At 39.4% G+C, this 62907-nt stretch overlaps 2 protein-coding genes across 2 annotated transcripts; both read right to left on the reverse strand.

The window, feature by feature from the left end:
- Window positions 1-1915: 1915 nt before the first annotated feature.
- LOC108673375 lies at window positions 1916-29754 on the reverse strand. Its single transcript, XM_018161192.2, has 15 exons — window positions 29489-29754; window positions 27115-27258; window positions 26465-26595; window positions 25582-25780; window positions 24534-25020; window positions 24079-24129; window positions 23410-23498; window positions 14609-14802; window positions 9118-9164; window positions 7742-7824; window positions 6724-6850; window positions 5040-6179; window positions 4610-4792; window positions 3935-4075; window positions 1916-3746 (listed from the first exon to the last, which is right to left on the reverse strand). The coding sequence occupies exons 2-15, from the start codon at window positions 27231-27233 to the stop codon at window positions 3504-3506; spliced, it is 3234 nt and encodes a 1077-aa protein (XP_018016681.1). The 5' UTR covers window positions 27234-27258; window positions 29489-29754; the 3' UTR covers window positions 1916-3503.
- Window positions 29755-31309: 1555 nt separating this feature from the next.
- LOC108673372 lies at window positions 31310-58492 on the reverse strand. Its single transcript, XM_047879871.1, has 20 exons — window positions 58302-58492; window positions 53383-53515; window positions 51538-52934; window positions 51270-51419; window positions 50445-50609; window positions 46425-46725; window positions 46236-46343; window positions 44027-44130; window positions 43014-43238; window positions 42693-42854; window positions 42253-42314; window positions 41201-41272; window positions 40583-40692; window positions 39382-40048; window positions 38714-38965; window positions 37489-38368; window positions 37055-37222; window positions 36225-36332; window positions 33325-35830; window positions 31310-31350 (listed from the first exon to the last, which is right to left on the reverse strand). Exons 1-20 carry the CDS (start codon window positions 58431-58433, stop codon window positions 31310-31312), a joined length of 7743 nt encoding a protein of 2580 aa, XP_047735827.1. The 5' UTR covers window positions 58434-58492.
- Between the last annotated feature and the right edge of the window lie 4415 nt (window positions 58493-62907).

Below are 62907 nucleotides of genomic sequence, written 5' to 3' on the forward strand. Positions count from 1 at the left end.
GTGTTGCGAAAAACAGTAATTTTTGTACATGCTTGACTGCATGTTCAGGATAAATATACTGGAAAATACTATCATCTTATTCCTGCGAAGTTCGATTATGTTTAGTCCTCTAAACATGTAAACTGTAAAGCTAATGCACTCCAATCAGGCTATCCAAAAAATTGGATCGAGATTAAACGTGACTGCTATGGCGATGTTACCTTCCAAATCAGCCATTTCTAACTTTCCTCTAACAAATTGAACTAGTTGCATGAATGAGCGCCCTTTACTAATCATCGTTAAATACATGTAACGGCACTTCGGTTCGGTCTCGATAATTGATACTTGTCAGTTGTCCGGCATCATTGCCACTTATCTTTATTATTTTTATTGTTATTCTACGATGCAGTTATCGTGTCGTATGGTTCAAACAAACTTCGAGGGCACGTTACACATAAGTTTAATAGCAAACGAAAAATATATAGGTACGATACAGGGTGAAAACTGATGGATTCTTTTAATCCTACCTGTCTGTTTGCTAGAATCATTAGAGCTTCTGCCCTGAGGGTTGATCCTTAATTTTCGAATAAGCCACTGTGACTGGAAACTCTTCAATGTGCGGCGTCTATGAGTACTTACCTTAACTTGTACCCTGACTGATCATTTATTAAGTAACCTTCCGACCACTGAAAAGCGTTAAAGTCGCTTTTATTTCGTGCTAAAAACGGCAATATTCCACAAGGTTGGTAATCCTAATACTTTTAGTGTTCGTACAAACAATGCACGAACATTGCGACATACCCGCCATTAACACAGTCCTTCATCGATGAGCTCGCAAAAAGGGGTCCACCACTCAGATATACGACCGACAGGAGACAGCTTGTTCTTCAATCTTCTCAAATGGCCTACAGACGTCAACGAAGGCAGCACTAGGCCTCTCACCTCCGAAACTGTAAAGTGCATAGTTGTTCCGACGTTAAATGAGTTAAAGTGCAACTCATTGAGAGTGATTCATGGTAAAAAAAAAGAGTGAATCACGGCGAAGACCAGACTAATGGCCCAGCATCACACGATACGAGACTGATGGCCCAGCGTCACTCGAGAGGAGAATGATGGCTCTAGCGACTTCTATCACATTCAATTTCATCATTACCACCCCTCTCATTAGTCATTACATCAAATGCAGAGCCGCGTGTGCGGTAGAGAACTCAACTGAATCAATTAACCTTTGGTTAACTTGCAAGTTAAGAGATCTAAAGAAATATATCTTTTCTACAGGTCACTTTTTTCAATTTCATTTGTCAATAAGAAGCCCGAATAGCAGAACAATTCACGATTGAATTAAAATAGAAAAGTTTTAATTCATTACGGCCAGAAGGCTGCTATGATCTCAGGGGCAAAGAATTTATGGAATTCTGTCGTGTTGGGAGATATTGTTAGTTCCAAAGAAGCAGGAACTCTGGCCGGATGAATGTCCGAACCGAAACGTAGCCTTAAAGCTGTAATTTTACGTGCATCTTAAATGCGCTCAAACCAAATGTATTACTTACATGAAAATAACGATAAATAACGGAAGATTGTACAAGAAAAACAAAATTTACAAGTAACATCCACTGAAGAAATATTAAGGTAGTAAATTATTTTGATTGCCTTGACATACTGGAAAGCAGATACCATATTACGCGGGAAATCGAGCGCTTGTGATTGATCAAACAGGCTATTAAATTTTAAGATCAAACAAGCTATTAAATTTCCACCACTAATAAATAAAAGTTGAATTATCGTCATAAATTACACAAATGTAACTGTAGCTTATGATGACAGCTTCAAGCATGACCGAATGAATTATCTCGGAGAAAAAATACAAAGCGATGCTTCCTAGGGAATTCGGAAACCGAAGTGGAAACTCCTGATGGGCAAGTAAAACACGGCGTCAAGAGTTTACACTTTCATAATTTATAAATTAAAAATTTTTCAAAGTTTTGCGGGAGTTATGAATCGTACATAACGCAGCAAAAGCGGAGCATAGACAAAATTTCATTTGAATGTTTATATGTAATCGTTTTCATAGAGGAAGCACAGCCGAATCGCGTGCATCTTCGTGACCTTTCGTAATCGTCGTTTCAGTAACTATCCACGTTGATCTACACAATGGATTAGAACCGAAGTTGTAAAATTATGCGAGCTGAGATTATATTCCGAAGTAAAATAGTCTCAATATTTAGTCGGGATTGAAATATAATGTTTCTATGGAATGCCTGAAACTATGGAGGTCCTCCTACATAGCTTTAATAAATATTAATCGTAAACTAAATCTACTTCTGATTACTTAAGAAAAATAGTTTTTGGCTTATAACACGCTATTTACTCACAAATTATATACTATAAGTAATACTTTTCAGGAGTACACAACATATTTTCATGCGAAAGCTTCATCGATTTCAATTGTTATTTACTCCGGCATCCCACAAGGTTTTAAAAATCATACTGTTCGAATCCTACACAGCTCGAAAAGAAGGGAAAAGAGTAAATAACTGAAAACGAAATTTAATACCACATTTGTTCTTGTGCCACAAAACTGAGCGGCAGACGAGCTAAACACCAATTCATGAAACGGCGCTGCACAAAAAGGTGGTCCATCCGTAACCAGGATCGTGCCTACAATCGAACAGTGCGACAGCAACTAAAAATGCTTTCAGAATTCATAAGAATTTATTTAAAATGGCATAGCGACACAACCAAAAAACAACAGAAGCACTCGAGAGAGAAGCTTTTTCGCAGTGTCACCGGGTCTAAATGAACACCCAAAGAGGCTGAAACAATGTTTACTATCATAAATAGGATTAAAAATACGGGGTAACCGATAAAATGTTCTCACGGCCGTTTTCATGTAGCTTCAAGGGAGCCTGTCCCAAAAATTCCAGGATAGCTGCTTGCAAATTACTGTACAGAATTCACTACCAGCAACTGATATTTGGAAAGTAGCTTCAAGACATCCGAGTCAAGTACAATGAAACTGATAAGTCGAGTTTAGTGCAAGGGACTCTTCGAGATAGTTTTTATCTGACTTATTCCATAGTAATTGTGAGCTCACCTCTCAATACCCAATAGAAGCCATCAGTAGTGATTTCCTGCACGCAACATTCATCGGTGACAAACATGCATTTCAGCTGTTGGTATTGATATTTACACAAAGCAGTTTAATAAGATCGCACCTAATCTCGCTAGCTCAAGCCGTATTGCATTCAATTCAACGAGTCAAGAATGGAGTAGACCTAATGAGCAATTGAGAACCTGATAAATTATCACAGCATCAGCAGCACAACGCTGAGCAAAAATCACAACGGCACCAAGCGTGACGCTCAGCTGACGTGTTTCACGAATGAATTAAAAATCTTTGCTTCGTAACGTCATCACTAACCGCTTGCATTAGGCAACATCAACACAATGAATTAAAGACCATAATAATAATTAACAAGCAGAATGAAGAGTTTTCAACGGATTACAGCTTGGTTTGTTAAAGATTAATTTTCGGGGACGAAAATTTCAACATTATCTTCTGTGTTTTGGGCAGCAGCAAGTTTGGCCTTCATGGCTTCACGCATTGCCTTTCTTCGCTCCTCAGCAGCCTTCTTCCTAGCATCTTCTTTTGCTTTGGCGGCCTCAGACATTGCGGCTGGGGGCGCCGCCTTCATGCGACGAGCGGGACGACTTTTCCCTCCCAAAGCTGAAGGGCCACTACTGCTTTGATCCAACTCGGTTGTAACCTAGACAAAACAAATGTATTAAGTGATAACTTCTCTTAACTATTGAAGAATTTGTCAATCTCTGATTTAACACACCAAAGGCAACTTTACAACTTAGTTGAATATTAAAGAGGGTCATCAGCAAGTGTCAAAACTCCAACATTTACTCACAACTATGTGCACATATCAAATATATTACTCGATCTCACCTCCTTCCAGCCGTTTGTTCTGAGCTGAGCAAGGGCGCTATGCATGGCTCGTACGTCCTCCACCTGCAGGCTCACCATGTCCCAAAAGCCGGCCAGGTCTTCGCATGTCGTTGGGAATTGCTCGCCCTCTTGCTGGCCGGCCTAAAATTAGTTTAAAAGCCTCGATGAATTCAAAAATACATAAAGCGTTGCGTTAGAAAAATGCTTCGAAATACTAGGCAGCTAAAATTTATATTTATAAATTTGCAAGTGCAAGAAAAATTATAAATAGGAATTGCTTACATATTGATAAGAAATATGAAATCGTTAAACAAACGTAATATTGAAGAAATATGATGATACGGATAACAAATTTCAACACGATGAAAAAAAAATAAAAATAAAAAATCTCGCAATTTTTATGTGGATTCTTTTAATAACGAACCGAATAACTAAGCATTAATTTAATGTATACATTCATCAAAGCAACGATGCACAAGACAAACAGATTCCAAGCATTCATGATAGAAAAAAGTAATTCATAATTTGTACATGATTATCAATGACATAGAAATAACTAAGCACAGGCCATATGATTCCTGCCAAATTGCATGGAAACACAAAAACCTGAACGATAATCATAAACGAACTAAGACTCATCGAATAACAGTATGGTTACTTCAATTTGGAGCTTACAATATTCTTCTGGCAGAGTCCTTTGAACTGCTTGATCTTCTGTGAGATAAGGAGCTTGGTCTTGCCTGAGGCGGCCAGAAGCTTGCCCCGCACCTCCTCTGTCATGATGGATCCATGCGCCTCCAGGTCCTTATCCAGCTGTTCTACTCCAGCTTCCAGCTCTGACACTTCCTGTGCCACGATCTGTACACATGAAAAAAATAGGATTAATAACTATCGGTACTTTCTCGTAACGATTTGGGTATTAAAGGAGTAATAAAATCATGTTTGGTGCTCCTGAAACAATTTGCGAGAGATTCAAACAATTGATTAGCAAATACCTAACGATACTTGATCGTGATTCGTGATTTGAAGTTGATGGATCAGATCGAAAAAGTAATAAAAGATTGACTCGTCAACTTTTACAACTTTTATCGTGTCTACAACCAACCTTCAGGAAGTAATGTCCATCCTTGATTACTTTCTCGTCATTTGCAGCAGGAACGGTAGCTTCAGATTGAGAGGTCTCAACCACCATCGCACTGCGTAATGACGACGTACCACACCCGTTGTGAGGGACATTTGTGGAGCTGTCACTCCTTATTTCAGATGAATTGTTAGAGGAATGGTTACTATTATTCAGTATCACACTTGCTTCCACATCAGTCTTCTTAGTGACACCAACATCACAAGAATTTTCTTTCGCAGGTGAAAGGTTGGAATGAGTTCTAGAATCTTCTTGACAAGACAACATGGAATAAGGCTTTGCAGTACCATTAGAAGCTTTGCTGGTCTCAATTTCAACAGGTATTTCTCTAATATTTGGTGCATTGTTTGTGGAAAATTTATCAGAATTGTTGCCGGAAGATGAGTTGCTTGAGGCGACCGATGATTTGACAGGGAGCTGATACCTGAACTCGGGTCTAAGGTGTCGGAAAACGCTGGGCATTCCTCGACCAGGTTCCTTGGAGGACACACTATTGTCTACTTGGTCGTCATATTCAAGTTTTATTGGGATAATACGTCCTTGACAGCGCGTGTCAGGAGTTCGTTTAATGCTATTACCCATGGTTCGGTTAACTGCTTCACTTCGACGGGAGAAACCAACAGCTAAAGCTCCGGGACCATAGAGCCTTTCTATTCGTTCTTTGATGAATGACTTGGTACTTTCTATACGATTATCTAGATCACTTGGATGATGTACAGATAAAGGAGAGTTTATCAAATCATTAATACTGGAATGCGTATCGGTAAGTCTAACAGGCACTTCATTAGACGTCATACTTGCACAACTGAAGTAGTTACGCCGCTCATCAGCAGTAGACCTAGAAGAATTTTGACTGTACTCTGGACACAGAAGGGATTTTCTAGCAGGATTTTGCCTTTGACTAGCACCGGTGTTGATTTCGCTGGCTTTGGTGAGGTAGCCTCTGTCGACGCTCACACTGCGGCCGGTGGGAGGCTTCTTATCGCGCCTCCTGATGGAGTTCTGGCGACTGCGGTAGTCGAGGTCACCTCCTAGTTCCTGAGCACAGCGTGCAAGCTGAGCCTTCAGTTCACTGATACGCACTGCTGTCTCCTGGGGTGTGCACTGCAACACACAAAATGTTATGAGACTTTGGTTAAGTAAGAACCAAAAGTAAATGTCATTCAGGCAAATTAGAGAATATAACGTTACTGCTCTAAAATAAAAGAGTGAAATGCAAAGAAAAAAGTCTTGAAAGTTTGCTGACATAAATAACCAATTAATGAAAATTTATCAATAAACTAAACTCTCACTGAATGAGTCTATTGAAAATTCAAGAGAGAACTATTCACAAGTATTTACACGTCACGAGATCATAAGAAAGATCTCTTTTTACATGCAGGAAAACCCAGTTTATCAGTTAATGGTATTAAACAGATTAATATATTTTGCATACTTTTATCAACGAACATCTCAGCTAACAATTAAAATTGAACAAAAACTAAAAAAATCAGAAGCAATTTCCAACTCCGTACGCTATAAACTGTTAAAAATGTTCAAAAATAAAAAAAAATTGCCTTAACGTGCTAACAACACAGCACTGAATAAGAGTAGTTCACTGTATACAACACTCGCAGACGTCAACGACTAGGATCAAGCTGCAGCCTACCTTAAATTCAGGAGACTTGAGTCGCTCTCTGAGGGGGCTAGAGTCGCGACTCCTGGCAAAGGCGAGTCTGGGGGCAGCAGGACTAGCGTCCCGAGACCTGAAGCCTTCACGCACGGCGCTGTCGTATCTGTGGGCAAATCAGACGTAAGTATTTGCGAGTATTTGTAGGTAGAATAACCTTAAGTATTTGTGGTACAATAACCTCAAGTATTTGTGAGTACAGAAGCTCTAAGTATCGGTGGATGCATCACTCTATGAGTATCTCTAAGCATCTAAATGTCCAAATTAATGTTTTCAGTCGTAGAGATCTTGCAACATCATTGCAAGGAAATATTAATGTTGCTCTGGAATTTCCGAGCCGAAATTCCCTAATAGACGTCGCCTCTTTGCGCCTGTCAAACATGATTTACACAACAGTCCACATAGAGAGATCACTACATACAACACAAGGCTTGTTAATACATGGAGATGCATAAGTTAACGTTACCCCGAACACGATCATTGCGACACAGAAGCAAGCCAAGCTTGGGTAATGGAGCGACGCATCAAGTTGTCATGGCAACAATCAGTTGCGGTAGTCATGGCAACAGACCCTAACTGATCACAACACCGACCTCGGAGACAAGCGTCGGCACCAAAATTATGTTTACGTTTTATAATAATCCATGCTAATGTAGCCACAAGCACAATTGCTATTCTCAGAAAAGTTTCATCCTCTACTCTTTAAAAATAGAATAATTTTTTCACGTCATTACACTGCAATACAGACTTAATAATACCCCGACGACAAGCAACGTGTGACAAAAGGGGGCGAAAATTCCGGGAGTTGCAACTGTAGTAAAATCACGACTCAAACAACACGTTGTAACTTAGCCCACTTATCGCCTTCACTTCGGGGTAAGGATTAACATAGATAGTACCTACCAGCGATATCACCGATAGCGATAGATACCTTGTCAATATATACCAGCGATATCACCTCTACTGACAATTATGAACAAATCAATGCATAAATGACCTGTTGATGTTACTGTAGCCGCTGACAGCGCACGCTATGGCCAGGTACGATGGAGGCGCACGGCTCACGCACCAGAGGTTTTTCTGCAAGACGAGAGCATGCGTCGTGAAACATGATATTATTACTCATACATCAAGATCACATTGATGAAATTATTCATTACTGAGAATAAAGTAAACGAAAATTATTCATTACTGAGAATAAAGTAAACGACCTTATTGATATAAATTATTTATTTGAAGGCTTCAATGGAGCGAAACGTTGGAAAAAAACGAAGCATTTGATAAGAAAAAGGAAATTTATCTAAAAAATACAAAACGCGAACCAGGTATAACCATAATCCGATTCCAACATTAACGCTTGTGAACTAAACCTTTGTATTATCTGAATAATTGATATACCGCTACAATATTTAAGGGAATACGTAATCCTTGATGTTAAAATACATCATGCTTGATCGCAGGAGGCCTTGATAAGAACACGCAATCCTTCTTACGATAAGGCCAACGTAAACAGACACCACGCCGCGACACGCGAGCACCGACCGTCAGTTTGTTGTCAAGTTGCAGTTAGTTGTTTTCTATATCACGTACATCGGAAAGTGAGGATCTAAATTTTTTCATTGCATCCACGTCAAGGTACGAGCACTGTATAACAACATATGCGAATTCCATACAGAATAAAATCAGCTATACAACAAAGTTATTCAGTTTACGAAGAACGCAACGAATTTTCTATCAATATTCCTTACGAGTCTTCTTCGGGCGTAAGTTATAGACACTAAATATGACATTTAATTTCTGACAAGACTGACAGTTCTAAGTACACACTTGAATAAACACATCAACACTTGAATAAACTTGGGGATGAAAGACAACATTTCTTAAAGCAAGCTTCCCTTCCTGGAGAAATTTGCATTTGTATCGCTTCCGTGAAGCAATATAGTTTAAATAGTACCACTTGTTTCGCTTCTATGAAACAATATAAATTAAATTTAATTTCTTTAAACAAATTCCATGATTTGTTTAACGGCATCGTTACCTGACGTATTGCGTTAACGCTAAAGAACACGAACATCGACCTCTGGTACATCAGAAGGGTCGGGTGTTTGCACAAGTGCCTCACTATCCAGACAAACCTAGCATGTGCGCAGAAACTCTGCTCTCAAATTTAACAAATTCAACAAATCTAGTTTATCGCAAAACATCAATTTCATTAAATGCGTAGTCGAGCACCACATCGATGTGCGATACGTGTAATTTCATCCTTCATATAAGCATACACAAAGAAAAATACATCAAATTAATATCAATACCCGTATGCAATATAGGTACATCTCATAAAAAATATAAACCATAAACTTCCATCATTCTCACCTCACGCTTGCCGTGTTCGCCGCTGTCGACTGGACTATTCAATGAATCTGAAACATGTAAATTATAAGTACTATTGAACTACGAATGAAAACAAATAGACAATTTTGTGCCACAAAAAAAAAAAAGGATTCACATATTAGGGTTTTCATCCTGCGCAAAATGGCGAAGATTCATTTTGCGATCACTAAACCAATATAAACCGGGCAAGTACATTCACTACTTGTTGACATTTTCACCAGAAGTGACAACTTCTAATTCACCTTCGGGTCGACCATATTGTAGAAATAAGGAAATGCAATTGAATAATTTCGATGTCAGGTAGTAGCCGCAAGTGTCATAAATTGATACTGAAACAAAATATTGTGGAAAATAATTCAAGTCGCGAGTCACGACGAATAATTATGAGGGGGTTCAAGTGAACGTAAAACGAAACTTATGCCGTACGTCGTGATAGGCCTGATCAACAGAGTCATAGTCAGCCTGTACGTAGCGATGAACATGTACAATAACGACATAATTGACAGCCATCACGTAGTGTTAACATGTAGACCTACGACAGATTTCAATGACGTATTAAGTAGCCTGAACGTAGCGCTAGACATGTACCGGTACGTACAGCTAAGGCAGATTTGACAGCCATCCCGCAGCGTTAAACATGTAGATACACGACATATTAGGCAGCCTGCACGAAGCGTTAAATATGTAGAACTGCGACATATTAGACATCTTGCACGCCAAGTTAAACAGATAGACCAACGAAATATTGGGCAGCCTGCACGAAGCGCTAAATATGCAGACCAACAACATATTGAGCAGCCTGCACGCAGCGTTAAACATGTAGACCAACAACATATTGGACAGCCTGCACGAAGCGTTAAACATGTAGACCAACGACATATTGGACAGCCTGCACGAAGCGTTAAACATGTAGACCAACGACATATTGGGCATCCTGCACGTAGGAGTGCACATGTAGGTCAGCGCGGGCCACATCCTACATGTAGGGTATAGAAAGTGATCCAGGCGAGATAGCGCCCCGTGCTGGCACCCTGCCACAGCGACCACGCGTTAAGGGGGAAAGTCTTCTCTATTAGTTAAGCCTTAAATGTGCGTTATATTTTAGCCAGCTTAAGCATGGTAATAAACTTATTGCACTCATCCCTTCAGATATTATTGAGGAAATCTCGCAGCAGGTGAGATATAGAGTAAGTGCTGGCTTTTGAATGCTTTTCCATACATACAGGTATTTCTGAAAATAAGTTGAGAGGTAGCTAGTAGTATAAGTTAGAGACGCCGAGTTTGTGCTACTTCAGCCACTATATAATTGTAGACGAGATACATGCACATACCAACATTGAAATTTGTGCAGTGTTCACTCCGGTTCATTCCAGATAACGAACAAATCAGGCAAGAAGTAGTCAGTAACGCCGCGAATTTATTATCTAAATAATTTTAAAACTAGGAAATAAATACTTCAGTATTTATTCCAAGACATAGCATGAATGTAGGCTTAACCAATCAACCAGTGAATTCAATTTTGCTGTATGCTTACACTCACAGAAATAAGTGAGACTTCGTCCTAATAGTGATGTGCTTTTTGTTTTGCGAGGGTCAACCAGACCCAGTTTGGCCCGGCCAATTAGAGTATCAGTGCAGGTACCTGTCAACGATGGCCCACGTATGACGCAAATAGTATGAGGGATTAACTGAACGATTATGTCCATTGCAAAAGTACGAGCAAATTTCTAACAAATTACTATAATTTGAGCAAAAATGCCCATACGATCGGTGCTCAAGGCACAACAACTAATGAAAAAATGCAAATTGTCATGAATTTACCGTGGCCTACAAGCACAAGCTCCAATTCATTTTGCGTACTACTTAAACGTACAGTAATAATTTTACTTCTTTTCCCCCTTTACTTTACTCTTTTTCCCCTTTCATTCCCCTTTAGAACTTATCACAGTGATATCACCACAACAGTTGATGTAAAGGCTCAACATCATATGGTATATAAATATAACCATCACAATCCAGCATTACCTCCTTTTTACGTCACCATCATAATGAACAATACATCATCACAAAAACATCACGATCACAAACAGTTCGTCATCATATCATCTTTAAAACCAATATTAAATCACAGCATCACTACCGCAAACAATAACACATCAGTACGACATTACTACAAGAACGAATTATAAATCATTATATCACCCCAGTAACCGCTAATGGACGACTACCGGTGCGATTCACAATCTCAACGCATTATAAATCATCACAACATCACAAACGTAACCAAAAATACACAACTTTTATCTGCCACCTCAACGAATTATAAACGATCACATCACCACTGCAAGCAAAAATACATGACCACATTCCCACTTCAACAAATTATAAATCATTAAAATATCATGAAAATAGAGATTTAATAAGGCCCTTCGGAATAATACGCAATTACATCATCACCATCTCAACGCATTTTAAATCATTGCATCATCACCTCAACGTATTCTAAATCATCACATCACCACCATAACCAATAATACATAATTACGTCGTCACCCTCTCAACTCATTATAAATCATTGCCTCACAACCTCAACGTATTCTAAATCATCACAAGATCACCACAATAACCAATAATACATAATTAAGTCATCACCCTCTCAACTCATTATAAATCATTGCATCACAACCTCAACGTATTCTGAATCATCACAAGATCACCACATTATGCAGCGGTAGGCCGAAGAGAGGCGCTGCGTGGGAAGGGGAGCGTGTGTGGGAGGCGAGGGCGGGGGTCAGGGCTGGGGCGGTGAGGCCACCTAGCAAGCAATCGCTGCACCAGAAGCCACGTGCTCCATGATAATACAAGCACATTTCCAGTTACGGCAGTCAACAACCAGTTTGCCTCGAATAAAGCAAGTTAACCTGACAAGACCGCGGTACTTAATTAACACCGCCCAGGTAACATACGCAATTATTTTTTTAAATTCAATCTAAGATTCTATCAAGCAGAGACGCTATTAAGAGTGTCAAATGAGGCAGGCAATCACCGGTATTTACTATGGATTTGTGATCATCGTGCAAGTAGTGGAAGTAATAAACGGTTAGCTGACAACACGTCCCCAAGGTAGCATCGCCCACGCACGCACATTATATATTCAATTTGTACACGACGCCAACTCTAAGATCATGAAGCAGTGACAAACTGGAGTCTGTGTGTGTAGCTGACCTTCACAATTCTTGGCCAACCTGCGGATTATACTGTCCACACTAAACGCGTATCTTTGATACCATAACTAATTATTTCGATTGTGGAGATTAGGGACACGGAACAAACAAAGATAAATCAGATAAACGGAATACAAATGCTTTCTCATTCGTCACGCTGGCTCACGTGATAGAATGTTTTGAACGCATTAAATTCAAGTGATGCGAGCGAAAGCTTTAGAAACTATTGCTTTTACGCCGACACAGTTAAAAAACCGACGCTAATTAGATGCTTTAGGTCATTTAGTCCAAGTTCCAATTCGTCAAAGCTTAGCTTACGATGACAGCAGAAGAATTTTAAAAATTTTGGAGCTTAGTCTTTGTTCTTGAGGTTCCTATTGTTTTTAACGTCACGTTTCAGCGTTTTAAATGTCATTCAATACAAGTTTACATCGTGTACATTGATTTCAATCAGAAAAAAAACTAGGAATAGAGGGCAAATTTTGGTTACTTTCTCGATTCCATGATGTTAATAACAAGAAAAGTTTAGACATCATGTAGAAATTCAAGAATTTCGGTTGCACAATTGCAGAAAATAATGTTGTACTACTATACAGCAAACGCGAGACGCTTTCAGTCTTAGTCTCATTTTGCACCAACGTAGAACTAATTCAATAACACTGGTTGGCTGTGATGAACAACTCCAGCTGAGTTACCATTATAAAGAATTATGTAATACCCAGTACTTCTAAATCTGAAACCAAGAATTAAGTATGTTGCATGAAATTTGTTAACTTTCCGTTTTTTCGGTGAAAAAGTATATAATACTCATAATACACATATACAACTTACAAGCTTTGTGTACCAAAGGAGAGGTCACACGAAATGGCAATTTTTCCCATAATTAGAAAACCCTGCAATCGGAAACATAAAATTTGGTTACAAATATTATAGAGAAGAATGCTTGTCTGAATAACTACATAAATTTCTTAACCTGCTGCTACTGATTATAAGTTACAACCAAGTCTACTGAGCGAAGGAGAAATTAGTACGTATTAGTCGCCAAATGAACAATTTGTGTCCGTACTTGGAAAATCTTGTACAAGCTAAAAGAGAGGGAAAGCACAGATCGATTTAAGCGAAGAGAGCGGCACTTCCGGAGCACGCAAGAAGTCTACAAGCTTTAGCTATCACGAGAAATTCAAGGTCGTGCTTCCCGGCCACGGGCAAGCAAAGCTCAGCCACAACCTCCTCTCACCGCGACCACAACTCGACTGATCTCGCTTCCACTCGCGCAGCGCCACTGTTGGAGGTAAAACGAGCGCTTACTGAGCAGCAGCAGCACAAACATCAGCTGGAGCCGCAGCGGCCGCACTCAGAGCATCGATGGCAACAGAAATATTAGTTTCAGGAAGATAGCAGAGCAACAGCAACACAAATATAAGCTACAGCATAACTGTTACCATTCATAGCGTCGGTAACAATGGCAGCAGCCGCAACAGCTAGACCGCTAGATGCAGATAGACGAGCATCAGCATCACAACGTCGGCAGCAGCAGTCTTATCAGTTAGCGGCAGATTACAGAGCAACAACAAAAGCGTCGAAAAAGAAGCATCAACAACAGCATACTGAGCAATAGACACGTCGGGTAGAACCGTTGCATCATCAAAGGAAGCAGAGTTCAGAGAAAAAAAGAGCAGTGGCAACAAACAGAGCCGCAGCAGCAGCCGCAACGGACTGTGATGCACATCCTTGCGCAGGAGGCGTGCAGAGCTGAGCCATCAGCAAGCCATTGTAAGACAGCACTCATGCGTAAGCCCTAATGCACAACTCAACCAATAGGAAAATTGTGAACAGTTGTTAAAATGGTTTTCATCATCGACATTCAAGCACTTTAATAGGATATTTTTATGGGAATGAAAAGACACTTAAGATATTGACTATTCGGCAAAGTGCATTTGGTTATAGAAAACAACTTCTATAATCGAAGAACTAATAATCTAATCTATAATCTAAGAATCTAATCCTATCATTGTCAGTTTTGGAAAAATCTAACCTTTTTTAATAAAAATTGTGAGCAAATAAACCCATTTCTTTCATGACAACTCACATTCGGTCAAATACGAATTTGCTTTCAGACGAAAACATTTGGATGCTGATGAAAACAATATACCGTCAGAAACGGTTGGTCAAGTGCTAATCACAAATACTCAATACTCACAAGTAGCGAGTTCGAAATACTAAGTCCTCATAAGTCCACTATAACTAACCAGTACTGGTGGGGGACGTGACTGCACCACGACAGTCGGTTCTGTAGTTGCCTGTCCCAACAGGCATGCTGCTCCCTGCGTTGGAGTTGTGTGCAGCTAAGAAGATGCGTTGTGGCTCCTCAGTTGAGTTCAAGACCAAGGAATTGCTGTGAAGTGCAGAAGCAACTTCAGTCTTGGTGCTCATCACACCAAACCTGATTGAGCAAAAAAATTTTCTGTCATTACTTGCTGTAACAATTAGTCCATTTTATTTCTTAATCCTATACCCAACATTGAAGAGATTAAAAAAGAATATCATTAAAAAGATTACCACCACAAATTTTACTTCCAATAATTTTAGAAATTAGTAGCATAGAAGTGAATTAATGCATAATAGAACATTTAGATATAAGTTAATGTATCTCAAGGTCATTTTACTTCTGGGATAAATAATTTGGAGATTCTATGGACCACAAATTGATGCTTAGATTACTGCTACATCCTTCTTCAAGGAAAGCTGCTTAAAAATAAGAGACATTGTTACCATCTATTTAGAAATTATCAGTAGATATGCAAGCACTTGACAGAGAAATGTTCAAATTCTACCTACTAGAAATTCTGAACCCTACAATCTCAGAGTATTGATCAAAGTAAGAGCTGGCAAAACCTTATTTTCCCCTATACGTATATCTCGGTAAGAAAACTTTGGGTCCCATAAAAAAGGCCACTTAGTCTAATTACATTCGATACAAATTCAATGAGCACTTGGACCTTGGTGAATATAGAAGAAAACAGCAAGAACATCTATTGACTCCTTGCAACTTCAATCATTCATGAGATGAAGAAACTAATGATCACTAGCACAAGCTTCTGCCCTTGATAAAAATTTTAGTTAGAACCATATTATAACCTACAATTCACAAATCACTGAATTTAGTGATGAATAGCCATATCTTTATAAAGTGAAGATCTTTTTAGATTCAAAACATAATTCATAAAATAAATCCAACCCTGTCACAACATGTCTATTGCCTTGATAATCAAAGCCTAATGCAGTGAGTGAGAACCCAATGCAGTAAGAGCAGTAAGAATGAGCCCAATGCAGTAAGAATGAGACCAATGCAGTAAGAGTGAGCCCAATGCAGTAAGAGTGAGCCCAATGCAGTAAAAAGGAGTCCAATGCAGTAAGAGTGAGCCCAATGTGGTAAGAGTGAGCCCAATGCGGTAAGAGTGAGCCCAATGCGGTAAGAGTGAGCCCAATGCGGTAAGAGTGAGCCCAATGCAGAAAGAGTGAGCCCAATGCAGTCAGAGTGAGCCCAATGCAGTTAGAGTGAGCCCAATGCAGTAAGAGTGAGCTCAATGCGGTAAGAGTGAGCCCAATGCAGTAAAAGGGAGTCCAATGCAGTAAGAGTGAGCCCAATGCAATAAAAGGGAGTCCAATGCAGTAAGAGTGAGCCCAATGTGGTAAGAGTGAGCCCAATGCAGAAAGAGTGAGCCCAATGCAGAAAGAGTGAGCCCAATGCAGAAAGAGTGAGCCCAATGCAGTAAAAGGGAGCCCAATGCAATAAAAGGAAGTCCAATGTGGTAAGAGTGAGCCCAATGTGGTAAGAGTGAGCCCAATGTGGTAAGAGTGAGCCCAATGCAGAAAGAGTGAGCCCAATGTGGTAAGAATGAGCCCAAGGCAGTACCATGGGGTGCTTACAAGCAGGCATGAAATACATCTATTTTTTAGGCATGATTGGCAAAGAGTTTGATTTTTTGACTGAGCGTCTGAAAAAGCCAAGTGCTGGTAAGGTCAGTGCTGGTAAGGTCTGACGTGGAATAAATTTACTGTTCAAGCTGCAACTAGAGCTTTTCTGCAATTCTATAAACCACATGATAATGATTCCTGCTAAATTCATTATACTTCCTATCTAATTGCTAATAACATAGCACAGCTGGGTAGCTGGATTCCAAATGGAGTGACAATTTGTCTCTTTTAAGCCATGACATTTTAGTAATAACTAGGAAAATTCCATTCTAGGATTAATGTATACAATGTAGATTATAGTGAGCGAGTCTGATCTGCTCATTCTGATTCTGCTGCATCATCTGCAGTTTTCTGTACTGGAAAATTCCAAAATCAGCCAAAACATAGATCATACATATTTCTGGGATTTAGTCTGACTGTGGTATACTTTGCTTTTGAAGAAAATTTTTCTCTTTTACTTACTAAATGTGAGCAATGGCAATGCACTAATACAAACTAACCAAAGTATACTACCATCAAACGGGGTAATAAGGGATGGTTTTGAGCATTTTTCCTTAATAACTTTTTACCATGACAACATAAACAAGTTTAGGCTCATTTTAACGGTATTTGCAAAGGCTATCATATGGCATCTTTGAAAAAATTCCATTTGCTATTCGTAAGGTGCCCAATGCAAAATAAAAGCCTCCTGAACTAACCTTGGGAATGGGGTAATAAGGGACACTTGTAATAAAACTCAATTTTAAAACATTTGAAGCATGCAGAGTGTACTCATTACTAACAGTACTCTGAAGTCTTCCTCTTCCTATGTAGATGATGCAGATGTAGAATAAATGATGTTTTATGTGATTTTTACTCGTTTTCCCTTTATTGATATATTATTGATATATATTTTCCTTTATTGATATATATTTTCCTTTATTGATATATTGAGCCATGTAGCATTTCTTCTGTAGGTAAGCTTCCAGGATGGCTAGTAATTTCGCAACATTTTTATTGAGTCAAGTGAATTCACTATAACAAAAAAGATTGTAAAAACATACCTGAATCACAAAGGAATATTTTAGTGACAACCATCATATTTATTGAGAAAAAAATCATAGTTTATATTAATTACTTTTCACGTATGTTGCCTGGTAAACAATTCTATCTATGATATTCTATGCACAGTTAGGTGATAAACTGATAACTGATGATGCACTTTGCACCAATTTTTTGTCAAGGAGAATTTTTTTGCTTAGCAAGGTATATCTAATCAAAATTCTTTGTTGTTAATTGCTTTTTTTGTTAACTGGAGCCTTTGCTAACCAAGGCCCTACTGTAATTCTGTAAATGTATTTTTAGTGGTGTCCCTTATTACCCTGGGGCCTGGGGGACTGGGGAGTGTCCCTTATTACCCTGTCCCCATCATGCAGAAATGGCTGCCATTGTTTTCTGGAATGAGATACACCAACTCACCAAGTCTGTCAATCACATTTTTAAGCAAACACCTGTGTGTAACTTTTATGTAAGTAACATTTTTTAATACGGTGATTAATTTTTTGCTACAGACAGACCTCAGCGGAACCTTTTACAGACCCTGCGGAGGCACTTTTCCAAAATCTCACTCTTCACACTTTTTAAAAGGATTTTTAGAGGTACCGAGTAAATGTATATGATTTCCTAACTTGCTTTATGTACATACTACATAGATAGGAAAAATATTGAGCTTCATGCCCCTATTTTTAGTTTTGCAATATCTCAATTAGTTTAGCTGCTACAACATTTCTAAAATTCTATGAAATGTTGGAGCCTTGGAGGACTGTCCCTTATTACCCCACCCATCCCTTATTTGGTACCGTAAAATGGGTAACTTAGACCGGCGGGGTAACTTAGACCACTTTTCGTTTTTTTTAACAAAAACCCCCACAACTCAAAAACTATTTGACATAGAAAAATTTTGTCAAAGGGCATTAAAGGCCTNCTCCAATTTTTTTTTATTTTTTGGTTAAATAACTCCAGGTTTTGATGCATTGTAGTAGAACTCTTCTAGTTACATATGCAAATGACAAATTTTAGGAAAGTGTCATAGGGTAAACGAGGTATATTCCGTCACATTAAGGACGCATCGAGATATGAAAAACTATAAAAAAAATAACCGTATGCATTACTCAAGTTTTGTTTGCTTTAGGTGACTCTCAAAACACCGTAGTACGCGTCGACAATGATGAAACGTCACAAAATGTTGCCATATTTTATGTAAAAGCCTTTAGAATGCAAACCTACCAAATCCCTATATTCCGTCACTGTGTGTGGCAATATTCGGCACATGGTGAGGCGTATTCCGTCCGCGCTTCAAATTCTACTGATATGTAATGCCGTCATCCACATGTTCGAATTCCGTTCGCTGTGTGAGCTGTATTGGGATACAACACGGCTTTGAATTAGAACACTAATGAATATTGAACACTACTTAATTAGGCTTTTAATTAACAACTATTAAGCTTTTAATTAAGCAAATTTTAATTTTTGTACATAGCTTGGAACGATCTGTGTGTGTCCAATTCAAGTTGTGACGGAATTAGTTTTCATGAGTCTAAATCCATTTCTCATTTTAATCATCTATTAATTTATTTACCACTTGAAATCAGCAAATACAAGTATACTTAAAGGATTCCTAATATATTCACAGACGTATTTAAAAGTCTCAAACCACAATATTCTTCCTATACAAACAGTTATTCACTATTTGGTAGAGCAAGGTCAACTGTCAAATTTGACACATTTTTCGATGATCTCACTGGGTAGCGTGCATTGTCTCTCTTTGGATCTCAATATTTTCTCGCTAGATGGCCAAGACCTAGTGTTTTGGCATTAGTTTGACGCGCAAATGTATGACGTCACCATTTCAACCATCAACGAACGCATGGAACTAAAACAAAGCTTAATATAAAGGAAAAACTAGAGAGGTGACGGAATTACCCACGATAACGGAATATACCGCCTTTACCCTAGTTTGCAAATGGGGGGCGCCGCCCCCAAATGGAGTAACTTAGACCACCTAATGTCAGCCCTGACGGGGTAACATAGACCGGCTTGGAAGTTAATATAAAATTACCATATATAACATATTTTATGTTTGACAGCCTATTTATGTTTCAGACTCTACAGAGTCTTATATATGGTAATTTTAACTTAATTTCCAAGCCAGTCAATATTACCTCATCAGGGCTGCCATTTGGTAGTCTCATTTCCCTCATTATGGGGCAGCACCCCCCATTTGCAAACTATGATACTTTCCTCAAGTTTGTCATTTGCATATGTAACTAGAAGAGTTCTACTACAATGCACCAAAACCTGGAGTTATTTGGAATTATTTTACCAAAAAATATAATTGATTTTACCACCCAGTCTAAGTTACCCCAAGAGCTGGGGTAACAAAGACCATCACTCTTTTTGAAATTACATAAAGACTATGAGAGGCAGGAGCCAGCAATTTATGGTGAGTGAAGCTAGACGCTAGAGTATAGACCTGAATTTTGCATGTTTCAATTTAAGTTTAATTTAGCTAGTAAAAAAATGGCATCATTTATAAAAAAAAAGTGGTCTAAGTTACCCCATTTTACGGTACCCCGTTTGACTCTAACCGTCTGACCGCTGACGGTATACTGTATAGCATTATAATATAATACCTAATAATAATAATAGCGGTTTCAGCGTTTATTAGGCCGTAGGCCTGTCGCTGATTTTTAACATCGCAGAACATAGTGGCAAAGCAGAGAGTTTTTTAGACTCTCCCTCAAGTTCATTTTTGAGTCCTATATGTAGACCACTAAAGTATCCTGGATACCTGCAGTTTCATACATAAGAAATTGGTTTAAATCTTGAGTAAATGAGGAAATTTAAAATGAACTGATTCTAAAAAATCTGTGGTTTGTCACTATGTCGCAGAACATTCACAGCATTTCGCAATTCGCGGTCTTGAACTTGCATTTTGCAACTCATTGCTACAATTTTGCTGTCCTTAACCGCCCGGGTGGCCCGGCCTCCTTTCCGATCCTGACCAGAAACTGGCGCGCAGAGCTGGGATCAAACCCACGCCTCTCTGCGCCAATCTTGGTACTCTGAACTTTAACCACTGGTCAGAGGGCCACCCTGCCCAGTTAACCACTGGGCCACACTACCCTGCCCAGCATTGGGCAGTTGGGCTAAGACGTTACAATTTTTCTGTACAATATGAGGAAAAAGTCAAATCTACTTACTGAAATAAATAGCAGACCCTCGTCAATCATCATTCATGACCATTACCAGTTCTGACCAAATACTTATAGTTATAAATAGTAGATGGGCTTTCATTCGACACAACACAGACTTGAGTTAGGTACTGACGTACAGGCAAAATCCATTTGAAGCTGCAGACTGCAATAAGGAGGTCAATATACCTATTTGAGTTTCGGTCAATTCAATTTTTTATTAATTTAAAACTTATCACATATAACTTGAACTTTGTAGAAGGTTAAAATTTTAAATTAATTTGCGCTAAAAACAGCTGAACAGTAAGGTCTGCGAGAGACTGCGACTCAGCGTAGCACGTTCACTCTTCACTGTCACTGATCACTGGATCAACACTTCTCTGAGTCTGTAGAACTCACCTCACCATCATCGAATAATGCAAACAATTACAAAATCAACAATCGACTCCTTAATTGCTATGCATATAACAGCTTCAGCTAAATTTAGTTTGGGAAAATTCATTTCAGTCTAAATTATGGATCATCTTCAAGAATTTAGGATGGAGCCGTGTGAAAGAAGAAATAACCAAAAATAAAGGATTTCCAGTTAAATTATTTTTCAGGTATGTATATTACCAATGAATAGGGAAACTGTACAAGGACATAAATTAAATGAATGCAGTTTAGGTAAAACCGCTTTTATCATCGGAAATTCTGCTCGATCAGAAATCGGAAATGATGATTGAATTTTTAGGGAGTTGAGTGCAGGGCTGTTTAAGTATAGTGAATTGAGATATTTAAGTTCATCCTCTCCCTATTGTTCGTAGTATATAGGCATCACGTGGGGCTTGAGTGAGACTCAGAAGGTTTAGTATGTTAACTGTATATTTTATAATGGTTTAAAGTGAAATTGATGAAATCCGAAATACGTAATCGAAATCATGATCATTAAGTAAGATATTGTTACAGAGGTCGATAATCACGAGTTTAAAGGTTTAATAAAATTAATTGTGGCATTCGAGAGAAATGCTAGTGCGAGATGTGAATTCGAGTCACTACAAATTAAGTTAGAACTCTAATTTCACGTTCTTACAATTTACAAGTTAATCTTCAAATACATTTTCATCCATCTTCTTTTGAGGCCCAAAAAAAAACGGCATGTGAAACGAAAACTAATTTATATTATCATATCATAGTGATGTCGGTTAGATGTCGCCTATTCTTGTAATTTTCGTGATTTGTTCGCAGGAGATTTAAAGACATGTCCTTTGACCGAATCTTTTCAAAACTATCTTTAGTTTGAAAAAGCTATTAGACTTTTACCTGTTGCATATGATGGCATAATAATGATGCTAGCCGACAGACATTTCAACTTTAAACATTTATTTCACCATGGTGAAATAATGTTAATGTTGAATAATGTTATTGATAATAATAATAATAATCAATTTCCAAAACCCCCAATTTGACCCATTATTTAGGTATTTTAAACTAGCTACGATGAATAAATATCTTGATCTTGAGTTATTTGATAAGTTAATGCACAATCTAGGCCTTCTAATTTTATTTTCTGCCGTGTTTCGCAGCTCTGTATATTATCAGTCTATATAATGATATATCGTATTATCATTATCGTTAAAACAATCGGTACTATTTCTATTTCTGGTCTTGATTCACGTGGACCACGCTGCGGTGCTGCTGGAAATAACCCGTAACGTAAATAACCCCTGGAACTTTTTTTTTTTCTTTTGTGTGTGTGTGTTTCTTTTCTTTTCATAAATTTTCAGAGTGGTTAGGCACAAATTAAACCTTATTTAGTACCTCATGGATCAGTTTCTAATTCTCCCATAAAAATAAATAAAAAGTAAAGACTTAGTGACAACTTGAGCCGTGAGGGACATGGGGGACAACCCCACATCCTCAATAAACAACAACAACCCCTGGAACCAAATGATTAATGACATAGCTCAGTTCTCGCCTGAGTTTCTTAAATGTTTTTAGTTTCTAGAATGACAATCTCATCTCAACAATTGGGCGTTTCTTATCTTAAATTCATTGTTGTATGCCGAACTCAATTCCGTTTATGTGTATACACAGTGTTAACAGTGAAACAGTGAACGTGTTAATTTTACGTTCTGGATGAATTACGAAACATTACATAATCGAGAAAATTCTCAAGGATACGAGCTGATGTAACAGCACAGCTGCATTTTCTTAACGTCTAGTAAATAAAGCAAAATTCGCATAATTGTCGAATAACTTTCACTTATTTTCGAACAGACAATCATTTAATTAAAAAATATAAAAGACACGCTGTAATTAAAATATAACACATAATTTACTAACACATTTGACTTCAGTTAATTCTGAATATAATAGAAATGTATACGAATGAACCCCCCTCCCCAGCAGTTCAACCATGCCCCCAACCATCTCCTAGCTTATAGCATCACCGAGTTGCTCATTCTGTTGTGGGCCAGTAACTGGATCCCAAACTGTGGAACCCGTAGCATTGCTGCAATACGCTTCTCCTCTAGTGCCAGCGAACAACCGTTAAATTCAGTCGGTAAACTTATACTTAGTGAGCGAACTATTAACACATTGAGACTGATAAAGTGCTATTAATGCTAAATATTATGCAAACTAGTAGGACGCGGCGGGTACCTATTGATACGTGGTGACTACGGAACCTCCAGGTGGTACGCGACCACAAAAAGTTTGGGAACTAGAAGATCCCTGGTATTAGATTAGGGATCCCAAATACTAGGATTGGTATATAATTATCTGATCTCTAATTTTAGGATTAGATTTAACTAATTAGATCCCTAATTAGGTAGGTAAATCCCCTAATAAAAACTCACTGAGACGAGGCGACAGATGCAGAGCTCCGAGACGCAACTCCAGACACGTAGAGTTCCTGGACTGTTGCTCGGGTTGATGAAGTGATGCACTGAAATATAAAAATGTTGTTAGCCCCAATCATTTAATTTATTTTCAAACGAAATTAACGCCATTTCTGTCATAGAGTAATCATCTCCAATCCTTATTATTCCTTTCAATCATACAGCAATAAGAAAACGACTCATAGAATACCTTCATTTAACCAAGAATTGCTACTTGGCTCCCATTTCGGAATTTGAATTAAATTATTTTCCGAACAAAATTTAGAATTAAAAACACGAACTAAAGAATTTAAATAAGTATATTTTAATAATTTTTATTTTTTTATTCCAGCCCATGTCATCCCCTTGTTTCGAATGTACAATGAATTAATTCCACAGCTAAAATTAAAATTCGAAGAAAAATTCATACTCTTAGACTTCAATTAAAAACACAAACTTTAATACATATGTAACACATTACGGTGTAAGTGCGCGAAGGCAAAAGTTGATAACAAAATAATATAGCGTGTAAACAATTTGATGATTGTCTCAATTTAGAATTGAAAGATAAGATACATAATTTTTTCTACAGTTCTATTATTTTTTATAACGGAATTTAGTGTACAAAACAACATTCCGGTGAATTACCTGGATATCCTGCGAAGTGATAGTGGGCACGATGGTAGCAGGCACATCGTACTAAAAAACGATAGAATGAGTTACTAGATTAATTGACATCTGAGTAGTCGGTTAAAAAAATGGTATCATGCAGTAGCCACGAAGAAAAAAAATCACTAGTTCTGTATGATTCACTCTCAGATGAAGAGCTGAACTAGGGAGATACTGAAGATACCTAGCATCTAAGCACGAGATACTGCAATTATAAAAGATGATACTAGTTAATTACAATACCGGTAATGCAAAAGTCGAACACTATTAACATTTTATACTCAGCCTGACAAAATCAAGAGCGAAGCCGATTTAGTTTAATGATAAAACGATTGGTGCCGGTAAAATTTTCGAGTATACCATCTTGAGTAATGACATTTAATATTGCAATGATTAAGTATTTCAATGGATGAAGTATAGCGTTCAGAAGTTACCTTTTCGGGCCTCAACTCTCCGTTGCCATGACTACAAGGTGTGGTGACCAATGAGTCAGAATCTTGCGACGACAATATTTTGGAAGTTCTTCTCCTTTTGGTCGAACATTCTCCAGATTTACATTGAGTTAGAGCAGAGAAAAAGGCCCCTATGTTGCTTTTTCTCTTCTCAGGGGTTTCCCGTGCACCTTTTTTGGCCCTGGGGCTCGTTGACTCGCCTTCAGAACGAGGGACACGCAAGACAACATCCAGACTCTGAGCCGATACTGTGGATTGCAAGTTTGGAACCTCTCGAGATGGCTTCTCTTCTGGCTTGGGAGAATGGCTTATCCTCCGCCAGAAAGCTCTGAGGCCTCGGGGTTTTCGTGTCGGGGGTCTTGCAGTCTGGGGCAGAGTACTGGCCTTGGTGACGTGGTCAGGTCTCGATGAAGTCGACATGCTGGCTAGACTTCGGCAAGGTCGCGTGAGGGAAAAAATGCGACTGTAACTGGAGAAAAAAACGAGACAATAAAAATGAGTTCACCAATATGAGTATCTACACAAAAAAAGGAGATGGACAAAACAAAGTAACATGCTGTGTGGCTGATTACTTTGAGTCGTCACAATGAACTCGTCAAAAAACATTACAAAATACATTCGAGAATATTTTGGGGTTACGCTATCGAAATAAAGTTAGAAATTTACATTTTAATCCAAAAATGCTACTCAATGTACTCAACAAAGTAACTTGAACTCTTTCAAATTTATTTGTATCCAGAAAACTTAAACGTTATCATATTAAAGAAATTCCGTTCATACATGAGGCATTATCGAACGGTTACAAAAAATTCATGAAGAATTGAGCCAAATTTTAGCTTGATTTATCGTTATCAAGTTAACATACACATTACTATTATTTGTAAAACCGTTTATTACTTTGAAATTATTGTGATTACCTCATTTTTAAAGCAACTCTGAGCCGTTTAACTAACAATTATTATGGCCAAGGCCCGGAGGCTATGTATATACTTAAAAAATATAGTTGACGTTCGGCGACCGGTCTATGAACCTGACGTCTTTGGTGGAGGCGTGAAGTGCAGTGGAGGAACGGAGGGGGTGTGCGGTTGCGGAATGGATAGGGTGTGCGCAGTTCGATGATCTCGAAACGAGCAGAGCGAGAAGGCAACCTTCAGACCGACTCACCGATGGTCGTCCAATCACTTCACCTCTGAGTAGCTGACTGCACGACTTGCTACGGCCACTAACACCTGGACACACGACAGTTCTGAGCACCTGACTGCACGGTACTCAGTTCTGAGCAGCTGACTGCACAGTATACTCAGTTCTGAGCAGCTGACTGCACAGTATACTCAGTTCTGAGCAGCTGACTGCACGATACTCAGTAACTGCACGGTACTCAGTTCTGAGCAGCTGACTGCACGGTACTCAGTTCTGAGCAGCTGAATGCATTCCTATATAACTCTCATCTAGGAACTACAATTCTCCATTCCAATGCAATAATATTTACCGAACATGACCAAACATTGAGAGCCTTGAGGAAGCCATTACAATGTTCCAGTAACTCGTTTTTATCACAAAAAATTAGCACTGGTATGTTCAAATATTGAATCAATAGGTTTAAGTTAACCTGAGTCTTCGCGGTGCTGAGAAAAAAGTTTAAATAAAGTTCCCAACTTAAACTGAGTTGCCGATCGTTCACCTAATAATCTTACATACATTTTACTGTAATATATTTCTCTCCTTGTCTCCTACATTGTTCCTATTACCTACTAGAAATTAAAAATAAAACTATAGCCTGATTACATAGATGTTTTGTGGTATAAACATTAAAAATAAAACTACAGGCGCATTATAAATCTCTTGTGTAATATAACCATTTGAAATAGAAACTATAGGCTAAAAGTATATTTTGTTATATATCAGCTGTATACCAGTGAGAGTGAAACGCCTCCAGGCCGGATAGAGGGAAGGAGGGAGCCAGCGAGGCGGCGCTGAAGAAACAAGCACCGTTGGTCGAGGCAGCGTCGGCAGCTCAAACTCAGGTTGCGCGTACGAAGCGCTTCTGTTAGAATATAATAGAATAGAAATGTCGGCATTGAAGAAATAGGCCCATGGCCTGTTGCCGATTCTTGAATTTTTCGTGACTTGATTCACAAGGGATTCCGGCCTTTGGAACCCGATCTTTCCATAACTGACGATTGATTATGTTTGATTGATTGATTGAATGTAGTCGTGGACGAATATTCATGGTCGACTAAAGCAAGCACAGATGAGATCCAGTTAACGTTACACTACTTTGGTAGAAGTATTGATTCGTTGTTTTCAATTTATTTGAAAGTTAAGCTTGAAAACTGCAATAATGGTAGAAGCTGATAATATGTCTAAAACGAGAAATATTTCATCAGAGAACGTATCTTAATTAACTCACGCACACGAAAGCTGATTAGAAAATGAAAACTATCAGAATAAAGAGGCAGGGACGTCTGCACAAAAATCTGACTAAAACATGGTTATCGAAGATCCAGAAGAGCGTGATATTGATGATAATGAAGAGACTGAACTTCACTGAAGTGCCTGTTACCTGAAGTGGCAGTATTCTAGCCGCAGCTGAACAGGGTAGGCGAGAATCTTCGAGCGCTCTGAGCTTGTGAGACGAACGAGTTCAATGTGAGGGCGACAGGCATGCCCCTCAGAGCCCATCCCTCACATCACGACCCCGCCATAGCTGCATGCGTCGTAACTCACATAGCATTATTATCGTCAATTCCATCTTGGAAATTAAACCTAATATTAAGCTGCCACAATCTTAATTGTTAGTTTTATTTGTTATGCTGCCACAATCATACTTGCGTGTACACGTCACTCGTGCTCATGGTACCTCATAAATGAATCGATTATGGAAGCAACTGAGGTAATATAGCATTGTTGCGAAAAACCGAAGACGTGGTTCAAAATTTCATTTAAAAATAGCATAGCTAAAGATGAGCACTATATCGTGATAAAAATCTTAAACTTAGACTGTATCACCGATGAAGAATTTTTTTTTACATAAATATTCCTCAAAATGCAATAAGTATAGTTAGTGCAGGAAATAATAGATCGAACTTATTATATGTTTGACCTTCTAGTTTGCGTTGAATGCGAATCCACGCTTGTCAACGGGTACACAGCATCAGATAACGAGCTTCAATTAAATAAAATGAAATGACTTGGCGGGAGACTGTAACATATTTTTGTTAGATTCCGTACCGATTTTACCTAATTTCGTACGTTTGACATACTTCGTACATGGCGCGGGCTAAATTTAAAACCTTCATGTAGATTATTATATGGTATCCTACACTCGAGGTAAAATAAATTTTTAGTCAATTACTTAATCTAATATTCACCAGATTGATTTGTATTCAATTCAGCAATAGTGGGTATGATTTAAGTTGCAACGCTCTAAATAATCTCAATTTTCTGTAGTACACGATAATGTGCCAGTTTTTTTACCGCTACCGACTAATAAGCCAAGTATTAGTGGCAATCGAAGAATCGATGCATAAATAAATCATACAAAGAGTTCTATATATTATATTCTTCATCGCACGTTACAGTTGCATGGGATGTAGAGTGTTTCGAATTACTAGCAAGTTTTCAGTAGGTAATTATTTAGTGTCAAGAAAATAATGATAGCAGTGCGCGGAACTCTGTAGTGATGACTGAAATCCATATAATTATTAATTAATTTCACTTACTACCATGTTTTTATTGTAAGTCTTAATATGCTCTCAACCAATAGCTTCTACCTGCAACCCAAGGTAACATCATGGTTTTCAGTAGTGTTAAATATTGATTGTATCCATTTACCACAATACATAAAAAATGGTTATCGATATCAACAGTTTGCTCTGTGACGCTACGCTCGTTTGAGTGCTGTGCTCGTGGCATTCGGAGTAAGAGTATTCGGCATGTCTATTTTTACTGTTGCCGAGTCAACTCTCCCCTCAACAGGGGATGCCAAAGTGTTTCTTTTCCCCTCTCGGGCTAATAACGAACGTAGCAATGTTCCCTCCTAACTAAAATAGCTTAAGAATCGAAAAAATTTATTTTTATGTCTGAATATTTCAATTTAGCTACTTTCATGAGGAAAATAATCTGATAAGTTACCGCGAATATTATATTGCTTGCTCGGCATCCCGCATTTTGTATCTCGTATTCGATGGTGAAAGAGCTTGTGCCTCAATCATAAGCGTTCACTTTCCAGACATATGTGAGCCCTACAATGATTTTTTTTAGAGTTCTATTTGAACTTCTTTGTTGGATTCCGTGCACTCTGACATTTTAAAAAAATTGGACACTAAATAGTAAATATGGCCGAATTCGGATCGCTATATTTGGACGAAGCAAGAAAGAGAGCAAAAAGGTTGGTCCTACCGTCACGACAAATTGTTCGCGCAACACGCCCAAAAACAAGGGAGTTGTGCTCCATCCAGATTTTTGATAATGAAGAAGTGAGTAGCTATTATATGTCAATCGTAAAACGTTTCCCAACTCAGTTTCAACAAATCGAGTTGAACTTGTATTCAGGATAAGGGTAAGGTTTAATTTAGTTCAGCCTACCACGAGCCTCGTTCGCGCGCTAGTTAAAGGAGGCGCACGGACACTGATCGATAAGCTCACAGCACGCGCCTTTAAGCCCGTAGCTGCTTATTTTGATAAAATTCAAATAATCTTGAATCATTTATATGATACAGAAAAAGTTAATTCACAATCTTAATCTGAATAATTTAGTTAAGATCAGACCGCTAAAAAACGACTAAAGAGATGGAAAACGTTTTTTCGAATATGTAAATTTTCATAGTTTTCGTTCGTTAGCCGGTATGTTTCGGTGGCGGCAGGCGGCTGGCAGCATACTGTAAATATTTCGTAAATTATTCTCAACAAATAAATTATAATAAAAATGAACTCACAGATTTAATAATTGGATGCCAGTCACACCCTCATCAAAGGATCTTAGGCGAAGAGACCGATCCTATGAAGACAAATTAAATGGTGTAGCACTTGGCTCATGGAACGGGATAGTTAAAAACAGAGCAGTGTCACGTAGGAAGGAACGTTTTCAGAGAACACAATAAACAAAAAGCTCAGGTTGTTCGCGATAGCCATCAGCAGCCGCCATGGCAAACGGTTTACTCATCACAGCACCACTGACCATCTGACACTAGCTGAAATGGAAGACGCGCTCTCACAGGCACAACTTCGATTTGAGAAGTTCTGAGTAGCCGCGCCCTCTACCGTCAGCTTGACCTGACTACGACGATCCAAAAAATCTGGACGGCTTGTTTTAGCTGTTAAGTTAAGTAGTAGTTTGTACCGTGTACATCAAGGTATATTACATAGAACTTTATTGCACATACGGTGAAGGATCAGAGAGATAACGAACGACTTTGGGCGTCTTCGTTCGCCACTGCGCAATATACTCCTAACACGGTTCAACTAATACAGCACAAGTTCTACCATCAGTACCATGTCAATATATTTGACGAACAACCGGATCAGAAGTATTACGAGTTGCATTATTTCAGCAGTTTGAAAAGAAATCAATTTTGCAAGATTCAATTTACTCTACCATTATAAAAATTGATATCTCCGCAAAATTACTAACATTTGTTGCAAACAGATGCTATATGCAATGGAATGCAACAAGATTGCTTAGTAAAAGCATCAACATCCTTCACTCGGGACTATTTAATGCCAACTATAACTATATGATGACATCTCGCATCATTGTCTAGAACTGAGCTCAACAGGAATTTCATTCTGCGAGCCACAGCCTCCTGATAAGTTGCAGATAAAAAAAAAATTCAACATTACCGCCCCCATGGTAAAGCATGACCGTACCTATGTTCAGAAAGCGCATATTTCTTCATCAAAAACCTGCTAGTTATATTACTTGAGCGGTGCCGGAACTTCGCTTCATCTACTTACTCTTTCTCTCTCTAGGAATACGCTGGCAAGTTGTTCGCCCTCTCGCTTCCAATTAGGTGGCAATTTGGCTTTATTAAATGTTATTTAATGAGCGATATTCATTATCAAAGATTTGACTCACCGAAGTGAGAAGAACGCGGTGAAATAGAATTGAGCTATTAACATTTCATCCAATGAAATGAACGAATATTCAAGGACTTAACAGAAAAAAAAAATCATTTGAGCGCGAACACTTTAATGTAGTATTTAAATGCAATGAGAGAAATCAAATTGATTAAAGGAAGCTCTTTTCTTATTTCAGACTGTTAACACGAAGATTATCAGTAATTCTCAATACTGAATGCACACAATATAATCATTTCCTTCAACCAACGATTTACTAAACCAATTTTTTTATAGAAATTTAGTCGGAAAACGAGAAAAAAAAAACAGTTTCGCGTACATCGTAAAGAGCAGAACGAGTTATTCAAATATTTTGAACATAATGAAATTAAGGCAATAGATTTTGCAAGAGATACTTCCGTTGTAGAGCCAATATGCTAACAATATGCATCTCACGTCTTGCTCTCAAAACTAAAATTGTTCCATAGGTGAAAAATAAAATAAAACGAGATCCATGCAACCATTTCGATGAATCAAGTGTAAGCGCAAGAACTATTCATTGAAAAACCCTAGAGATTAATCATATTACCTCAAGAAAAGAACTTGTAAACCATAAATCCAGTGAGTAAAAAAATTTGCAGAACCATTAAATCCATCGAGTACGCAGTAAGTGCTCAAAACTGTTGAACGAGAATGACAAGCTACACCTCCTCTTTGAGGATCTCCAGTCGAGCATCCAAGTCTTGAACAGAATAATACAAAGATCTCTCTGTATTCTGTGACAAATGCGCCGATAACTCTGCTCGTAAAATCTGCTCTTCATCAGCACACAGCGAATGATAATCCTCGGTAGTTGATTTCGCAACGCAACCTTTGCTGTGCAGAAAAGAGGCAATATTACCGAGTGTTTCAGTAACAATTACAGCGCCCTTCACAGAAGTTTTTTCAAGACTCGTTTTAGAAGAGTAAGCACACGTCTGACCAACAAAAGCCTTCAACAAATACTCCCAGAACATTGACGATACTTGTTTTAGCACAATGGGGATGACCAATTGCATTGCCAAAGGTTGGATATCACTGAGGTAGTGAGGCAGAGTTTTCAGTGCTTTTTTCGACAACGTTCCACGGCGACCTGTATCAATGAACAGCACGCTTAGACGGTCGCGATTGACGGCATCAAGAACAATAACTCGGTGGAAGTTCAATGCCGAAAGAACGGTAGCGGTATCATCACTGGGAAACGTGTGAACACTACCGGGAGAAATGGTGACAAACGACGCTTCAGATGCTTGCGCTCCATAAATGCAACTGAACGAAACGTGTTCTGGCGCTGGAAGATCTGCCCACCGGACTTGCAGCGATGAAGAAATGAAAGTCAGCAGGTCCGTGTCACGGTTAGGAATCACCCAGACGCAAAACCCCGAAGACGAATCTTCCACATGAGTGATACACCCGATAGCTATTTTCTCATGCCGTTCTAAAATTGATGCTTCCCTGTCTGCCGGGCTTTCAGAGATTCCAGCCTGCGCCGCACCGAGTGACGAACCATTACGACCATGCAAATTATCATCAACTTCTTCCTCCTCACAAATAGGGTTTAGAAAACTTCGGGAGGCACGCGAGGTCACTTTATCACTTCCAACACAGAGAGAGTCTTCTGAATTTTCTACTCGAAGTTGTCTTGGAGGGCCCAAACATAAGCTATGTGCGGCGATAACAGTTCCTGCACGAAGCATCTTCAAGATTGTGGCGCCGTTATCATCACATAAAACTTCGACATCAATGTCAGTGGAAACTAATTCCGGCAAACGATCAAAAGCCGTGCAGTTAATATGCTTAGGACAATCTTGCAAGCCCTTCACGGTTAGCCGAACACTTTGGGCGGGTAGGGCAGAAAATTTTGGTTTGAGTGGAAAAAGGCTCAGAACTGGAATTCGGTGAGTAAAGCCTTGATCGACGTCTCGCACAATTACTACCTCAAGATCATGGGGGGTTGTTCCTATAATCTCACAACGAATCCATTGCTGCATTTCTTTCACTCTTGTTACGCAAAAACTACCCAAAGCGGGACACGAGTCGAATGCTAAGGTGGAAGTTGCATTCATGTGAGTCTGCAATTCCGCCATCATTTCCTGCCACTCACAGTCATCTACAAGATTTCGTCCTAATACGCGACACTCGTCGTCAATTGCTAGAACTCGCAGTGGGATCACACCTGCATTCAAGGTTGGTTTAGGGATAGTGACAACAGGCTCACATTTCACGGCAGTTAATGACTTGACGAACCCAGGGGATTGCGTTTTCATGTAGGGAACAGCAGTGTCAGCTGTGCTGGTCAAAAAAATATCTTTGCTGCAAGACAGATATCCATCGTCACTAGTTGATGCACGTTGACGGTCACGTAACTTTGTTCTTGTGATTATGATGGTGTTTTCAGTTTCCGATTGTGAGAATTCGAAACGAATGTCTTCTACGTCACTAGCTTGAATAACCTTCAATAAATCTCTGCGGCAAGCTTCATTCTTCCAAACGCAGGAAACAGCTTGGGCTGGTAAGCGGGTAAATTTCGGTGGAATCGGGAACATTTCTCCCGAGTCGAGAGTATCACAAGATCCGTAGTCTACACAACGAACAACTGCTGTCCCGTTGGCATTGTGCTTGACAACCTGAGCACGTCTCCACAATGAATCGCTGTGATTCAAAACCACGCACGCACTTCCGATAGCAGGTAATTCGGTGAAACTGGCAGGTTTACAGCAGTTCATGTAAGAATTGAGCTGGTCACGATAGCGAGCGGCTTCGCACGCGTGTTCTTTTAAATTAACGTAAAGCTCATCATTCGTGACCGATGATACTTCAACTGGCAGAAGAACACCCATAGGCACCGATAGTTCAGGAATATTTACGAATTTATCTTCGCTTACAGTGCGATCCTCTCTATAGTCTTCTATAGAATTATCGTCGACAACAATGCTGCCTCCACATTCATAACAAGTTAGATGTGGGATCAAACTTTCGCCATCTACGAACAAATCGCTCACTATCCACTCCTTGTAAAAGCCTTCTCTGATGATGATACTAAGGTTGCAAGAAAGATCCAAATTGGTAATTGCTCGTATTACAGAACCTTTGTCGTGCTCTTTGCATGATTCTGAGATCTCAAATTGCACATTCACGGCTTGAGCAGGTACATCCCAGAACTCCTCAGGCATCTCGTATACAGAATCTTTCGGTACAACTTCATAATTACCATAATCAAAAAATACAACAAATGATTCGTTCACGTTGAGTTCGACGAGCTTTCTTGCTCTATACCAGCAATTGTCCACTTCATAGCGAGCAATACAGAAAGAGTTTGGTGGAGCGTTCTTCAGAGGCACCATATTTCCGCTCGTGACAAATTCTTGCAAGCGAACCGACATCTCATTCCACGCTGAAATGTCGTCTCTAAACTGTATGTCCATAGTGAGATCAGCATTCATTTGAGCTATGTTAATTGAATATATTTCTCCCATTTTTGGAATTTGGGGAATAAATGCCTTGCTCATCTGTTGACACTTATACGGGGACTCTAGCGTCCAGGTCTCATCACATGACTGCGGGACAATGCAGCATGCCGAGTTAGGCGGGGAATTTTGCAGGATATCGTGCTCCACATTTTCTTTGGGAGACAAAGTATGTCGGTAGTCAGGGAATGAGCGATCAGTGAAATTGAATGGTGGTGCGAGGATAGGCGAAAAGCAAGGAGGTACAAGAGGAGAACTATCATTACTGGAGGACAACATGACATCTCCGTCGAGCATCCCGCATATGTCAGTTTTGGGAACTTCTTGTTCTGTTGATTGCGACAATGTAAGTGCAGGAGACAGCGAACCTACAACCTCATGTCTTCGAAGATGGTTCTCGACCTCGTTATCAAATGTATTTTCCAGCAATTCAGCATGGGCTTTGGAAGGCTCCAGCAGCTCGGCATGAGCCTCGGAAGGATCCAGCAACTCATCATGAGCCTCGGGAGGCTCCAGCAATTCATCATGAACCTCGGAAGGCTCCAGCAACTCATCATGAGCTTCAGAAGGTTCCAACAACTCATCATGAGCTTCAGAAGGTTCCAACAACTCAGCATGGGCTTCAGAAGGTTCCAGCAACTCAGCATGAGCTTCAGAAGGTTCCAGCAACTCAGCATGGGCTTCAGAAGGTTCCAGCAACTCGGCATAGGCTTCAGAAGGTTTCAGCAACCCAGCATGGGCTTCAGAAGGTTCCAGCAACTCAGCATGGGCTTCAGAAGGTTCCAGCAACTCAGCATGGGCTTCAGAAGGTTCCAGCAACTTAGCATGAGCTTCAGAAGGTTCCAGCAACTCGGCATAGGCTTCAGAAGGTTCCAGCAACTCGGCATAGGCTTCAGAAGGTTCCAGCAACTCAGCATGGGCTTCAGAAGGTTCCAGCAACTCAGCATGGGCTTCAGAAGGTTCCAGCAACTCAGCATAGGCTTCAGAAGGTTCCAGCAACTCAGCATGGGCTTCAGAAGGTTTTAGCAACTCGGCATAGGCTTCAGAAGGTTCCAGCAACTCAGCATGTGCTTCAGATGAGTCCAGCAACTCTGCATGAGGTTTGTAAGGTTCTAGCAAATCTGCACGAGGTTCATAAAGTTCCTGCAACTCTGCACGAGGTTCGTAAGGTTCCGGCAATTCAGCATGGGGTTTGTAAGGTTCCTGCAACACAAGATGGGCTTTGAAAGATTCTAACAACTCGGCATGGGCTTCAGAAGGCTTCTGCAAGTCAGCATGGGCATTGGGCTGCTTTAGCATGCCAACACTCGCATCTACAGGCTTCGAAGAGGTACGAAAAGCATTTTCGGCGTTCACTTCGTAACAGATGTTTTCATCACTTTCTTTATTGGCGACGCTATCATCAGCCGCTTCACAGGCGACGTTGGCATCAGCCGCTTTGTAGGCAGCGTTGGCATCAGCCGCTTTGTAGGCAGCGTTGGCATCAGCTACTTCGCAAGCAGCGTTGGCGTCAGTTACTTCGCACGCAGCGTTGACATCAGCCGCTTCATAGGCAGAGTTGGCATCAGCCGCTTCGCAGGCAGCGTTGACATCAGCCGCGTCGTAGGCAGCNTCATTTGAAATGGCCGCAATATTGACACCTTGATAGTACAGCTCTATGGTAAAATCACAGCCTGTGTTTACGTCGTCAGCGTCTGTCACCAACACCGATAGTTCCTGCACATGCACGGTTTATTAGAGCGCTACCTATTCTACGCCTAAATTTGTTAATGTGTTTACATAGTGTTTATCTGAAAGTGTTTACATACTCGGCGTTTTCCCGCTAATTAGACTTTTCTACATTACAAATGATAAAAAATATTAAAACCTAGTCTGGATAAAATTCATACCAATCCTTTTTACAATTGTCCACTGAGGTTATAAAATTGTCGGATGTTCACTGAGGTTTTAATGCATGAAGGTTACATGCGAAACAATTTGCTATAATGGAAAAATTCAGGCGTACAATACCATTTTCGTTCATAAAAACCTCGATTTAGCACACACTTCATTGACAGATGCTTTGAGAGACTCTTTCAATTCAATACCTCGCATTGACTAATACACTGACTATGTCTTCCCAGCGCTGTAGCAGATGCGAAGGAGAGCAGCGGCATGGAAGAAGACAGCGATATGCAAGCGGGGGACGGGTGAGCAGCCAATCGGGACACTCCAGCACCTGCCACGAAAAAAGCATTTCAGTTTTCAAATAGCGATATCGCAAAGATTGGAGGCATTTCAATTTTCAATTTGCGATATCGCAAAGATTTGAGGCATTTCGGTTTTCAAATTGCGATATCGCAAAGATTGAATGCATTTCCGTTTTCAAATTGCGATATCGCAAAAATTGGCTGACAATAAGATACATTTGCTTCTTCGACCGTTCGTTACAAACTTCATTAATTTTTGCATTTGGCGCCTATTGCTCGAAATAGACAGAGGTAAATTTGAACTGTATCAAATTTCTGCCACTTGCTATATTGAAACACGAAACAAAATGTTCATTACTCTTTCAAGACCGAGCATTCATCGCTGCATGTGACATTACTAACACTCGTGCAACAAGTATATCAATATTAATAATTCACAATCATTCATTTTTTGGCACTCCTTTTAAAATATCAAATAGATTGCAGTTAAACCTAATTTTAGACTTACAACCAAGTTATGAAGCAAATGTCAATTTTTGATGCAATGCTTTCCATCCAATTTGGCGATGCCCTACTACAATCCCATCAACAATAAAATTCCAGACAAAGCTAACATCCCGACACGGTAGGTATCGTTGACACGCGCTGGAACAGCATCTATATATTTGTGGCGCTAACAAACACTAACAAACTGACAAAAATACAACAAACGAATAAGGCTTGGACATTGCATGATACAGTGAGCACTCACGCTATTCGGGATGTCAGTGATGAGCTCCGTATTTCCGTAGTCCAGGTACCGGACCAGCAGGCCGACATCAGGCTGTGTGCAGTCCTCTACGACTGCGCGGTAATGTACGCCGTCGGTTGGAGACTTGACTAGGCAATACATCCAAGGCGTGATCGCGTCAGAGCCCACCTGTGCAAAATAATTTCGTATAGCGGCCATGCAAACTTCTTGCATGTATGAATCTTCAATGGCTAGCTTTCTTGACTAGTAAGCATTTAGCCAATATTTCATATTATAGTCCAATATGTTTTTTTCTAGCATCAGAGCAATTTTTCAACAGAAATTAGGTAACATGATTTAATAATGCATGTACATGATGATGAAATAAGAACAAAATATTCATGACTCAAATTTCAAATTGCTAATCACACTTTACACAAGTGCATTGAGTTTACCTCCGAGGCACCCTCTGCTACGACCGTGTTGACGTCTTGATACATAAGCTTCAGAGCGGAGGTGTCAGCATCTCGCTGCACATAAGCAACAATCTTGTAATTCTCATGAGATTCATTCACGCTCTGCAAGGTTTTACATGGCAGAGTGACGTAATTTTCGGGTTTTGGTAAATCAAAATGGCCTTTGTCAGCGCTCGCATCGTCATCGTTTTCAATGCACACCGCACTCTTGAAATTTTCGACGTTTTCGCAGTGAACTAAGTAGACTGAGTCGCCCGATACCAAATAAGAGTCTGCATTCTGAGCCTGCTCCGATGTGTCACCGTCAGAGTTGACATTTCCCTCTAACGCGAGGTCAAACGTAGCACTAGCACAAGGGTTTTCAGTTACGACGCTGTACGATGATCCACGATTCTCTTGAAAAATGTCTGCGCACGTCTGCCCATCAGAACTTTGTGTCGCGAGTACATTTGCCGAAACTTCGAATGATTCATCTCCTTTTGCAGCAACAGTAACAACTTTCCTTGTTTTAGTAGAAACGCGGTCTGAAGTTTCAATTTGTTCAGTCAACGTCGCATCATCAACTTCAGAATTACACTCTGCCGCATAGACAGGATTTTCGAGGTCAGATTCAATCAAGTTTACTTTTGAATCCTCATCTGCGCTCCTTGCGAGGCCAGAATTCAAGAGCTGTTCGCCGAGATTCAAATTGCCTCCTACGACGGAGTGGACGACACAAGCGCCATCGAAAGGAACCGGGAAATGTACGCCCGGTTCGCGAGGCTCAACATTGGACGCGTGGGACACCTGGAGGTGCAGGACTTCCTCATACAATACTTCTTCAGCCATAGCGATTGCTTCTTCACACCACTCTCCCTGGCTGCAAAGACAAATAATGTATCCAATCATATATCAGGAGACAATTAGAATAAATTCCTTGATCCTCGAATTGACACTCCGCATAATATGCAATTTTTTGACATTTTTCGTATTTTATCAACTTCAATAAACATGTATGAACTGGGACAAACTTCGTCAACTCAAATGATAATGGTAAACTCGCCAACAATTAAGTACATTGCGCTGTGAAATCAGCTGAGGTGAACCCTATACTGGTGGCACTTATGCTAAAGAAAATAATACAAAAATAAAAAGGTACAATGCTACTTTTCAGAGAATAATCCCTAGCAAGGCATAGCTAGCACAAGCATTAGACATGACATGCCTGGGTACGACATCGGGCAGCCAACAAGGCACGGCCTGCACTGGGACGCCACGAAATTCAGCAGGCAAAGCTCTTAGGTCATCAGTGGTGGAGAGCGTCTCATTGCCATAGTCCAGGAAGAAGATTTTGTGCTGGTGTCCGCTACTTGACAGTACCTGACCTCGGTACCAGCATTTATCATCCGCAAACTGAGCGAATACCAGGTCTCCTTCGTGCACGTTAGGCAAAACTTCCAACTCTTCATGACCACACCTTAAAAACATGCATGAAAATTACAACTCCTAATTCAAAGACTTCACATAACTTTTTAACCGAAGACATAAAATAGTACTCATTAGCCAAAAAGTGATTCAGACTGAAAAATTCACGACAGACCTCGACTCCCTTTTGAAAATCACTTTCATCGATCATGTAATGTATATATAAACAAATTCAATTCAAACCGAAAATTTTCTGCCACATTCACCACTTAAGCACACCTATCTGTCCGTATTTCCACAATCAATTAAAACCAGAATTTAAATTGACCTGCCATTAATTAAATAGCTATAAAATTTCAACACATACAGGCATATGAACAGGCATATGAACAGGCATATGAACATTCACAGGCATATGAAATCGCTGATGAATATTGCCAGAGTAAACGAATTATAAAGAAAACTTACCGAGCATATTTCTGTTGTATCTCATGGAAGAGATTATTGTCCGGGCCGAGAAGATGGCACCAAAATTTCACAGGAGTTACAACCCAGGTCACCTGCACCGACAGTTGCTCCTCAACATTGATGCTCATAAATGATAGCAATCCCACCAAGCTGCCAGCTGTCAGTGTAAGTGAGCAGGTAACTGCTAGGTCTTCAGTTGCCTCCTCACTTGAGTAAATAGCTTCTTCGTGAATAGGTCGAGAAAACCTCACCGATTTTTGAACAGCACGACATTGATTGGAGTTTGATCTTTCATCTTTGGGCGAAGGGATTGCAACATCTTCGACCAGAATTTTTTCTTCAGTTTTCTGTCCAACAGAAGGGTCGATTGGGTCCTCTTCAATAAAATCATATTTACTTTTTAGACCTAAGTCAGTATTGCCATTACAACGAATGGCTCCGTGCGCAACTATGGATGACCTTTCCTGTACCCGTTGAGGTTTAAGATAATTTTCGATTAAAAGTATCCCCGAAGGATCAACAGAAAGAGGCGATTTGTGCTTTGGCTCCAGAAGCGGCTTTTGCGAATAGATTGGGGTTCGAGCTGAAGGCGAGTCAACGCTTCTAGAATTAGACAACATGATATCACCATGCTGCTTATGAATGGTGGACGAGTTTGATGCATCTTCTGAAAGGAAAACATAAGGAGAAAAAATATGAATAACAGCTGATTTTCAAAGACTCGCGAGTGCTTTGCAGAGTTTCGTATTTTGGAGTGGTTCAAACAAGAATTTTGTTGGAGCACTATTTTTAGGTTAGAACATGAATAGGAGAATAATCACGTGAAGACATGAAATTGCCTCCTACGAATATTAACATGTTACGAACATTACAACATGTTACCTTGTATTACGCTTTACTTTTCTTGCCAAAATAAACCTACATAATTAGCGAGGTGCAGTACCAACCTAAACCCAGTCCATCGCAGGAGGCATTCTCTTTATGATGGTAAAACTTCAATTACTTCTAAGAATTACTACAAACAAATCAAAATCTATTGCATGAAATTTACTTAATAACTAATTCTAAAATATAAAATAATAAATCACGTGTATCAGAGATTTAAGTTTATCAGTGTCAACCTCAAAAAAAGTAAAAAATATAGAATCACTGATCACGAACTAATGTTCACGCCTTCACGGTAACATGTATGAAAGCTTACGAGAAGACTGAGGTGAGATGCGAGCTGGAGATTTATCCCGCCAGTTGGTAGCAACGTCGCACGGTCGAGCCGCAATGGTGCTCTTCTTTAGGTTCTTGAAATTGTCAGAGCTGGAAAAGCGGACATTTCTAGTAAAAAAAAATGTTCGGACTCAAGCTTGTCGCCATTGCCACGGGATAGACGACACTGGCATGTAACTGGAGTCACTTGTGCATAACACCAGAATGACATTCATGAACCTATCTAAAGTTAAACCTGCCTAAATTTTAATGCTGGATGCCAGAAAAGAGCTGATGCCAGTACAAAGACAGTTCAATACCCGAGTAAGAAAGGTTGCTCGAAATATGGTAGAACATAAACAAGCGCGGTTTCAACGGGTTGAAACCTGTAAAACGTTCGCAAAAAATTATCAACCATAAATAGACCTATATATACTAAATAATATTTACACATATATTCATATTTTTGCATCGCTTCCCGAACCATAGAACATTAGTGTTACTGTCAATAGTATAATTAGTAGAGGTGGACACAGAAGATTGGCTAAGCCACTTTGTGTGCTAGTTCCTAGCCTGGAATTATACAAGGTCAGATCATGCACGTATCCACGATAGGTACCTCTCGTGTTTTGATGGTTCCGATTCGTCACGTTGGTGGGAGATTAGCGGCGGTGTCATTCTGGCATCAGTCCTAGTTCCCAAAGCATATTATTACATTGAGTTACAACGAGATAAAAAGATCGTATATCACCCCTGTCCCTTATTAAAAATCATTTAAAGGATTCAAAGGCAAAGGGCCAGTTTACTGACTACGTGAGAAACGGACATTGTTGTGTCAGGTCGTGATGTCATTAGTGACTATTACGTCACCTTCTGTGACGTCACTATTCGCGGGTCACCGCGTATATGAGCTCGGAGAGCGTACTGCCAGTCAGTCTTAGGCAGTCATCGTAAAGCCTGCAAACTCTAGACGAGCTCACGTCGTCTTAGATTCCGGCACTTATACCAACACGCAGTGTCGTAATACTCTATCTCCAAACTTACTGCACATACTGTTCTTTGATCCCGTAGCTTCTATCTAGTGTATCCCGTGAACCTATCTTTAATACTTACGCTTAGATACACGTCTTGTTATTATCCTTCCCTGGCCAATGAAAATTTAATGTTATTCGGACAATTATAAACGAACCAAAACCCCTCAGATTCTTTTTCAATCGATTACCAGATCCTCTAGATCTGACAGAGACAGAACCAGAGTCTGACAGAGTTATTCGAACTTTGACAGTTGGCATTTCAGATACGTGAAGAAAGAATTCATAAATGATAAGGGCGCAACAACAGAAAAGAAGTAAATCGTAGAAGATACGATTTACTTCCACGATACGATTTACATACGAAAAGTTGATAGAGAATCCTTCAAGCCCCCGGCCAGCTACAACCTGGGCCGCCGATTTAATTCCAGTAATCATCTATAATTTTTCTGACACGAGGAACAGTCAACAGATGAAAAGCAAATCTGAAAATGATGTTAGTACGACGTACTAACATATTACTCGTGAGAAATATTTGACATTACATAGTAATTTTGGCCTTCATTGTGGCAGCTCGGAGCACATCGTGCGCTACGTTTTGACCATGAATAGCGTAACTTTAACTCAAGTGAATGCTCACCTGATGACGCCGTCAACCTCATAGGTAACGTCAGGATGCCGAACCTCTTCGAAGAGCTTCACCTGAATGACACGGGAAAACTTAATAAACGTACTCGACAAGCGAGAATTTTTTTTTTTTTGCGCGAAAAATTAACTAGTTATAAATTATGCAGTCACATATGTAGGGCAGGTATAGTCACATTTTTTCAAGAAAGGAGATATAAGAGGTAAATTGCAACGAGTTAGTGCGCAGCGAGATCTAGAATACAATATGACATCCTTTACGATTGTATTCAAGCGTTCATAGCGGAGTTGAAATCTTGCTCTGAAACCAAAGTTTTCATTTTTTTTTTGTCGTACAATTCCGAATACTGAATCTGTAAAACTCGTGGAAACGCAATAAAATTTATTGCAGTTTAGTTATGGAAGTCTACGTTGTCAATACAAAGGAAAAACTACCTGCCAAACGTCAGAAATGGGATCGTAGTGTTGAAACTTTACGACCACAGCGTGCTGGCTCAAGAGATGATCAAGGTGCGGGGAAGAGGCAGAAAGCAAAGGCACCCGGCACCAGATGCCAAAGCTGGGCAGCATCAACAGAGACTCGGGCAGCTTATGTACCTGTAATCGATCAACAATTTTGTTAACTATCCCAATGTTAAGTACTCCCACAAAAAGGTAATACTAATTTAAGCGTGAGCGTTTCTCGAGTCAGAGGTTCAATAAAGATTCGCAACACAGGTCTCAAGTATCAAAGAGTAATGCGCAAGTTATGCTCACAGCAGCAAGCGGCACTTTGATAGTGGGGCCAACATCAACGAGGTTCAGGGTGCAGGTGCCTGTGTCCGAGACATGCGTAATCTCTGCTCTGAGCCACTGCGGCAGGAGGGCTCGAGTGCTGGGTAGAGGCGTGCTAACTTTCACCCCCACCAAATCGCCACACGCCACAGGAGTTGCGGACAAGTCACTTGAGCTATAAGCTGCCTCAACATCATCAGCGACCATCTGAAGCATACAAATATATTCATGGACGTCACGTGCCTTCGAATATCATCGTCAATCCAGATCCTTCGAGAATCATCATCAATCAAGATCGAGATATTCTTGCAGTTAACGGCATTTAGTACTAAAATTGTAGAACATCGCTAATCTTCATTCAAACAAGTTCATAATGATATTCAGCTAAAATGGTTGCACTGTGTATTTACTTATAAAAATGCGCCCTAACCTGGAACGAGAACAAGCTACCTATGTCAGCATTCGATAATAGCAAATAAACGGAACATCAAAGGTCAACTCAGTCTTGATAAAGCAACAGGTACTACCGATAAAAAGTTTTGTTCGTATTTTCAGTTCACATCAATAAACTAAAAACTGTCATTGTGTGCTTTCTACGTCTACATAATTTATAGCTTAGGTTGAAATCAAAAATTTTGTTCAAGCTTAACGAGTAAAGCGTTTACTGGTTTCGCAATGCGAGAAAATTTAACTCCCAATAAGAACGGCAAAGGAGAAATTTCTAATGGCAACTTTCAAAAAAGGAGCACACAACTTAAGAGTATAAACGTAAGAATGATAAAGTCTATGTAAAATTTTGATATTTAAATGCGTTAACAATTCATGCATTAAAAATATAATACGTGTTCAACACCCCAAAAAATTCATCAGGCAGCTCTGAACGACAGCAAATCGTTGTATATAATTATGAATAAATAAACAATGAGAGTAGCCAGCAATACTATCTTCTCAAGACGTTCACAGCAAATATTACTTGAACGATAGGAGCTCCTGACCTGCAAACGAAGAAAATCTTGCTTCAAGTTGACACAGCAGGCATTATTCTTGACGCTCATCACGCAGCACATCATTAGGCTTCCTTTCTCAATCACAAGCACATCTGCAATGGAAAAACACTCATTACTGACTTCAAGCACGTTTTCTGCAGTAAGGGTACGCACACAGTGGAAGCAGGTTTGCCCGCGCAGGCAACCTGCTCCAACCTGCCACAAGAATGAACATAGGATAATAATGTAAGTGTTCACAGTGAAAACCTGTACGAATAGGCTTCTGTTTTCTATGGTTTCAGGAGCCAGCTTCAGCAGGTAACCAGCACGCTGGCAACCGGCTTGCACTGTGTACGTACCCTTACACGATATATACAGTATATACCGGATTTGGACAAAATAAGGGGAACACCTGCCATTCTGATATCGTAATTTTTGAATAAATTTCAAACAATGAAAACGTGACACATTCTTGTTTTATTATTGCTGCTAATTGATATTTTATTTCATCTTTGAACAGATATTTCGAGCAAATTTTAGTGCTTATAACCTAACCTATATATAGCAAACTTCTCTGACTCAAAAAGACCAAATTTTCTGTGCCCGTAAGGCGGGTGCTAGGGTGACAAAGTTTACGAATGCTCGACGTTTCTTAAGTTACTGTCTCAAAAGTAATGACTGCTTTAGAAAGAGAAGGAGAAACGACCTCAGCAAAGCACAGGTCTGCCTTAAAGTCGAAGTTGTCTGAGAGAGACTGTCCGTACCTAAATCGAATTGTGAGGGAGAATCGAAAGACCACGGCTGTTAAAATTACTGCAGACCTCAATGGACACCTACATAAGTAACATAACCCAGTTTCTATTAAACTGTCCGACGACAGCTGCACAGATCTAGATTTAATGGAAGAACTGCAATTAGAAAATCTCTGGTTACAAATACAAGTGTATCAAAGCGTTTAGAATGGTGTAAAAAACGATTAAATTCCCTGGATCATTGGGAAAATGCAATTTTCTCTGACCAATCATCGTTTACCTTATTTCCAACCTTCGGTCGAGTATACGTTGGGAGACAATCCAATAGTCATTTAATCCCGACTGCTTCCTCCCAACTTTAAAACATGGCCGTCCCAAATCATTCTGATGATCTGGGGTGCCATTTCTCGGAAATCCGGCGGATCAGTGATTTCTCTTGATGGAAGAATCAGCAGCCGTGACTATTTAGGAATTTTGGATGAACAAGTTCATCCAACGGTTAAACCACTATTTCCGGAGGCGAACGCCATCTTTCAAGATGATAATGCCCCGATCCATAGATTTTAATTGTTAAAAAATTGTGTGTGCAATATTCTAATAAAGTAGAGTATACCATTTGGCCACCACAATCGCCAAACCTGAATATTATTGAGCATTTATGGTCGATTTTAGAGATGCAAATCAGAAGTCAATTCCCGCAGAAGCTGCAAGGAGTTTTAACTAAAGAATGGGTGTTAAAATTCCTTTGGAAACCATTCACAATTTATATGAATCAATACCTCGGAATCATTGAAGCTGCAATTGCCGCAGAAGGTTGTCCTACACCAAACTAAAATATATTCTATGAATTTCTCAGGTGTTTCCCTTATTTTGTCTAACCCATGCATGTGCGTGATTCAACTGGTAGTTTACTATTGATATATGCATTTAAATAGACTTAGAAGTGAATTGGAAATAAGTTCAGCATGAGTAATCAGAACGCATTTAAATATTCTTCATCAGTTAATAGAAAATCCTACAAAAATTAATGAACGAGAACTCGGTCACGAGTTTGTTCAATGGTAATAATTGCTGGGCCCTCAGTTCGAGTTAAATTCAGTCACGAATCAACAATCATTAGTTCAAGAAATCAGAGTAACTAGTATAGTAGCTCAGATTAGAGATCATATCAAGCGTAAAAACCTTTGCACAAGCCTCAGCATGAAGACTGAAGGCTTGCAACAAGGGAGACGACTCAAGAACATGAACAATGAGCCAATACAATGTAAAGTAATACAGTGGTCAAATGTTGATATAAACATTATTTAAATTTCAAAGTCAAAATGAATACCAGGTAAAAATGTTCATCTATTTTCAAAAATTATTCATATTCATCTACACCCAAAAATTTAATATAAAGTATTAAACGACAAAATAAAAACAACAAAAGGAATAATTTCTGCGAGTATATCCGTGTATGGAGGTACCTGGGTGAGGCGTCGAAGTGGTGGTATTTTGATTGGATCCCAAAGTGATCGTAACAGTAGGGGATACCGAGGCGGTGGTGTCTTGATGCGGGGTCGAGGTGTTAGTACCTTGATTTGGCGAAGAATCAGCAGGATCTTGCAGTGGTTTCGAGACGGTGGTATCTTGATAGGGTTTCGAGGTGGTAGTACCTTGATTTGGCGAAGAATCAGCAGGATCTTGCAGTGGTTTCGAGGCGGTGGTATCTTGATAGGGTTTCGAGGTGGTAGTACCCTGACTGGGCGAAGAAGCAGTGGTATCTTGCAGTGGCTTCAAAGTAAAGGAATCTCGATGGAGTGTCGAGGTATCTAGATGCGGTTGATTATCTTCAGGTGCTCCAGGACACCTCTGCTCAACACGACACTGCGGCAGGCAGATGACCGGCAGAGCATCGCCCATGAACATCGTCGTGCGGCCGGTCACGCGAATCTCGACTACATTTTCACCAATGTCCTGCGCAAATAATTATATACATAATTAATTCGGTGTTCAGTACCCTATCCAATTGATTCATGTTCTGAATCATGATAAAATTGTCTTCAACATTTTTGCAGGATTTTGGATTAAACAACATTTTGCAGGATTCAACATTTTTGCCTTACATATTACTAGCAAAAAATTACTGTTATCCATACCATCAACAGAAAAATAATTTCAATAACTAACAAGGGTAACTGAGAAGATACGAGTATAATATTATACAAATTATCTATGACGAAACCAGAAATACTAATACCTCGTCAAATCAAAGAGCAAGGGTTAAATGTCTGGAGAAACTCTATTCCATCTAAACCAAAGGCCTTCAACAAGTACACATTTCCCTGTTATTTCTAATTGTTGGCATCATGAAATACGAAATAATACAATACATACAATAAACATAAAAACGCACGAACATTATACACCTACACAACAACGACTCACTATTCACTAATACAAATACATGTCCGCGCATACCTCTCAGAACACACAAAAACAACTCTACACAAAATACGCAAACAACCAACAACACTTTCCCACACAACGCAATCCATGCAATTTAAACTACATCATCAACATTAACCAAACCTAACCTATGACCTTACTTAACCTCAGCTAACCTAACCCAAACTAACGCATCCTAACCTAAGATGGTGATACGTCTCACTGTCACTACAACAGACGGGTAAATTATATCAGGTGCCCGTTTAAATTTTCATTCCAATTAGTTAAGTATTCACGCTAATCGATCACAAAAATATATCCTTGGCAATCTGAAGTCACATTTGTGCCTTTCTTCAGCGAATATCTCGCTAGTAATACAACAAAGCTATAACTGGCATAAAACCTTGGTGTCCTGAAAAACCTACGCTGCACAATTCGTTGCAGAGTCAATCTCTTTCATTGTATTGCGTGTAAAATGTAGTCCCGTCCCACAATTTCATTTATACAGGCAGGTGAACTCCCAACGCCTTTCCCCGTAAAACGTTCTTGCACCATTGCATTCCAAAATGCGCGACTAAGTTACTATTTATACGTAATGATTAATCATTTATTTGCAGTCAGATTATGATTTTCTTCACGCCCAACACCACCCGGCCCATAAGGGGGCAGTAGATTTTATAACAGGACACCATGTGTGGCTAGGAGGCGAGGCAACGGCACATTGGCCAGTTGCATGGCCTGAGGGGTATGAAAGATACCATATGATTATGCTCCAAATTTTTAAAACGTTTAGCACTTGTGGCTTTTGTGTTGGCCGAGTAAAATGGCCTTAAATATGTATGTACCCCATTTCGCCCATCACCAAAAGGAGGGTCAGTCCCATTGAGGCTTCGACTTAGATTTTTGACAAGACTTATTTTGGACAAGTCGAGAGGTTTTATAGATTTTTAGTTAAAAAGGTCTAAGCGAGGACTAAATTTTGCCAAAAATATCTTGTAGACCACATCTGGACAAACATTTTTGACTAGATATGAATTTCTGATGGATGCCTGTGTAGGGGAAATTCATCAGGCATGGCAACAGCGGCCAACCTTCATTGGTCCGCAGCGCCACGTCATGCAGGTACATAGCTAATTACCAGCCGCAGGTATCGACTACTGCTCATTGTCTCCTTAGAACTCGTGGGAGGTGGATAGCGCGCTGCTAGTCGTCCACCTTCGGTAAGTCCTACTTTCGATTCCTGGTAGTTTACCTGCCTTAAACGTCGTTGTCAATATATCCATCTGTTGGATGATCACTTGTGTAACTACGATCGATAATTAGTTCATTTGTAATCGCCTTGGCTCCTCTTATCATGCCTTCCATTTAAACCCGAATGTTCCAGACCGGCGATTGCTAACCCATGCATTCTATGACAGATAGACCCACTGACTGGCCACCAGAGGGCTACTCATCCACGAGTAAACGTACCGGCTCCTCATCTTCATCATCCTCCTACCTGGCGCAAGCCTTGCCTGCTTCACGGAGCCTTGCCTGCTTCACGGAGCCTTGCCTGCTTCACGGAGCCCTACCTACATCTGGGCCTTCATTTAGATTACCAATTATTAAGTATATGTCTAAGAGTCTGTCGCGTTTCTATCACCTCCCTTGGCAAGGTTTGGTTGGGTTCGAGTGGCTGTGGACCCAATTGGCTGGACTAACTCAGGGACCGTAATTTGGGATCTTCCAAGCTTCACTTGGATCACTGGAGTGAGTCCTGATTCCTTTACCGCCTGGAAGACGTATTTTTTTGTAGTTTTTTCCAAAAAACTTAACATCGCAAAAAAAGAAACGGTCTTCGAGAGTTTTTTTGAAAAAGTTGACAGGAGCAACTCTAGTGCAAACGATGGTTTTGCATCGGTAAACCATCAGCAAGTCCCTGGAACCTTTTGAGCGACATCCAAAGAGCCAACGTTGGCACCGTACCACGACCTGACGGATGATTTAGAAAAACAATTTTCATAACAAAAAGTTGCCTTTTGATGCGCTCTGTTTGACCACGTTCTTGTTTTTCCATTACACAACACGCAGCCCGAGTACTAACGAAAACTAAAAAATGAAATCGCGGCACCGTTACCGTGGAGTTGCGGCGCATTTGTTTTGCAGCCTGGGCTCTTCACGGATTCAAAGTCCCGCTCGTAGAGAAGTTCCTTCAATTATCTCACGAATTAGACGTTTTAAATAGAAATGTGCCTCAACGGACCCAAATTATTTTTTAATTTGCGATTGATTCATGAAAAGTAAGTGACTTGAAAAATTAGAGACGCGAACCCAAAAACCCCTCTTTTGGGTTTAAACAATCAAGGCCCCGAACAGAAGCTCGCCGTCTGATTTGACGTTTAGACGAGAACAAAGACTAATTTTTTTAGAATTTTCGCGAGGTTCCGCGAAAATTGGCTCGATAGGCGCATTGAACAAGTAGAAGGGTGGCATTAAAAAATACTGGAGAACACAAAGCCATTAGTAGCTATCGGAAAACAGTATTGGTGCGTTTGATATCAACCCAGATGAATATCACAGCCGAATTATCAGCAACAGAACGCTATATATGAGTATCAGCGCACGCTAACGGACAGGTCGGTGAACACTGCATGTAATATAGACAAGCTTTCAATGGAACGCTCCTTGATACGCCTCATTACAATACTAAGTGTAATTCATCAACTTTTCTGTGCTGTGAACAACATTTGACTAGACCACATTCCTTTGATGCCCAATAATAAGACAATTTTTCAAAAAGGTATGTAACGTTCAAGGCTCAGAATGCGCGATTTGATTATGAATCTAGGACCTGCATGCTAATTTATTCGTTAATATCACCCTGAGTCTTAGAAACAAGCACACCAAACTAAATCGTTAACTTTAAAATTTGCAGCACTAGAAGGCCAAGTCTTAATTCCATTGTCTTGATTGTCTTAAATTAATCCTTTAGCTGAAAGAACAATCGTTCTCATGTTATCACAACATTGTGACAACAATACTGGGCAAGAATGTACAATCTACACTAACGCCTATAGATACATTAAGAATTGTACAAACGAAATGTTTTCATTATTTCAATACAACCCCATGCCAGTACACCTCATTCACAGGATTTTCAAGACAATTTTGATTGCTTTAGTTTAGATATGCAACACATACTGACACGATTAGCCATTAATATAGTACCCTGCAAAAATCTTTTACATATATAAACGGCAAGACCGCACCTGCAGCAGCTGCTCGACGGTGAAGGAAGGCTCCTGGTGTTGCTGCTTGTCGAGCTCTACAAGAGCACCACAAGCCTGCGCTGGGACACTCAGCAGATCAGGAGGCAGAGTCAGCAGTGCCGTCTTCTCCACGCTAGCAAGGTTGCCATAATCCACAAAATACACCTGTCAGAAGGCAAATTTAAACGACAAGCAAGATACCAACAACAACTTGGAATTCTAGTTTATATTTATAGATAGTCAAGTCCTTTGTAATCGCGTTTTAAATTATGGTAGCACGCACATGTTGACTGTTTGAGACATGGTCATGAACGCACACAATTGGGCCAGTCATCACCCTACATTCTTCCAATATTCTGGGGTACAAATCATGGACTACGTATGCATGAGAAGCATTTCAAGGTGACACTTCAGGTGGTCCAAAACTATGAAAAATCCAACTTTTACCGTCGAACTACGAATAATGAAAATCAATATTCATTCATATGTAATCGAAATATCGTACAATATTCGATTATTATAAGTTAGACTATTATTATTACACTATTACTCATTCATGACCAGGTACATCGATTCAAAATTAATTTAAGATCGCCTTGAGGTTAACAAAAACATCGCATGGAATAACTACCGCATGGCAATGATTGTGAGACACGAAAAAATAACAAAAAATACATTACAATGATTGCGAGGCCGCTTAAAGAACAAAAAAAATGTAAATTAATGTGAGGCATGTAAAATTATAAAAGACGCATTAAAATGATATCACGGCTTGTAGAATAACAGAAAACACAAAGCAAATTGAAAGGAAAGCGTGATATGCACCTGAACGGTGTTTTTGCGATCGTCACAAGACACCACGCAAGCCCTATACAGCTCGCCCTCATAAGGAGCAAGGCATGGCATCTCAGGGCACGGCTCACACTCCAGAGGTGTTGCAGCGCAGTTAGCGATGCGTTCCTGAATAGCATCCACCTGAAAACGTAATAATTAGTCATCAGCATAAGAAAAATGGGCTTTCAATATTTTCAGATTCTAAAACTAAAACAAAAGCAGAGTATTCGTTTACACAAAAGATCCGAAGGCTACTCACCAACGATAGGTTCTCTTGTAGGTGAAAGAAAACGAAATCATTGATTGGGTCATGATATGCCACAAGTGCCTTCTCGCCACCACGAAGTTCTCTTCTCTCAAAATCAGGCTGAGCAATAAGATCCAGCATGTGATGTTCCGATGCAGGGAATTTAACATCGAGGTGGATAACCGTCACTCGCTCCTTCTCCACGTAACGTACGACCGTTGCCATTAGAGCATAAGATTCGTCTTTCGCGATAACGCGATGAAACACGCGACTAATTTGAGCGTCAGGGAGATCAGGTAATCCCTCGAGACGGCAACGAATGGAGAGCAGTGGTATGGCGGCTAGTTCGGCTGAAACAGCCGACAATCCATCGCACGATACTAGGCCGTTCTCCCCGATGTCCACAAAAAGGACCTTGACATATTGGCCCAACGGAGGATGGGTTACAACGGCTCGGTACCGTAAGTTATCGACCTCACGCCGGGCGATGACGCAACTGCCAACTTCAAGCTCGCTGGGGGGACAAATAACACGTTCTCGATTGTTTAATAGCATACGCAGCTTTTTGGTGTCTTCGAGCTGCGAAAACAACCCAATTGTGAACTTCCAAGGACCTCTTTCCACCGATAAAACTCGACACAAGTCATAGGTTCCAATTGCGAAAATGACCGTCTTGAAACTTTCTGCTTGAGGTTTTGGTGGGCAAATCTGAGGGGTTGAAGCAATTCCTTGTGTCATTGAATTCCTTGTGTCAGAAAATTCTGGACGAAGCTCCAAAAATCCAGGGTGAATTGTTGGTACAGAGGTCGGGATACCAGGCTTCGAATTTTGTTCAGGCTTTGGCACATTAGCTAGCGTGAGACCACGCTCTGCCAGGACATCAGATAGCAGCCTGCCAGATCCGGCAGGATCAAGAGGATAAAACAGCGAAGTCTTGGAAGCTTCTCGACACACGCGGCCACACAGGTCAGCACCGAGCAACATTTCATTGATGGTCAACACAGAAGCCTGAAGCCAGGGTCCCGCTGGATTAAATCTCACTATCACTCGAGAGTTAGACGAGGGCCATAAAGGTGACCGGGGACAAAATCTCATTTCAGAAACAAATTGCACCACGTCCACTTCACTAGGTTGATTCGTAATTGGTTTTTGTCCATGAGTGTGACAAGCAAAAGACAGGGCACTTTCGCAAAGGAGCTTTGTTGGGGTAAAGGCCTCACCAGTAGGAAGGCTGACCTGAGAGGTAGGATATGGAGGGCTAACTCCAGCAATACGCAGGACCTCGCACACAGGAGCAATGGATTTTATTAAAGCAGGACATGTGAAGAGGCAGGTCATGCTCATGCTTTGATACCATTGACAACGATCAATGAAAACTCCAGTCACCGTCTGATTTTTCACTTTGATACCTGAAATATTGGGTTACAGTTAATAATAAATTAATTATAATAACAATTTATCAAGTAATTAATTAATTTAATTTTTAAAATAAACCTGCACCCTCAAGGAGAACTTTGGTAAAACAAACTTTTGAAATGCCACTTTGGTGACATTTCAAGATATATCATCAATATATTGACACCCAATCAAGTTAAACAAAATACACATTCAAATACAGATAATACCAACAGACAGTAGGAGTCCATTACACATGAATAACTGAATATTTAGATGAAAATTAACTGCAAATGAAGTAGATATAAAAATGAGATTTCAATGGTATTCTCACACTATTTCACACTCTCCATCAATATAAGAGGTATTTCTTCATTCTACTTCCTTACAGCTTTACAATAGGATAAATAATTTGTTATCCCTGTTGTAAATAGGATAAGTACTGAAGCAGTGAGAACAAACCCAAGATTTTAAGACGATGCAAGCCAGGCTCTAAATCTCCCTCAAGGCGTATGAACGCCAGAACCAAGTCGCCAATAGAGAGCTGAGAGAGAAGCACTGGACACAGCTCTAACTGTGGGATCAACTCTGCTATCTGTGAACAAAAAATTGAAAACACACAATAAGATGTAGCCATCCATAACTGTTGCATACCCATGACCTATGTAAATTTCTAAACCTCTCCAATCAAACCCTAATAAATGTAATCATCAAAATAATATGGCAGCTGAACTCAGAACAATGGAAGCTTTAATAAAATACTTAAAAAAAAACTTTTTAAAAGAAACACGTTTTTCTTGTGGACTAAAAAGTAGAAAATAAATTATGGCTCGCCCCCAAAAAACGTGTGTCGGGCAGATTTATGATTAAAGCAAAAAGCACACAACACACGAATTTTGGAAATTTGATGGTGAACGTACAGCCCGACCCACGTTTTTTGGGGCAAACCATAATTTATTTTCTACTTTTTAGTCCACAAGAAAAATGTGTTTCTCTTAATAAGTTTTTTTTTAGTTTTATTTTCTACTTTTCAGTCCACAAGAAAAACGATTAAGATTTGATTAAGTATGACTTGACGTACGTATCGATGATACGCAGCGTCAACGCCTGCTCGCCTATAACATGAGCGCCCGCACGTCATACTATATATATAGTATATATATACTTTACTCAATTAAACTAATTTAGGTCTCTAATTGCTAGTTTTTATGATTGTATCTGAAATTGTTAGGCGAAAATAGCCTGCATGCCAAATTTCAGATCTCAAGAGCAATTTGAAGTGGGCTAATTTTTGTTGTCAATGTTAACAAACAACCAAACGCAAAGCTGAGTAAAGAAAAAGAAAAACGTGTTAAAAAGTAATAATAGTTCAGACTCAAATATTAATAACGTTTTAGATACTAGAACTCTCTTTTCAAGTTCATCAGCTTGAACTTAGGAATGAATTTTCAGTTAAGTATCAAAGTAGCTGTATATACATCTTTGCTATCCCAATTTATTTTAAACTTAAGAAATCGTTATTTTGGGTATAAAAGGACAATTAATGCTCAATATAAATAGCTTCACTTCTCATCATCATAATCTATGACCAACAGAGACATTTGGGCTTTGCAGGAAAATTACTTAGGCACAGGTGCACTCAAGATTTTAAAATAATTTCTGTCAATGTTTTATGCAGTTCAAATAAATTTGCTCATCTACCTATGAATACTTTAAATACAAGATTAAGAAAGTTGCATACATTTTCTAGGATAACATAAGTGCTAATAGGAGCTAACATTCAAGTCATGTCTAGTTCTGCCAGGAAAACTTGCCAACCATTGATAACAAGGTACTGAACAATTCTTTTCTATGGATGGTTAGGCAAGAATTTGTAATGTCAAATAAATTTAAAGAAATAATTTTTGGCTGAAATGGGAACAAGGTTATTTTCTCAATATATAAAAAGTTATTCAATATGTCCTTCAGATGCATGACTTCAGATGCATGTCTCATTTCACCAACATGTGGAACAGCCTCCCAGATGACATCATTGGCACTCCAAGTATGAATGCGTTCAAGAACAGATTAGATATAACTATGGAAAAATATATGTTCAGATTTGAAATGCCTAGCACCCTATCAAACCCGGTGGAAGTCGAGTAGCTAATTCAAACTTTCGTCAGCCGTAAAAAGATCCAGTCAAATGACACAATTCTAGATCTTCTGTGAACAAGGCACAAAAAGGAAAAGAATCGGCGACAGGCCACATCAGGCCTACACTGCAGCACCGAGATCACTATGTTATGATATCTGTCTATACAGTAGTCGAATTTGTCGAAATAATCAAACACTCTAGCATATGTGACCAGAGTTGGATTCCACTGCTGTTATCTAATTGTTCAAATCATCCAAGTAATAATGTCACTAGATTAATTATCCATTGTTGGTAGGCCAGAAGAAACGCATATATAAATGGATATCAAAATTGAGCACTAGGCCATTTCAGCTACGATAAACTTGGTCTGCATGTGAAACAAATATGCACTTCTCTTTTTGCAATAAACACTCAGAGAAGCCTAGTGATTTGCCTTGACATTGACAATCCTTTACACTTAATTACTTTTTTTACCAGCTGAGTTCATTTTCAAATAATTTGAGTTAAATTTTTTTTTTGCTTGTTCATTTTCAAGTCCTATAAAAATCACAACATGGACTTTGTATGAAGGAATTACCTGGTTGTAATGTCTCAAATCACTTTAGTGGAAGTTGAGGTACTTGGTCAAAATTATTACATATATATGGGTGGGTTGTATTGTAATCTAAAATGAAGTGTCGTTCATTAGAAAGTAACCATTGTGCCTCATAAATGATGCCCCACATTTCATAATTTTCACTTTAAATAGCAAGGATGAGTAGAACCAGTCCCCAGAATTTTAAAGTGCCATAATTTCACATTTGAATTTAATTTACAACTGTTCAAGTTAATGGAGTGTCAACAATTTGATATAATGCAATTTCCTGAGGCTGTGAGGCAAAATTATATTTAATATTTTCAGAATATATGAGAAAAAATACAAATCTAAATTTGCAGAATGATAACATCTTCAAAGTCACAGAACTAAAAATCCATGCTTGGGCAGTGTGGCTTCAATATTGCCCAAGTCTTCTGTTGGTGCCATACAAGTGGCCACTTTTATCTAACTTCAGTCAACAAGAAGCTCCATGAAGGGTGAATTTCTGAAGCTGTAAGATACAAATATGAAAGCTATAAAAATTCTAACCTATCACTGAAATCTTGCAGCTGCAAAGCTACATTTTAAATAATAATGGAATTTTGTAGCTTGATAATGTACTTTGGTTTATGTTATGGGAGATAATTCATCTAGTGAGAATCTTGCAGCTCAAAAAACTGGCAGCAAAGCTTTAGATTGTGTACTGCTACAGATATACAACAATTAAAACTATTCAAAGTGTGTAAAAACCTGTGTTAATGTCAAACTAGGCTAAATTGAGCTTGAAAATAAGAACCACATTAAAACCACCATTCCAAGAAGTCAACTATGGCTTCCCGATGAAAACTGTAATGCACTTCAACAATACATTACACATAGAGTAATATTAATGTGTAAATTGCAGATATTTTCTGTACAAGTATATGAATATACAAAATAATTCTGGTTCAATACATTCTTAAAAATAGATGGTAAGTATATTTAACTATATAAATGAGGTCAACAATAGACAAGGCCACTTTGGTTATCCATATGCAGGAACCTGGAAAAAGCACCATGAGCACACAAATTTCAGGATTGGCTAGTAAAAGAAGTTTCTACACATGAAATCATGAATGATCAACAGACCAATCATCAAGGGAACCTATCTCCCTTTCACAGTTCACACTAGAAAATTCTGCCAAGATATCTTCATCTTCATGATGAATGGTCATGATGCATTATTACTAGTTAAACTTGCATTAGGCGTTGAACAGTAACGATTACAGTAATCAACCTGCACCTCAAATATCCCATTTTTTAGATTATTCTAAAGAAATTGAATAGAATCTTTGTTCTTATTAATATTCAAAAACTGCCAACATTCCCAACAAAAATGTGGTTCTTTATTTTAACCATAGATATTAAGCAAATGCAATAGAAATGGATGAAATTGTGAACAAGCATTGGTGTCAAATTGATCAGGCTTCAATTGGAGAGGTATTAAATTAACCAGATTACAGAGCATATTGGACACAAGCAATCACAGTCTGGAGAGGATGACATCACAATCCCACCAACCAATCACTGCCAGAGGACAATAATCACAATATCACAATCCCTTTATCCCACCAACCAAATGAACCAATCACAGCCTGGAGAGGATGACATCACAAGTCAAAACCAATCAAAATCTAACAAGAGACATGCATCCACCCAAAAATGGCAGGCTTCATGGATCATGGTCATGCACTAGGGCCTAGGCTATGGTCTTATGAAGTTATGACTATTGACTATCCTAGAATTCCAGCCTGTGCTGTACAGACCAACCAATCATAGTCTGAAGTGAATGCCGTCACAACCATGAACCAATTACAATCTGGAGATCAATATGCATCTGCCCCAAAATGACAAGCTCCATGGCCCATGCACCATCATAGAATTCCAGCCTGCCCCTGGACCATCAACCGTGTCATCATGCCCTACCTAGATGCCTAGGTAGGGCTAGCTAGCTACTATCAAATTTTGCCATTAGTAACTATACCTACCTAGGCTACCTATTATAGGCTAGCTACCTAGTCAATTCTAAGTCAAAGAAGAGACCTTTTTTTAGACTGATCCTCAAATTCATTTTTAAGAATTGACATTTAGTGTTAGTTACAGACTTTAATTTTTGGTTCTCTTGCACTTTCCAGAATAGGTATTCCAGTTAAAATTCTAGACATGTAAATAGGCTATATAAGTAGCCTAGTAGGTACTCAGTAGTCAGTAGGTAGAGTAATTAGGAGCCTACCACATAGGCCTAGGCCTACCAGCAATAGAGATTAGGTAGTTTAAATAGGTACAGAATAATTTTAAAGAAGAATATAATCAAATCTTGATGCTCATTAGGAATTAAAAATGAACTGTCAACTTCAAAGTTGTGATGGCCATTTGCCACTAGCAAGACTAGGTAGCTAGCTAGCTAAGCTAGGTAGGAGCTAGCTAGGCTAGGTACTCTGCCTCTGGTCTCTGGGCCCCAGTCGGCAGTGGATGAATTACCTAATATATACTATTCCTGCCGTTATTCGCATGAAAATCAAATTTTAGGAACAGAATCTCGCATAAAAAATAATTCAGTAATTGGTAATTCAAAATTAAACAATTTATAAAGCCCTAACTTCTTTGCACTTAAAACATGAGCCTTACCAAAGCGGTGACATGTCGCGACAGCTCATCGTCTACTTCTCCAAACCCGCAGCCACGCTTTGCTAAAACATTCAAATGCCGCCTGGAGAACTCCAAGCCCACTATTTTAAATTGTTCGTTGGACACGTTCATTTTGAATGATCGCGATAACTATTTATTGGCTGGCACCATATTCGGTACATATGAGCAGTTTCATGATCTAACGCAAAATGCGCGGAGCACAATGGAGTGTTGCCTTTAACGCTCTCGACTCAATTTCATCTAAAACCTTATGACAGTTTATCAATCATTTTAAGTGCCGTCCTACGATAATTTTCGAAAATCGCGATATCCTGCGTCTTAAATCCAAGTAACATAAAAATGAAATTGGTAATAAGGCGAATTTGATTTGGAAAAATTTTCATTGTAGCAAAGTCAATTTATAGCTGGTATTGCACTGGTAGAGTTGATAAAACGCCGCAGAAAGCTAATGCTTGGTTGCATGGTTGAGGGAACTGGAGTCGGAAAATCATTGCTGTAGCTGAGTTCAAGCCGAAAAAAGCGCCAAGCCTGGTGCATCGTAAGTTCCGAGGCGATTTCTTGACATTTACACGTTAAACCATGGACTTCAACCGATTCGACACTTCAGCGAACTCGCCTGCGAACTCGCCTGCGAGCTCGAAGCTCGCAGGCGAGTTCGCTGAAGTGTCGAATCGGTTGGACTTCACAATGTCTGCTCGGACAACTTTCAGAAGAAAGATACCACAACACTTATGGGACGAATTTCCAACGCAGGTTTTCCACGAATAAGTTTGTAAAATCGAAACCGATCAGGGACTTATTAAAAGGAGGTACTTATTGACATCGACAGATTTTTTTTATAACTTTGATCTTAATTAGCATGCTAAACGCTAGGTTTTGTGTGTTTTCTACGCATAGTTTCGTCACATCGAAACCGATCTTGACCTTTTAAACAATGATCATTATATTATTGACAGAACGCTCCTGCGAGCATTGTTAAAACATTTCACTAAGTTTTAGCCGATTTTTCACGTATATTTTGTTAAGTTGTAACCGCTCTTAACCTAATTAACAACGAAGCAATTTATTCACAATACAATCCTGCAAGCGTTGTCAGAATTATTTTTTGCCACCTTCGTTTTCATGTAGTGCGCTACACGCTGAGTTTGTAAGGCGTGCAAGGTGGGCTAAAATCCTAATTAAATTTTTAAATAATTCATCCAATGAATAAACTTGAACAGTAGTGTGGACTAGAGTATCTTGGTTTGTACAAGTATACAGAAGAACTACTAGAATTTGAAGCAAGAACCAACACCAGGGGCTACGGCCATGAACTAAAGAAAATATAACTCAGTACTCACTGCAGTGAGTGTTCAGAGAGCGCATTTTCTCGTCGACGAAAACGTGAAGTCATGGACAGGCGGATATGACAGACTGACGGATATGACGAGCACAATAGGGCATTTTTTCATAAATGAGAAAATGCGCTAAAAATGCGTTGCAACTTATCCACGCGAGTCCCAACTGGTGGGGGACAAAACACTTCACTTCATCTCGCTTCGAGTCCCGACATGTGGAACTGCCTCCCTGATTACGTCGTTGACGCTCCGGGTTTGAAGGAGTTCAAGAACCGAGCAAATAAAGCTATGGAGAAATATATGTTCAGACTTGAAACACCTAGCCCCATATTGACCCTAGTAGAACTCTAGCAGCTGTTTCAAACTTACGTCAGTTTTGATTAGATCCGGTCAAAGGACCTGTTTGTAGATCTCTGGCGAAAAGTCACGAGAAGTACAAGAATGGTCGATAGGCCGCTCCAGGCATATTCATCAGTGCCGACATAACTATGATATGATGATATAATATGAGAGCTGTCTGCGACAATTGTATGCTATCACATAAATTTCGTATATAATACATTAAACAACCACACTTTTTACATTTCCTTAATACTTCATTCCTGCTCGCTCTCACTTTTGCTGCACTTCCAGCTATAACCGCTGTTGACGTGCTTTGTCAAAATTTGTGACTTTTGTTTTCTCACGTCCACACTGACCATATTTTTCTGAGCTCATCTGTCCCCGCAATCTTATTCTTTCCCACTCCTTCCCCATCTGTAATGAACTCGGCTCCCTCTCCACCCTTTCCCCTGTTCGTCCACAGTTATTCCACTCTATACTTTACTGTTGTATTTACACACATGCATACATCTCGATTTCGCTCATTTTTAACTAATATGAAATATATACCGCGTCTGTCTATGTCAACAATAATGCTATTCATACATTAATTAAAACCGAGTACATTTTTCATTCTCATAATTCCATGTAAAAGTCGTCCGTTAGGCCTTACTATTGACTAGCTTACTAGCATCTATACATTTAATGTGGGCGCAAAAGATGCAGAGGAAAGCAAGATCTGCGAAATGACTGATGAGGTTGTAGGGCAATAAAAACACACAGGTTAGTGGGCGGTTGCAGTTTGGGAGGAAAGACGTGGGATCTATTATTGCTGTATCCTGTACTTATATCAGCAGCCGTTTCTTGTACCACCTAAGACAAACTCGCAACATGACAAGATCTCAAGGTATTGCAATCGAGCGACTCCATCTCAATATCCGCGATGAATTCAACAGGCTCCGTGACACGACACTTTTTACAACAACGTACGTTGTTGTCAAAGGTGTCGTGTTTGACGTCAAACCCTAAACTATACGCTGCTAAGCCCCCTTTAAAAGAGCGAGAGTTCTTCAAGAATCTGAATTAATCTATAAATTTTGCTTCGAAAAAGGTGATAGACTTCTTCATTATTTGGACTACATTGGAGTAATTGGAGTAAAAACTACGACATTGAGCAGCCGTTTATCCTGACATCAGAGATAAGCTCGCAACCAGGTCTCAAAGCATTACAATTGGGAAACTTCATCTCAAGATTCGCGATGAATTCAATAGGCTCCGTGCTACCCTCAACAACGTCAAACACAACGAGACTGTCAGCATCACTGTGATGGAGGAACCCACAAGCATTGTCATCTTGCGGTGGCCAAACATCATCCGACAGACGATAACTGAAGCCCTAATTTTTAACACGTTTTTAACACGTTTTTCTTAGCTTAGCTTCGCGTTTGTTTGTTTGTTTGTTTATTTGTTTGTTTGTTTGTTTGTTGTTAACATTAACAACGAAAATTAGCCCACTTCTGATTGTTCTAGAGATCTGAAATTTGGCATGCAGGCTATTTTCGCCTAACAATTTCAGATACAATTATTAAAACTAGCAATTAGAGACCTAAATTAGCTAAATTGAGTAAAGTATATATAAATAGTATATATATAGTATGACGTGCGGGCGCTGACGTTATAGACGAGCAGGCGCTTACGCTGCGTATCATCGATACGTACGTCAAGTCAAGTAAATTGGCTCGCAACAACGTTTTTCATGTGCAGCAACGGACTAAAAAGGAGAAAATAAAATACTTAAAAAAACTTTTTAAAAAAACACGTTTTTCTTGTGGACTAAAAAGTAGAAAATAAATTGTGGCTCGCCAGAAAAAACGTGGGTCGGGCTGTACGTTCACCATCAAATTTCCAAAATTTAAGTGTTGTGTGCTTTTCGCTTTAATCATAAATCTGCCCGACAATATTTATATATACTTTACTCAATTAAGCTAATTTAGGTCTCTAATTGCTAGTTTTTATGATTGAATCTGAAATTGTTAGGCGAAAATAGCCTGCATGCCAAATTTCAGATCTCTAGAGCAATCAGAAGTGGGCTAATTTTCGTTGTCAATGTTAACAACAAACAAACAAACAAACGCGAAGCTAAGCTAAGAATAAAATACTTGAAATTTTTTTTTTTAAAAACACGTTTTTCTTGTGGACTAAAAAGTAGAAAATAAATTATGGTTCGCCTCAAAAAAACGTGTGTCGGGCAGATTTATGATTAAAGCGAAAAGCACACAAGATAAATTTTGGAAATTTGATGGTGAACGTACAGCCCGACCCACGTTTTTTTGGGCGAACCATAATTTATTTTCTACTTTTTAGTCCACAAGAAAAACGTGTTTTTAAAAAAAAAATTTCCAAGTATTTTATTTTCTACTTTTTAGTCCACAAGAAAAACGATTAAGACTTGATAAAGTATGACTTGACGTACGTACCTATCGATGATACGCAGCGTTAGCGCCTGCTCGTCTATAACGTGAGCGCCCGCACGTCATACTATATATATATACTATATATATACTTTACTCAATTAAACTAATTTAGATCTCTAATTACTAGTTTTTATGATTGTATCTAAAATTGTTAGGCGAAAATAGCCTGCATGCCGAATTTCAGATCTCTAGAACAATCAGAAGTGGGCTAATTTTCGTTGTCAATGTTAACAACAAACAAACAAACAAACAAACAAACAAACGCGAAGCTAAGCTAAGAAAAACGTTTTAAAAACGTGTTAAAAACTAGTAATTAGAGAACTAAATTAGTTTTATTGAGTAAAGTTTATATATAGTATATATATAGTATGACGTGCGGGCGCTCACGTTATAGACGAGAAGGCGCTGACGCTGCGTATCATCGATACGTACGTCAAGTCATACTTAATCAAG

Source organism: Hyalella azteca, unplaced genomic scaffold, assembly GCF_000764305.2.
Source record: "Hyalella azteca isolate HAZT.00-mixed unplaced genomic scaffold, Hazt_2.0.2 contig4078, whole genome shotgun sequence".
NCBI classification, from domain to species: Eukaryota; Metazoa; Arthropoda; class Malacostraca; order Amphipoda; family Hyalellidae; genus Hyalella; species Hyalella azteca.

What these genes read in the sequence shown, in the direction of transcription:
- LOC108673375 (XM_018161192.2), bottom strand. Translation starts at nt 27,233, where the DNA reads ATGGGCTCTGAGGGGCATGCCTGTCGCCCTCACATTGAACTCGTTCGT. An exon ending in CTAGAATACTGCCACTTCAG is followed by an intron (nt 26,596 to 27,114) that starts GTAACAGGCACT and finishes ATATTCTAACAG; the next exon opens with AAGCGCTTCGTACGCGCAAC. An exon ending in GACTCTGCCAGAAGAATATT is followed by an intron (nt 4,076 to 4,609) that starts GTAAGCTCCAAA and finishes AACTAATTTTAG; the next exon opens with GCCGGCCAGCAAGAGGGCGA.